Below are 60,948 nucleotides of genomic sequence, written 5' to 3'. Positions count from 1 at the left end.
ATGCAAACTATTATCATATCATCATGCGTGTTATATTAGTAAACTGTGGTGATAATTCATTTGTCCCATAAACAAAAGATAAACGGTTACTCGGTCGCCATTCACGGTTAACGTCACGAGCTAGTAATTTGAACTCGTTTGAATACGAGCGCGGGTTTTCGCTTTTCTGTAAAGTTTCGACAAACAAACACTTAGTTTCACAATGACATAATCAACATCAAAGATTAAATATATTACGTTCGTGTGGCTTTTGCTTTGCCGAAGTGAGACACCCCCCTTCCCCCCACTTCCGGCGTTAAGGCGGAAGTAGCTATGAGCTCAGGCCTCATACTTTCAATGGCGACCGAAAACTGGCCGAACAGAAAGCGGGAGCAATCGTGGAGGGGTACGAAGCGTACACTCGACATTTATTAAATAATTATTTAATTCACAAACTACACATAAAGTTTGTGCTTTAATAACACTTACGTTGAGGTATGGCCGATACTGCAGCCAGAAACGGCAGTCTTTCGCCTCTGGAATCGGGTAAGAAACAAAAAGTAACACTTGATAAATAATATTAGGGGCTACTTTTATAGGTTATGTATCGTGAATCGAATATTAACAACCTCACGTGGTTCATTCGCAGAGTTGTATTACTTGATATCGCGCTTTTTGAGCACGGGGCCATGTCGGAAAGCGGCCGAGGTAAGTTGTCTTTAGTCTTCGATAGTTTTTAAAGATTTTATTTAAAAGGATGTTTATCTGGATCAGAGCACTGATCGGCGGTCAACATCATTTGTTGCAGGCTCTAGTGTGTGAGCTGGAGGAGAATCAGGTGTGTTATACTTCATCCTTTATATCTACGAATACTTCCTTTTGGATTTAGATATGATCTGGATACTGATAATGCATATCGCCTACTAATAATTGCATATTCTGGCAAAATATTAATATTATTATTATTATGTTATCTTGACTTGTTTTCTCTCTTTTTTTTGCCATTTTAACCCGGCTTTTTGATAGCTCCTTCCACGCCGATTGGATTGGAAAGGAAATGAGCACCCACGATCTTATGAAGATTTGGTAAGTGTTTTGATTTTTTTTTTAACATGTGGATGCATGTGTTTTATTTTCGCACGTGTTTATTTAGTTAAAGCTGTAATATAAACTACTGGTAGGCACAGTTGGAATGTTTTATTTTCGTTTACTTAACAAGTTCAGTATTTGACAGTTCTAGCCGGGATGTATATTGTTGTTTCTATAACGCACAAAGCTGGACGATTTTGTGTTTTGACTGCTTTCCTATTATTCAGTGCTGTATTGCAGTTAGGGTGGGGCCTCTTTGAGTTGTGGCTACGTCAGAATGTTGAACCTTCCAATCAGTTATTGGGATTTGCAGTCGGCTTTCTATTTTGCATGTGAGCTGCGCGTTGATTGGCTAATAAACAGGCTTGTTTTGCATAAACTCTTTGCACTTAACCACAAGAGACAGCCGTTGTATTTATGTGTGCTGTAAGGGTCATTATTACCACCGGTCAGCTACTTTAGGATTGCAGTGAGTAAACATTTAAATGATTAGTTAAACCAAAAAATAAAAACCGTTTCATCATTTACTCACCCTCGTGCCATCCCAGATGTATATGACTTTCTTCAACTGAATACAATTTTTATTTTCATTTACTCACTTGTAGTATTTTATGTTAATCTTGTAAAATGCTCAACATTTAAAGCTCCAAAAAAGCAAATGCATCCATCATAAAAATAACCGAAATGACTGCGGGAGATAAATGTTTTTTTATTTTTTTAAGAAATTATGTATAGTAAAAATAAATCCAAGAAAAACACACATCAGTGTTACACAAATATGGTCTTGCTTCAAATCTCATTGGTTCTGGACTTTTGATGAAATATCATATGACATTCTGTGTAGACTGTTATCCAAAAAGAAAAGCAAGTAGCCTACAATAATGTGCTCTCATATTTATTTACCTAGATATTTGTATTAATGGATCTTTTACAAAGACCCCCCCCCAGTTTTAATATGTCTGACATTAACTAAATTAATGGTGTTTTGATTTCAGACAAAAGCAGATAGAAGGTTTGCAATATGCATTTACCAGGATGTGAAAATGACTCAAAATAAAAAAGAAACTAAACTAAACGTAAAACTAAAAGAACTGCCTCATCTTTCAATCAAGACTGAGAATCACAATACTGAGGTGCAACCCTCTTTTTGTAAAGCCATGGAGCTCTCGGTTCACTTTTCCATTATTAAAAAGCAAAATTAGTATGCATTTTTAACATCGTATTCAGTAAATCACCTAGGTAGCGGAACAGAAGCCTATAGTGTTGTAACTACATAACGTTTGGTTAGCGTCACAGTTTCTGTCAGATTTAGGGTTAAAACTGTGATCATAACATTACAGTCAAGTTTTCCTTTGAAAAAATTCTGGTAAGGTTTTGTTGTTTCAATATGATAAAAGACTATGGACGAGTCTTTTTGTTTACATTAAAGTCTTTATTTTTATACAGTTTGACAACTGAGATCCCACAGTGTGGCATTGGCTTTAGCTGGGATCATGTTCGTACAGTATAACATATTGTGACAACAAGTAACAATTGCCAATGAGTATTTAAATTGCATATTGCGTAGCCAGTTTAACTCTAGTTTGTGGTTGATTATCGGACAAAATGCCGAATAGCGAGGCTCTACTGTACCTTTTTATTTTAGGAGCGCATGTGCACGTTTTGGAGCATAGACAATTTTAGTAAATTTGTCAGAGACAACATAATGTTTCACAATATAACAGGAACAAACGGGGGATGGCGTGAAAATCTGAGCTTATCAATTGTGACAGAATTCAGGAAAATGGCGTGAGACATGACAGAAGTTTGCTTTAATATATTCGGTTTATAAAAGTTTGACTGGTTTACATTAACATTAACAAATGGAGGATGCATTTCTCTCCTCACAAAAACTGTTTCAGATTCACAAATTCACAATGTTTATTTGAGTAGTCATTGAAGACATTTGTCCAACTTGGATGAAGAAGATCATACACTTCTTTTCCCATCTGTTTTTTTGCGCTGCAAGTTGAAAATCACCAACTCTAACCTGTTTAGCAAAAACAAACATTCTCCATTATGAATGTGAATGTAACAGTACAGAGACAGTACTGGCATGCAGTGGATAGGAATCACAGGATGATCATCATCATCTCTCTAAAAAAGATCAATTACTCCACCACAGATTCCCATATTCACAGATGCACCATCTGCACCAAATGAAATGCATTTTCTGTCCAGCCATAGGTGCCAAGAGTTAAAATATTCTTTGCATCATGTAGGATGCAAACCAGTTTAAATTGTTTCAAGTTATAATGTAAATGTGGTGGTGTTGTTGTTTTCATAACTTTTAAAAACATTATTATCATGATCAAGGCACAGAAGAAGTCAGGGGCTATAAATCTTAAAGGCATGGCTCATGAATAATAAGTTGTATGTTTTACTGTTCTGTACTGTGTTGATACTGTTTTACTAAGTCCAAATCAGTTATTTGATACAGCCAGATGTCTGTCTATGCCCCTCAGGTATCCCCCCCATCAGATACGTACAACTTGAATGGTTTAATAATGCTTGTGCCTGATGTCGTCAGCAACCTGAGCAATCATTTGATGATGTTGGTTGTCATTTTTGTGATGCTGCTATTGCAGAATAAACTTTTTTCTGCCAAATAGTTAACTGGCATGGAAAAGCAGCCAATCACACTGCGAAACATCCCTCTTACTATGTGTCAGCGCATTTGGAGTTGTAGTTTTTAATTTGCAATTGAATGATTCATGAGCTGCGAGCGGGTCCATTACACTGTGCGACCATGAGAAAATATTAAGGCACACCACAGGTATTTCCAGTCCTACTGTAGAGTCCGAAATAGCAATGGCACATAGAGCTGTCTATCGCCAACAATTTTGAATGACATTTTGTTTAGAGTTTGGTAACAACATCTGTTTATTGCACATTGAATAGTCAGTGTTGTAAAGGTTGTTTTTGCCATTCATTTATTAACTTTTGGGGAAGGCATAAAATATCTCTTTCGGACCTACAGTACTTAACTCATGTTGTTTCAAAGCAGTTTTACAAAGATAGTGCCTTACTGGGCTTGTCTCATTTTATTCTTCTATATCTATGAATATATGTATGAAGATGCAGTCAAACAAAATGTTTCTCTATAGAAATCAATGTATCGCTGTATCAATGGTTTGAACATAGCACTAATGGCATATTATATAGTGTTATGTTTGGTTAGGATGCCTGTCAGTCAAACTCCCAGCAAAGGTTTAGTTGTTGATTTGATTTTCTTAATATTTACGTAAACAAATAACACAGTCTCTACTTGTCTGAGACCCTAACCTACAACCACCCGTCAAATTACAGTTGATAAAGTCAGGTTCAAACTTACCTTTCTTAATGTTAATTCCTGTTTCACATGGATATTTTGGAAGTAAGATGTTGTGTGAAGGCAGTTTATGCTGTTCATGTAAAACAAAATAAAAAGTAAATTAGTAAAGAATGCTTGAAAGCCTTTTTTTTCTTCACTAAATGTTCTTTATTCTTTTAAGGTTGCTGCCAACAGACATATTGCACCAGACCACCTGCTGCAGATATGCAAGCAGATCGGCCCGATTCTGGACCGAGAGGTTCCATCTGGTGTGCCAGGAGTGCATTCTCTACTCGGAGCTGGGAAACACTCTTTACTGCGAACATCAAAAGGTGAGACCATGCTGGATTGCTATGCCCCATTTGCCTTTGTGTGATTTCAAGTATCTTTCCCTAGTTTGACTAATATCTGCCCCCTTTGCCATCTCTAGAATGTGGGAATAGTAGATGGAAAGCCTCCACATTTGCAGCTCTTCACAGAGGACGACCACCAGAGTGGCCTTTAAGATGCAGGGATGCTCCTAACATAGGTGATTACCTGCAACTGTCTGTTGTTTATGTTTTGGATTTCTATTTTGATATTTATTATGCTTTTTACTTTTTCACTTTAGTTAGTGGCTAACAGAGCATGTGAGCGGTGCGGAGCGGAGCGTTGAGCGGTGCGGTAATATTTCCATCAGAGCGCATTTCCGAAAATTCCGCTCCGCTCGCTCAATACGCTCAGCACCGCTCGCTCATCCCAGAATGCCCTTTGGTAATTTGCTAGTTCGAGAATCTGTAAAAATGGCTAGCAATAAGTTATGGAGTTCAAATATTGTTTTAATGAAGTCGTCAGCCTTATATATAAATGAAAGAAATGAAACTAAGATGACAGAATAACTGTAGCGTTGTCTGCATCTAGATGCAGTTTTAAAGATTAAAATAACTTTAATCTAACTGATCAACACAAATACAAATATATTTGTACATAATATAACTGATTGCTTACCAGCATTAAAACCACTTAAAATAAAAACATTTATAGTTCTTTGTGTATGTACAGCGGCCACTCCGTGGATGAGGAAGCTGTAGCCAAAAACGCCGGTGCATTTAGTATTAACTGACTGAACACTTGACTTACCTGGACATTTAGATATTACATTTTTTCATCAACAGTATCTGCGTGGAACATTATAAACATTGATGATAATCTGCCGACTCGACTGATTCAGCACATCCTCTATTTTACAGAGAGTCCGCTTAATTAACGGCTTTTCGTTCGGTCCGCGTGACCTAAACATTTTTGTTCTGTAATTTGTTCTCGTATAGGCTATTTCTACATATTTTCGACCATGTAACATTTGGGATAAAATGTAAGTTGTTATAGATAGCATTTAAGCTTTTTCTTGTACTGAAATGATGAAATGTTTAGTCGGACTAAAATGATCTATCCAGATTAATTTAGCCAAAATAATGATTTATTCGTTTTCATAGATACATGTTAATTTATCTACTTATATACTATTGAAAATGCCATAAATAAATATTCTGTATTGCATTCGTTTTGTACATTTACAGGTTCATAAATACTGTCTAATTTTAATTTCTTTAAGACACTGTGTTCTGTTTTTACCGATGTAATGTAAATTCGCACTTAAAAAGCTTCTTGTTAAGAAATTGTTCTTCAATTTATTTTAGTTTTTTTCAAATAATATATTTATATAATATTATAGTTTGTTAATCTTTTTCTCGTAAGGGGAACGAATTGTTATAATATTTCGTAATTACTTATTACATTTATTATAACTTAAAATTGTGAATTAGTAAAACATGTGGATGTCGTGGAAACAAATTGTTAATTTGAATTATATCTGTATCAGTTAAACTAGGTCTAATAGCCAACACACAACTGTACATAACTGCTATTTATCAGCTAATACTTTAATTAAATGCAATTATCCAAGAACGTCAGTACAGAAAACAATTAGGCTTACTAAATATTTTTTTTATGTCGGAGCGGGATCTGAGCGGGAATTGGTTTATTTGCGAGCGTGAGCGGAAAGTTAACGGAGTGCTTGCTTGGGCGGTGAGCGACTGAGTGGAGCGCTTGAACAGTAGAGCGGAATATTTAGCGGAGCGTCACACCGCTCCGCACCACTCACATGCTCTGGTGGCTAATGTTAATGGTTGAGCATAAAAAAATGTGTGCAGAGTTACCAAGATCAAAGTCCACTCCACTTTATTCAGCCTTCTCATGACAGACAAATGATGAAATAGTAGTACAGAGTTGCCTCTAGGACAACAAAAATTGTCTTTAATTATTTAATAATTTTTTTGTTATTTTTTTTAACAGTGACTCTTGAATGTTAATCAGTAAATCTGCTCTATGGGGGCAGTTTTCCGGACAGGGTTTAGGCTAATCCAGGACTGGGCCTTATTTATTTTGGGTCATTTAAGAAGTTTTTACATACATACCTAACAAAAAATGCTACAGGTGTGCATCTTGAGACAAAACAATGTCACCTATATATGTTAAAATTAGTCAGGACAGTGTGTTTTTAAATCAAAGCAGCTCAAACTAGAAACAATCAGAATCATCTCTTTTAATTTGAATCATGACCAAACTTTAGATTTTTTTGCACAAACTGTAAAGTAGATCATTATAATCTAATCATTTTCAGAACAGAATAGTTTTGCAAAATAATTTCAAGACAAAACATATTTCTATTGTTTTGTCTTCTCTGTACTTAATAAGGCAGACTACTTAAGTGTAAATGGTTCACAGAATTGTCCTAAAAGCTGAATGGCTCTTAAGTGCTGAGTGAATTTTCTCTGTCTTGTTGTAGTGGAGGTGTGCCGAGGCAGAGAGCTGACGGGAGCTCAGCGCTTCGGCTCTATAAACCCTGTAAGCAATTATCAACACATGAGGATGCACAGGAGGATTCTGGGACATCTGTCTGCCGTGTACTGTATCGCCTTTGATCGAACAGGTTCCAGGATTTTTACGGTAAGCAACAAAATCTTTTGGAAGCTGTTTGCGATGTCGTGACAAGGAGCTCTAAAAGTATAATGAACAGCTTGTAATTCTGTTTGTTTGCTGCTTTTCAGGGTTCTGATGATGCTTTGGTAAAGATATGGTCTTCTTTTGATGGGAGGCTTCACTCCACTCTCAGAGGACATCACGCAGAGATATCTGACCTCGCCGTTAACTTTGAGAATACCCTTATTGCGGCCGGAAGCTGCGACAAAACCATTCGAGTCTGGTGCCTTCGAACCTGTGCCCCAGTGGCAGTCCTCCAGGGCCACAGCGGATCTATTACCTCTTTACAGGTTAGTAGGCTGCAGAATTTTCAAAGCTTTCATTTTTAATAAAGTTTTTTGGGGACAGGTCCACAATTAACCTTTTTGCCATCTATGCAAAATGGTGAGTTAATGGTGAATTTGAGGCCAATCTGAAATTAGTTTTAATAGAGACGGTACACAGTATTTGAGAAACTTGATGGATCATTAAAGGTGAATAAAACATATTTCAAGGGCACATATTATGCATATTTTACAGGATATAAGTCTCAGGTGTGCATAGAATGTGTCTGTGAAGCTGCTGACTGGGTAAAAAATATGACCATGTCACTCCAATTTCAGCATCGCTTCACTGGCTTCTGGTCCATTTTAAATTCTGTTTAAGATTCTATTGTTTACGATTCTATTGTTTGTTTTTAAAGCTCTTAACAATCAAGCTCCATCTTTTCTTATAGATCTTATCTTCCCTTTGTCATCTTACAGATTTTTAAGATCTGCTGACAGGGCTCTTTATCTGTCCCTCGTTCCCGTTTGAATACTCAAGGGCTCGTTAAAGTTGTGCGTAGGTCCTACAGCGTAGCCGTTTATCTTTTCTACTTAGCATTTTAATTTTATTTCATTTTTGTCTTAATGTCTATTTTTTGCTTTGGTTTTGTGTTTTCCTTTAAAGTTTATTTTATTTTAAGCACTTTGGATGGCTTTGCCATGTTAATATATATGCTGGCGCTAACATATGCTAAAATTTATACAATTGACTTACTTGCTTGCTATTTGGTAGAAATTGAATGAGTGGGGGGTCTTCATATATTGTTGTGGGTAAAATGGGGGCCTTGAATTTACTCCCTGGCACACAAGAAATTTTCAGTTGCGTTAGGTAGAAGGTTGTGGCCATCACAGTGTTGCCAGCTGCCCTTAAAGTAAATCAGCTTCTTTTTCATACACCAATCCAGTGGCTATTTAAAAATTTATAAAGAAATTAACAAATAAATGTTTAAACTATTGCCCCCCATCTGCGATCTCACAGGCTGGCGATACGACAATCGCACTATGGGTCTTATTGCGTAACACTACCAGAAGTGAAAAATCTGCTTTACATGATTGAAACTTATTGAGGTCTTGGACCCAATTTTCTTTCGAATGGTCAGGAAGGGAAAATCGGGATTAATTTGGGATGAAACTCCTGTAGTGTGAGCCCAGCTTAAATGACAACTTGCTTTTGAAAAAAAATGTCTGTTTGAATGAATTTGCTTAGTGTGTGTAGTGTGCTTATCTTCTCTTGCACTAACAGTTTTGGTATTTATCTTACTTTCTGTCCGTAGTTCTCTCCATTTGTCAAGGGCTCCAAAAGGTACATGGTGTCCACAGGAACAGATGCAACGGTGTGTTTCTGGCAGTGGGATGTTATTAATAACGGTTTTAGGTGAGTGTTTTTTTTTCACCACATCAGCATTAACAGAATATTTTTAAAGAGCACACAGTGCTACATTCATAACTGTTGTCAAAAAGTAAGAGTTGCTGTCTCCATTAAATGTTTAGTGATCGGCCACACAAATTCACAGAGAGGCCGAGACCTGGTGTTCAAATGGTCTGTTCATCCTTCAGCCCTGGTGAGACTGACTGAACATTTTAATTGCTATTTTTGACGTGTATGTTTACATTTGTTTACAATGTATACATTTGTTTCCCCTTCAGGTGGCATGTTCCTTGCGACAGGAAGTACAGATGATGTCATCAGGATATACTACCTGGGCAGTGGTAGTCCAGAAAAACTAGCTGAACTTGACTCCCACACTGTAAGGGCTGCTGAGTTTACCCTAAAATCTAAATAACCCTTGTGTTGTTCCAAGTTGTTTGACTTTATTTTCTTCAAGCATTTTACAATAGGTTTGAGGTCGTGTTTTGTATAATGGATGATTAGCTTAAAAAAAAAAAAACCATCAAGTATGTTTTGACTATGGCACTTAAGTTCTAGTTGAATTTTGCCGCAGACGTCAAACCTGGCACGACTCATTTTGACGTGGCACGTTTAAATGGAAAGAAGTCAATAGCTACAGCCGTTTTCCAGCTAATTTTATTTGGACCTAAATTGTTTAAAGCATTAAATAATGTATTCATTCTATGGACTTTGTAGTTTCATTTTGTTTTGTATGTGAGTCGATAATATGATTAACATGTAATTTGTAGGACAAGGTGGACAGCATCCAGTTCTGTCATTCAGGAGAAAGGTACCATTTAGGGTTTATAACAAATGTTTTTCTCTCTGGCAGCATGTTCTGTACATGTTTTAATAGTAATTAATCTATATTTTAGATTTGTGAGTGGCAGTCGGGATGGGACGGCACGTATATGGCGGCTGCATCAAAGACATCAATGGAAGAGCCTTTTATTGCAAATGTCTGCCACTCTTCCAGGGTATACAAATATTTTGAGATCTCAAAGAAATGTTTCATTAAAGGGGTTCTGCAGCTTATTGTAGTCCCTCTCTTTCTTTCTTTAGGTCCGCACCTTTAACAGAGGAGGAAAGTTTCTTCAAACCCAAAGTCACCATGGTCTCCTGGGACCGACATGACAACACAGTCATTACTGCTGTTAACAATCATCTTCTCAAAGTCTGGAATTCCTACAGCGGACAGTTACTTCATATTTTAAAGGTCACATGACACTGCCAATCTCATGTTAATCTTTGTGTATCAAACAAACAAACAAACATACTTGACATGTAATTATTTGCTCAATAAAACTAAATGCATCTCTCTTGACCCCTTATCCAGGGCCATGAGGCAGAGGTGTTTGTTTTGGAGCCGCACCCCTATGATCCTCGGGTCATGCTCTCTGCTGGCCATGATGGAAACGTCTTCATATGGGACCTAATCAGAGGCACCAAAACTCTGCATTACTTTAATATGGTACAATTATTTCCAGCACTTGCACATCCTCAAGAGTTTTATCATAAGACATTTGTTTGTGCATGAGGTAGGGATGCCAAAAAACATACTTTATAAAAGTGTGTGCATCACTGTGGTCGTAAAAAATCCCTGAGGCTCTCGAGGAAGCAAAAACATTCCTTACATGCTGCTAATTTAGCAATGACTTTGATGTTATTCTCTTTTTTTAAATACTATTTTCTTTATTCTTCTAAATGTTGCTTCTGTTGTGTAGATTGAAGGTCAAGGACACGGTGCTGTGTTTGACTGTAAGTTTACACCTGATGGCCATCGATTTGCTTGCACAGACTCTCATGGACATCTGGTTATATTTGGCTTTGGGAGCTCCAAGCCTTATGAAAAGGTTTGTAAGATTCATGAAGTCTAGCAGCAAGATATTAAACAACTGGCAACTTCCTACATACAGAATAGTTTCACATTTTTATTTATCTGTCCAAAATGATCATTAGCTTCCAGACCAGGTGTTTTTCCACACGGATTACCGGCCGCTCATCCGGGATTCGAATGGGTTTGTTCTGGATGAACAGACCCAGCAAGCCCCGCACCTGATGCCTCCTCCCTTCCTAGTGGATGTAGATGGAAACCCTCATCCTCCCAAGTTTCAAAGACTGGTCCCTGGAAGAGAGAACATCGCAGATGAACATCTTGTTCCTCAACTAGGCTATGTCGCTACAAGTAAGATGCTCTTATTTTGTCATAATTTGTCATTGACTGCATCCATAGTCCAGAGCAGAAAAGCAGTGCAGAGTCTTTCTGATCAACAACGCTCAATTTCAGGTGACGGTGAGGTTGTGGAGCAGGTGATCAGTCAGCAGCCCACAGAGAGTGAGGAACCTCGCCCCAATGTTCTGGATGATGCCATCCGCCAACTTCAGGAGCATCAGGACAGGCAGGCCTCAGCTCGAGTGCAGGGTGTCCCTGCCCGTCTTGCAGAGCCTGGAACTCCTCGCAGAGGTGCAACAGAGATTCACACTGAAGAATATAAACTGCTGTGGTTTTCTGACTTGAATTAAACTACCAGAGCAAAGGGCTAATGATTACCTGACATGGGTTTATGTCTGAAACAGTAGTTGCTTATGTGTAGTAATAATTACTGTGTGATAAATGGTAAAATGTTATACACAACATTATGCTGGTAAAACTGTAAGACTAGTAATAAACACTCACACTTATTTGAACATAATGGCATGGCTGATGATAGGGGTTAAATGCTATGAGTGTACTCTTGATCCTTACTGTTAAAATGAACAACTCTAATGTAAAGATGTGGAGTGATGAATTTGTTTGCCATGCCATAGTCAGTTTGTTACTTTCTCTTGTGCTAATCACATGCTTAATCGTTTGAATTGCAGTGTCATTGAATGAGCGGATGGAGGTGCAGTCTCCGCCTAATGTGGGTTTGCGTCGCAGTGGACAGGTGGAGGGCGTACGGCAGATGCACCAAAATGCTCCACGCAGCCAGATGGCCACAGAAAGGGATCTTCAGGCCTGGAGACGTAGGGTCGTCGTGCCTGAGCTTACGGCAAGCAGCTACAGGTAAGATTCTTAATCTGTGGACTCGCAGTTCAGCTGGAGGATAAAATGGGATTATGTTTCCAGGACATTGCTGTGTTTGATACTTTCCACAACTTGAAATATAATGTTTTCAGATGATAACTAGCAGGGCTTGACATTAACACCCACCAAATGTGGGTAGATTTCGGCTGTGGCGGGTAAGGCCAATCCCACTAGCCACTTCGGCAGGTTAGGTAATTGTAGTTTTCTTAAGTTATGCGAAATGATAAACAATGCGCAGTGCGACACTGGGAAACTACAACTCCCATGAGCACTCTGCACCCAGCGCAACGCACAGAGACCGTTTGTTGAGACTCGCTCGCGATCAGTGGAGCGTTGCGGACCAAAGTGCCACCTTCCAGAGAGCGCGAGAGAGCTGATGGATTTGCGAATGCACAAGAGGACGCAGGCTGAGCCCACACACATTTCGGGAAAGATAAAACAATTGCATGGAAGTGATTGAAGAGATATAAATTGCGTGCACACTCTCAGGGCAAGAGCGGAGAGAAATTCAGCGGATACCTGAATGCACACGAAATCAGAGGAAACCCGCCAGCTGAGAGGTTCGCGCATCATTTTAATGTAGGCTGCTTCGGGCAACAACAATGCCCTCTCGACATCATTAAAGGAATAGTCTACTCATTTTCAATATTAAAATATGTTATTACCTTAACTAAGAACTGTTGAATCATCCCTCTATCATCTGTGTGTGTGCACGTAAGCGCTGGAGCGCGCTGCGACGCTACGATAGCATTTAGCTTAGCCCCATTCATTCAATGCTGCCATTTAGAGATAAAGTTAGAAGTGACCAAACACATCAACGTTTTTCCTATTTAAGATGAGTAGTTATACGAGCAAGTTTGGTGGTACAAAATAAAACGTAGCGCTTTTCTAAGCGGATTTAAAAGAGGAACTATATTTTATGGCGTAATAGCACTTTTGGGAGTACTTCGACTCGCCTGAAAAGTCCGCTCCCCTTCTCACTCTCAGAATGAGAGAGGGAGGGTGTTACTGCGCCAAGTCGAAGTACTCCCAAAAGTGCTATTACGCCATAAAATATAGTTACTCTTTTAAATCCGCTTAGAAAAGCGCTATGTTTTATTTTGTACCACCAAACTTGCTCGTATAACTACTCGTCTTAAATAGGAAAAACGTTGATGTGTTTGGTCACTTCTAACTTTATCTCTAAATGGCAGCATTGAATGAATGGGGCTAAGCTAAATGCTATTGTAGCGTCGCAGCGCGTACAATTTGCATAAACAAGTTGACAGTAAAATTCATGTACATGTCTTGACTAGGGGTGGCACGGTTCACAAAACCCTCTGTTCGGTTCGTATCACGGTTCTATGGTCACGGTTCTCGGTTCAGTACGGTTCTTGTTGTTATTTTTTCTTTACATTTTTAACACTCCAGAAATGTATTATCTTATTAATGTATTAATTATCCATAATTTAGGATACAGTATTAAAAAGAAGTTATATCATGTAATCATGCACAAACTGAATTTGACTTTAAGCACATTATTGGGACCATCTCAGAGGAAAGCCAGATGAGATTTTGATAGAGCAAGAGGGAAGACATGATGATTTCAACATGCTTTTCATTTATTTGGCAAAAAAGAGAATGTGTATTGCCATCTACATGAACTTTATGTGCATTTTTAGCACACAAAGATAACTTGCATTTATTAAAATGCCAACTTCAGTGTAGCTCTTAGATTTATCACTGAGAGGCTGCTTAAATACTGCAGAGAGTATACTGTATGTGGACGAGAAAGAAACATTACCTGTACACCTGTAATATTTAAATCCGTCTCTTTTGACCACTTCTGTCCTGATTACTTTGAGGGGCAATTTCTGAAATAAGATTGCAACTTTCACACGCTAGCAAAATGAAACTACGTGGAAATCAGCCGCTTAGTTTTATCAATGAAAGGCTAAAAATAGCGCTAAAAACGTAAAACAGTGTTCAGTACCTCAGATTAGATAAATGGTCGGAGAGAAGGCGATCTCCTGGGGCTGTTCGAACACATTCAAACCATAGACTGCAGTTCAATCTATTGTTTTATTTCCGCTGTCATCATAGGTAACATGAAATAAAAATATGTTTCCACACACCAAACTTATACGACGCTGGCGCATCCTCCAACTGCGGGCAGACTTCCTTTTCTCTCCCACTTGCCATTTCTACACGTAACATAACCTGCAGTTACTTATACTCCAAACCAGTCACCTCTTCTTTCGCGTGAAAGGGAAACGCGCTATCTGAGGTCACATGCAGGGCATGAGACTACATTGCGCATGCCATGAACCGTTGAACCGTGCGGCACACACGCGCTCCGAACCGAGACAAGTGAACCGAACGGTTCGGATTTTTTTCACGGACCGTGCCACCCCTAGTCTTGACAGTGTTTACTAGGCTACTGTTGTTAATAAATATTTAAATTGTTTGTAGAGTGTTTTTGTGTTTATATTTTTAGTTAATCTTATACACCCCTGCTCCACTTTTAATATGTTCATTCAAGTTAATCTATTTATGCATTACTAGCATGTTTTTCATGCACCTAATTATATGATATAATCTATACTATACTGATATACCTGGTATATACCAGCTAATAAATGTTGTCTTAATTTGGGTGGTCAGACTGCATTTGAAATTCAATCTGCATCTAATTTAGCTAAACCAAGTAAATTAGCTTGAATTAAAGTCATTTTAGGATGCCAAAGTCAAGTTTAATCATATAAAATTAATTTTACCAGCAACAAAATTGTGGCCAGTGAAAATGCTGAGTAGCTAGTAACTTTGGAAAACAACTAGCCACTTTGGTTGGTGAACAAAAAAGTTATGCCTTGATAACTAGACACTGCTCTTGTACAACGGGAAGTCGTCATCAATGTGGGAAACATTTGTTATGTTTCCATATGTGTTAAATGAGTAGTAAGCTAGGATTCTACAACAGTCATAGTGCGCACAAAGACTTTATTCTGCATTAATAAAATCATTTTAACCATACTGATGGTCCATTTAGGTCCCAGGAGTCGTTCAGATCAGTAAAGGGTGAGGAGGAGGTGGCCTTTTACAACACAAAGAAACGGAGAGTGACCCATGCCAGCTTCAGGGTAGGGTTATGTCTGTTATGAACCTTGACACTGATATTTTGTTCAACACACATTAAAGTTGGATCTCACTGATGCTTGCAGGATGATTCAGATGATGAAGGGCCATGTGACAAGCGTGTACAGTCACGCAAACGTCATAAGAACTTGGAGCGTAAAGACAGACTGGCTGAAGAGTTCATAGAGATGTCCTGTGAGGAGGGGGAAGAGACATCCGCTTCTGAGGTAAAATATTTGGAAGTACTGTAATACCTGCAAACAACAATATTCATGTCAATATCAATTTGTATGATTGTTTTTTGCTGTAGGACAGTGAAATTGAGGGCAGTGATTCATCCATTGAGGATGAGGAGGAATGGAGAAGTGATAGCTCGAGGTATGTTGCTACCATCATTATTATTTTACATTTTAATTTCAACACCACACATGCAAAAATTATGGATTCATTTAATCAAATAAAATGGTTTGTGTGGCCAAAACAACAAAAACTAACAGAAAATCTAATAATACAATATAACAATTAATTCATTGTTTGATGGTCGTCATTGAATGATTTATTATCATCAATTGTTATTAGAAATGGCCAAGGATTTCAGGAAAACAGTGCTGTTTTCTGTTTGGCAATGAAGAAATACACACACTTTTATGCAGTGCTTTTTATACACTTCTTGATCAATGTTTTTTATTTAAGTCACTCCTCCAGTGATTGTTCGGACTGGACGGCAGATGCTGGAATCAGCATGCGACCGCCTTCATCCTCATCGTCCCGAAGGCGCGCTTGCCGCAGGATCAGCAGCTCTGAGGAAGAGGATGACAGTGAGGAGGATGAAGAGGCAGCAGAAGAGGAGCAAACTCTGGGTGAAGAGGAACAGACATCTTCACCACGAAAGCACAAGAAGGCCAAGAGCAAAACGCCAAAGGTACCTGCTGGGCTGTGTAACATACCACCTAGCTGTTATAATCAAAATTCAAGATGTATGTGAATTGAAAACTTTTTTGCCCTTTTAAAACCACTTTTGTAATGATGCTGGTACTTGAGAGTTAAATGGTAATATGAGGTGGCAGACACATCTGGACCTGAAGCTGAGACAGATTTTAGTGGTGACCTAAAACGCAAACCCTGGCCTATGCCTAAAGAGAGGAGTCTTAAGTCTAGATTTAAGAGTGTAATTTCAGGAGAGCAGACTATTTTAATTTGATTATTTATCGTTTTTTTTTCTGTTGTAAAGTGACCATAAAGCTGCAATCCAAAATTTGCCTCTCTTCATCTCTGTATGAAAAAAAATGTCAAGTTATCTGGAATTTTTTTCCAAGTAAGGGTAATTTGTGTCAATGATTGATTTTTGTTAATTTTTAATTAATAGACATTACAGATTGCAGCTTAAATAAATAAGTTTTAAGTTATTTTAAAATTTAATTGTTATGTCTGGCTCTGTGAAATTGAGCGCCCAAAACCAAGGCCGCCCATTAACAGAGAGATCTCAAATGAGTTCCGCCCCTCAGCCTGGATCACTGATGTCATTCCCAGGAAGTCCCCCTTTGTGCCTCAAATGGGAGATGAGGTACTGATTGTTTCACTTGTCTTTTGTATTGTCGTATGTCTGTGGAACCTGTATGTCTAATGTTCCTTTGTATTTGTGTTTCTCTTCGTAGGTCATCTATTTTCGACAGGGTCATGAGGCGTATGTGGATGCGGTCTGTAGGAGTAATCTGTACCCTATCAATCTAGAAAAACAGCCATGGAAGAAATTTGAGTTAAGGGTAAGATTTCATTCAAACGACTGAAGGAACTTTGAAAATACACACCCTGCCAAAAAAAGTCACCACCCTAATTTAACGAAGCAAATAGATAAAAGACTCTTATTGCAGAGTTACTGCATGGATGATTGTTTCAGCTGGCAACAAGTTATTTGACACAAACTAATGCAGTAAGTAGCTTCATTTCTTAAACAAGCATCATGGAAAATATGTTAATGGAATGTATTAAGCAAAGAAAATGTCTAAGGGAGATTGCTGAAACTACTAAAATTGGGTTAATAACTGTCCAACTTATTAAAATCTGAAACGATAGTGGGGAACCAATGTGGTCAGAAAAAAATCTTGAATTATCTTGTTCGGCAATCACTTGCTGCTGCAGTTGCACAGGTCCAGGTTCAGTAACTTTATGTGCCCAAAGAATGCGGTCAGCTGACTGCATGAAAATATTGAATGACCAGGTTATTCCATCAATGGATCTTTATTCCCTGATGGCATGAACATATTACAAGATGACAAGACTAGGATTTATCAGGCTCAAATTGTGAAAGTGGTTTAGGGAGCATGCAACATAATATGGATTTCAGACCTTAACCCCATTGAGAATCTTTGGGATGTGCTGAAGACTCGGGATTGGAATAAATGTTGTGACATTGTAGAAGCTTATCAAAACGATGCCATGGTGGATGCATGCTATAGTCAACGCTAAAGGCGGTCCAATGAAATATTAGTGTGTGTGACTTTTTTTGGAGTGCAGTGTATATTGCTGGTTATTATTGGTTTGACACTTAGACTATGTGCACACTACCTATCTAACTATGGTTGTGACCAACCACTTGAACTTGCTCACTGATGCTAAGAAAACTATTCTCTGTGCTTTTAACTAGGATCAGGAGTTTGTGAAAATAACAGGGATCAAATATGAAGTGTGCCCACCAACGCTGTGCTGTTTGAAACTGACCCAAATTGATCCTGGAACAGGCCGAATAACAGACAGATCCTTCTCAATAAAGTATGTTTGTGCTTAAACATTTTTTATCCTTTTAGCAAAAACAGGGATGCAAACTTGTCACCTTTTGGCGAAATTTGCTGTTAAGGATCCAAAATAGGTAATTATTGTGATTCATCTAGATCCGATGAGTTTTTAAAAATTAGGGCTGAGGGGGATCTGTAAGGTCAGTCTTTGGTGTCCAGTAATGGCTTTCTTCTGGTGACTCAGCCCATCTTTCTTCAACTGCCTCATTATTGTGCATCTTAAAACAGCCACACCACATGTTTTTAGAGAGTCCTGTATTTCATCTGAAGTTATTTGTGGAAAATAGAAAATACATATACACCATACACACAGGTTATTTATTTATTTACTCCTGATGAGTTTGCATCCGTGAAGATATATTTAAATGTAAATGATATGTTTATAAATGTTGCTTTGTAGATTTAGGAATGTAGTAAACGTTTTGCTATGTTTTCTTAGATATCATGATATGCCAGATGTAATTGATTTCCTGGTGCTGCATCAGAGTTATGATGAGGCGCGAAACAGAGCGTGGAGACCGAGTAAGTTAACTGTTTGTTGTGATTTTACCTTGCATTAAAATGTATTTAATGAAGTGATGGACATATGCAGAACATGTTGATTTATGTGTTCATTGTTGCTGTAGATGATCGATTTCGCTCTGTGATTGATGATGCCTGGTGGTTTGGGACCATAGTTTGTCAGGAACCGTATCAGCTACAGTATCCTGACAGCCATTTTCAGTGCTTCAAAGTCAAGTAAGCCCAAACTTTGCTTGGAAAAATTAAGAGTGTTGTAAACTCCTTGGCCATGGACTGTATTTTTTACTTTGTTTTTGTTTTTTTGCAGGTGGGACAATGGTGAGACTGAGAAGCTGAGTCCTTGGGATGTGGAAGCTATTCCTGAAGATGGTAGATATCTCAATCTTATATCTCAAGTTCCTCTTTTGTCAGGAATTTAGCATTTGAACATTGTCTTTGGTTTCTGTGTCGTAGCTGAGCGGCCAGAGTCGGTCGGGGCAGGTGTGCCAGTGACGGATGAAGAGATGATTGATATCCTATACACACCACAGGAGGGTGAATGGGGCGACAGGGGACGAGAGGGAGAGAGTGCACGCATTATCATGGCCATAGAGCAGCTCACATCTGTGGGTGCGTGGCTTTATTATCTCATTTTTTTGATAGTGTCATTTACCCTGTTTTTAAATTAGATGTGATGTGATGTGTATCTGTTCCTATTGCTCGAACTGGATGACTGTAAAGTAAAATTATTTTGCAGACTTATGGGCTGATCACACCAGACCTGTTTTAAACGCTTGGAAACGCAAAGTGTGCCATTTTTGGTCACTTAAAGGTATTGTGGAGGATTTCCTTCTATCCGATTGGATCATCAAGACTATTGGTCCTCCTAGTTGTCAATCAGGAGTGTTGCGCAATTGCATTTTTTTATAAAGTTGAGAAGACGGTTCTTTTCTAAAATCTGAGAAAATCCTCCGCTACACCTTTAAGAAAAGAGAAGCGTGATCTGGCTTTTTATGTTGCTAGGCAAACAATGTATCAACTATAGTCCAAGCATTTGGGAAATTTTGCTACAGATGTACAGTCAGAGCTCTGCTTGTTTGAGTGTGAGAGGTGCACAAACACACAGGAGACAGTGGGTGAGTGCAGTCTCCGGTTGTTCCAAGCAACTTTAAACTTCTGTCACCACAATGGAAGGCGTTTAATATTCTTATGACGAAATTTGAATCCTGCACACCGCAGGACTTTAAGTTTATATATTTAATAATAATAATAATAATTAATAATTAGTTACATTTATATAGCGCTTTTCCAGTGCTCAAAGCGCTTTACATATGAATGGGGGAATCTCCTCAACCACCACCAATGTGCAGCATCCACCTGGATGATGCGACGGCAGCCATATTGCGCCAGAACGCCCACCACACACCAGCTTATTAGTGGAGAGGAGACCGAGTGATATAGCCAATTAGTATGAGGGATGATTAGTAGGCCAATGGGCAAGTTTGGCCAGGATGCCGGGGCACACCCCTACTCTTTTTCGAAGGACATCCTGGGATTTTTAATGACCACAGAGAGTCAGGACCTCGGTTTAACGTCTCATCCGAAGGACGGTGCTTTTTTTGACAGTATAGTGTCCCCGTCACTATACTGGGGCATTAGGACCCACACAGACCACAGGGTGAGCACCCCCTGCTGGTCTCACTAACACCTCTACCTCTATTTAAGGTTGGATTCTTGCCTTTACAAGTCCCATTTTGAAGCATATTACAAACACAAAATGTAAAAAAGTGCAGCTCTGATATAAATGGATGTTGCCACACACAAAACAGCCTCATAAGACCAATGGTCATAAAAATAATAAAAACCTAAATCATTAGTACTCTGTAATCCTGTTTGAAGGAATGTGCATTATGAAAATAATTAAAGTGGTTTTATTTTTTATTACCATAGGGTTTGAATGCAAAGAAGAGGAACGTCCCTAGTAGGGATGTTCTTTTTAGATTTTATGAAAGATAATTGATGCTTGTTAATTGTTCATTAACCAGTTTGTGAACTGCTATAAATCCCAACTGTTTTTAATATAATAAGTGTATTCACACATTATTAAGACATAAAAAAACATTTAAACATTTTACCGTTGCTACAGTTTTTATCAAGCAGCGCTTCAACACAACGAAGCAAGCTGTAAAGAAACGTTGTAAATATAAACACAATATTAGGGTTATTTATGGTGATGGTACAACAGTACAGTGGATACTTGTACTGCAAATGCTTATTTTAATGAGTTAAACTGTTAGTATTCAAAACTCCTATTAATGGTTAAGTGGTTAATAATGTTAATCCCTGTGTACTTCCTCTGAAAGGGTTCCCCTTCCTAAGGGTTTAAGAGAAATGTCCAAAAGTGGCTGTTGTGCTGATGAGTTTTGCAACCAACACTCGAGGCTCACTCCGGATACATAACCGGACCAAACTGTGCCCGAGCACAATTGTTCCCACTCACCCACAAGCTTGCACTCACACTGTACGTTTATCGATCCGTGCCCGAGCATGCTTTCTTCATTAAGATGTGATTGTTGTTAAGAAAAATAGGAAGTTAAGCTCGCTCTTAACACCGGAAGCCTATCGTAATGTCAAGTTAGTAGTTTCTATTTTTTGTTTAGGACGCAATGATACACAGCCCTCTCACCATGCCTTAGTTGATCCTTTGCTTATGCTGCTCAAATAACCATGCTGAGCGCTTCAGAAGGTTTTTACGAAAGCAGATGAAGTTGAATATTCTTTGTGATATACTTTTGATTTTGTTTGGACTAATTCTTTATTTGCATAAGACTGGAACTTAAATGTGACGCATGACGACTCCTCTCCATTTCTGTCTCTCATCTTCAACAGAAATCACTGCACCTTTCTCTGGTCCAGTCGACCTTATTCAATATCCCACATACTGTGCAGTCATCGCATATCCTACAGACTTGAACACCATTAAACTACGGTTAAAGAACAACTTCTACAGGTCTGTATTTTTTTTTAAAGTAATTGTCACTGTGTACTCACCTGTGTGTCGCACCAACCAGTTTGGCTTACTTTCGTGGTGCACAGTAGGAAGGGTTATTTTGCTTGGTATTGCTATAAGGGTTATTTTGCATTTGGATGGTAATTCACATCTTTGTTCGTGAACTAAAATACAACTCTCTTAATATTCTATGCCAGGGGTGTCAATTTCATTTAAGCTGAGGGCCGGATCAGAAAAAAATGTCCCCTTATGAGGGCCAAACCCATAAAAACTAAAATACAACTTGGCTACAAACTGCTCATTAGTAAAGAATTAAGTTTACCTAATTGAATAAGTCCAATTTAAATGAGCATGAACACAGTAATAAATAAAACCATTAACTTTTTTTTGCAAATATACATTTTGAACACTAATGAGTACAAATGAGGGCAACATTTTGATTTTGACATTGGTGAGGATGTAAATAATGTCATTATCTTAATCTTAGGTGTCATATTTATTAATGTTACATGTCAAAAACAACAAATATAAAATAGGCATATTTTATTTGTATTTTATTTTGTACTTTTTCGTGATGCCAGTGAAGATTCTGACTGGGCAAATACAATACTGCACCATCAGATTTTCTCTTAATCTGCTCCAACAGAAAAAAATATAACACATTATACTTATTCCATAGCCATCCCTAACTGTAGTTAGCAATTATTTAATTGTTGGTGCTTTCTTTTTATTGCTTTATTTTATTGTTTGTGCTTTCTTTAGTTAAACTATAGCTCAGTGTGCACTAGGGATGCACCGATACCACTTTTTTGGAATAAGAGTACGAGTACTTGCCGATACCGAGTACTTAATAAAAAAACATGATTTAAATTTACAGGTTACAGCTTTAGTCATATAATTTAACAAAAAAAACAAAGGACTAGTTTTCCAGTTTGTTGTAAACTCTGCCTTTTTGGACAACACAAGAGGCATTAACCCCTTACACGCCGCTCAAACATAGACATTTCTCAGACTGTGGTATCGATTCGCTGGTTGCATAAAACTTTAAGACTAGTCTTAAAAGTTAGTCATGAATTTTTTTCTTCAAGACCGATCATAAGTGTTTTAAGTATGTTACATAGAAAGGTAGATTGGTCTAATTTAAATTCAAATTATAAGCCTGTTTAGCCCTAACTAATTGCTAGTTAGTAAGAATCATTCTTAAGAAGCAGTCTTAATGTCACGGCTATGTTTATGCAACTGGCCACAGGTATCAGGGGACTTTTAATGTGGTATCGAGGACGATACCAGTATCGGGATCGGTCCATCCCTAGTGTGCACTATAGTGTTACAACTTAGTTTGCAACTCCTCAGGTTAATATGGGATTGCCATGAAAAACACTGTCCCTGAATCATTATGTGTTCAGTATTTTGTGCATAAAACTGTTAATGCTTTCTTCCTCACTCACTTACCGGTAGCCTGCATGCATAATCATTCAAATCGTGTCAGACTGGCGCTTTGTTTCAAACGAATGGAGTTTACTTCGCGTTTAACGAGTAAAGACAAACCAATCATAAAGCGACGTAGGTGGGGGGGGGTAGGACTCAGAAAAGGAAGGCCAATCTATAGCGATGTAAGTTACAGAGGTGGGACTCATTGCAGAGAACAAGATCTGTTTACCGTTTGTGTACCACAAACAGCGCTATTTTTACAGATCGCTTATTTTATTTAACATTAATTTATTCAAGAATCACTAAATGAGATTAAAACTCTTCATATCACGTTAAGTAAATAACACATGCAACAGACGGACATCAGTTGTTATATATATTATTAAAAATTATTGTTGACATTCAGTGTTGTTCCGTGTTTTTCCGTTTTCTATCCAAAACAGCTTTTATGGCGACATGATTTTATTGTTATTTAAATATCTTTACTGATTCATCAGTCTTTTCTTTGTTGGTAGTTCTACTTATAGTTGCATATTTATATCTGCGTGCATCACATTGTGACAATTAATGATAAACATACCACTCGTCTGCTGACTTGACAGAAAGAAACGTCCTTTCTTCCTGAAATTACCGCTTGTCAAGTTCAACTGTTCGTTTATTTTTTCAACATGTTCAAGATCGAATGGGCCTTAATGAAATAACATTAAGTAACTTTGGCTGATACAAACTCGCACCTGACATGAAGCCTTTTCTGTCTGACTTACCACGTTTTTGCTAAAAAAAAGAAAAAGATAAAAGAACAGTGATGCCGCTTTAACCGTTCAGTAATGCTGGAATCCTGTCAGTGCGCTGCTGGACTAGAGTTGTCTCTTGCAAGAGGCGGAGATCACATGTTTGACAAGCAGTGCGTCCGCAGTGCTTGCTGGGAATTGTAGTGCAATTCTGGGCATTCTGAATTCGCGTGCCTTGTATTTGACACATGTGTTCTATGCCATTGGCGTTTGTGTTGCCTGGTTTTGGTTTCTTCACAAGAGGTGTCTTTTTCAGGCGACTGTCTGCACTGATCTGGGATATTAAACACATTGAACAAAACGCCAAGACATTCAACGAGCCCCGTAGTAAGATTGCCCAATCTGCAAAGATCATCACCAATGTTCTCTTAAAGTTTATAAGGTCAGTTTTTGACATTGGGAAAAAGAGTGCATTCAAATTACAAACCAAAACAAACATCATAAGGAGCTTATGAATTTGTTACCCACAGTAAACCTCACTGTACGGATGTTATGGAAATCTACAATGCTGTCGAAAACATGGAGTACTCCGATGATGAGGTGGGGTTATGCTCTACCTTTTATCTTCTGTGTTTTCCTTGAAACATAAGATTGATTCATTCATATGTGGTTTTTAAGGACTTGGATGACATTGACGCACCTGGAACCTCGGCTGGACATCGACTCCGTCAGGTAGTGTATAATATATTCAATAGTTTTGAGAAGCCAAAATGTTTGATCAAATAAATTATGGATGGTTAAAGATGCTGGTGGTTATGCATATGTTTGGCAGCCCTCACTGGAGGCTGTGCAAGACAGGGATGCGTGGAAAGACCAATGCAAGAATCTGTTGGACTACATGTTTCAGTGCGAAGACTCCGAACCTTTCCGGGATCCTGTAGATCAGAGTGAATATCCTGTAAGTCTCCTTAAATAGTCAATGAAATGACTTTAGTGAATCTGTTATGTTTCTTCACTTGATTAGATAGTGTATGTAGATAAAGGTCTTGGGTTCCCCTGCCACCAGATTGCTTTGTTTTGGCAAATCAGGGCACACAATATTTGGTTTAAAGAATGAGTAACAAATGTTTCAATGCTTCAATTGGTAGAGCAGTGTTCTTCACTCCCAACCCTGGAGAGCCGGTGCCCTGCAGAGTTTAGCTCCAACCTTAATCAAACACACCTGCAAGCTAATCAATGTCTTCATGATCATTAGGGCTGAGTCCGAAACCTCATACTGTATAGTAGCTACTGAATAAGATGAAGTACCTACTTACTTGCTGTTAAAACAGTAGGTACTGTATAGTATGAATCCTTGTAGTATGAATGAGATTCGGACGTACTACATCCGCCATGTTGCTACATCACGTGACATACGTCGTCATCACGTCATGTCATTTCAGCGTGAAAACAGCCGCATACCTCTTCTTCTTCGTTGGATAACTGCTCTCCCGGGGCATCATGGGATAGTAAAGTGTCCATCGTATGCACACTGCAAAATCTAACCGGAAGTAGTAGGTCATCCGGGTACTTTTCGCATACTGTTTTTCGAATACTATGTATTCGGACATGCTACTCGCCTCGCCTACTGCTTTTCGCGTACTATATAGTATGAAGTAGGTGGTTTTGGACGCAGCATAGACTAAACTCTGCAGCGCACCGGCTCTCCAGGATTGGGAGTGAAGAACACTGTGGTAGAGGAATGCGTTAGTTGCACGAAGATCTTGTATTCAATTTACAGGGAACATGCATGCTGATTTAATTGTGCATCTTAAAATGTGCTGTTGGTCGCTGTGGATAAACACATCTTTCAAATGCTTTAATATAAATAAATGTATTTCTGGATAAATGGCCTACAAAAATCTTGATGGTCTGACGATAACAGATTTTTTTGACCAACATTAAACAATTTTGAATGTAACATTCTTCATGTTGTCTTGGCATACTTCAGGACTACTTGGATATTATTGAAACACCCATGGACCTTAGAACTGTCAGACAAACTCTCGAGGAAGACCGCTACGAAAATCTTACAGACCTTTGCAAAGACACCAGGCTCATATTTGCCAATGCTAAAGCCTACACGCCAAATAAACGGTCAAAGGTAATTCAGTAATATCTAGAATAAGTGTGAAAACAAAATACTTTTTGCTTAATCCCATCAGGTATAATGACTGCTTATATTCTTGTGCCATTTGACAGATTTATAGTATGACATTGCGACTCTCAGCGTTTTTTGAGGAGAGCATACGAAAAATCATTTCCGACTACAAGACCGCTGTTAAAAGTAGCTTGAAGCTAAGGCGCAGTCAGAGGTTCAGGAAGAAACTGCAGCATCAGGATTCAGCTGCCTCTAGCCAAGAATCCACATGGTAGGCCTGATCTCTCAGCCTCAGATCTGAGTTAAGAGCCAATATAACAGGCTTATTGCCTCCTGTATCCACTTTACTCATGCTGTCTCTCTATTACTAGTCAAAAGAGGGCTACTGTTAAAACTCAGGAAACCATGGAACAGTCTACAACCAAATCTACCTCAGCTAAAGTGTCAGAGCGCCGTAGAGTCGGCGAATCCAAGAACGGTTTTAGACGTCGACACAAGTCTATGTCTGGTGAGACCAAAAACCTTTTCTTTTATAATTTATGTAGGATCTTTTAATGGAACTTTGAAATAAAGATTGGATGCAGAAGACAACTTGTGCCTTCATCATGTTAATGTAGGGTCTGATCAGGACAGCAAACAATCTTCGAGTGAGTCTGATAATGATGAAGGGGCTTCATCATCTCATCTCTTTAGGCGAGAGACTAGAGCTACGAGGAGGGCTGCACAGAATAAATCAACAAAGCAGAGACATGGTGAGACCTTCAGACCAATGACTAACTATCATATCCACCTTTTGCTGTAACTATACTTGGTATGAAATTTCTTAGAGTGTGGTTTGATTTAATTCATCTTAGGCCAGGGCTTCTAAATTATTTTTTACCACAATTTTCCAAAACAACACAAGCTAAGCTAAACAAAAAAATTCTTAATATACTTTCCACTGTTTAAATTTTTTTCGTCCATAAGAACGTGTTTGTCATAAAGTGGTGGTTTCCTGGACAGTGATTATCTTAAGCCAGGACTAGGCCTTAGTTTAATTAGGAAATATAACTAGTTTAACAAACATGTGCCTTACTTAAAACATTACTGGTGCGCATTTTCAGGCAAAACAAAGGGCACTGATGTATTTTATGATATGTCAGTGCAAGTTGTTTTCAGTTTTGGCTGCTCTTACATTCATTTTAGTCTTATTCCTTTCTGGGAAACCGCCCCTTAATGTATTAAGTTTTTCTGTGCCATGATAAGGACAGTGCATGTTTATTGTGCAGCTGTAGCGTTATTTGGGCTGTTTCATATGAATTTGCGCTTAGATGTTTGACTAAAACACATGCGCACTTCAGTTAGTGCGGTATAGGTGGTTTTAAAGTGTTTACATGGATGATACTGCAATTAAAAATGGAATAAGACACCTCTTTTAATACGATTATACTTACTGCGATTATGAGCTTTATCTCTTTATTTTTATCAAAGTATTGTGTTTACATGAGGTAAAGCATAATCACAATATTGCCAAAATCTCATTATAAGAGTGCATGTAAACGTGGTCAATGAAATCTTAGCTTGTCGTTAGCTTAGCTGGCGACTGATGTATTCCTGTGGGCGGAGTTTAGTCAAAAAACTATTCTACTGACGTCATTAAAGCATTAAGTAGAGGGCTGTAGTCCAAACCGGCCGTTCACTGTAGGCTTAGAAAGGGGTATTCTGTTAAAGAAAATATATCGCCTGGCAGTGAACTTTGAGCTTTATTATTTATGGTCTTACAGCAACATTACACACTAACTAGGTTTTAAAAAATGGGATCAGAAAGAACATGACATTTTAGACCAAGCTAATTAAATTTTTTTTCCAATAGTGCATTTTCCAATCCATGATGTAAGGAATATCGTTTCTGGTTCCAAGTCTCCATTGACTTATTCACGACATGGAGTACCCTCAAGTACATTATTGCTTTTATAAATCCGTTATCACACAATACAAATTTTAAGCCCAAAAATATGTATCAACGCAACTTTAGGGGTTGTGCATACCAAAAATTTTAAACGCGGCTGAAGACGCCAAAATGCCAGCTGTTTTTTCAGCTGAGCGCCAGATTTCTTCAGCCGAGCACATTTGTTTACATATGTGTATGACTGATCAGTCAGTTTAACCATCAGAATCAAGGACTAGAACAGTTTTATAATATGAAGTAATATGCAGATAACCGAAGATATGGATGGCCACCAACTAGGGCTGCACAATAATGAAGAAAACTGGCATTTTGTTTTGCGAAATTTAGTTTTGCCTGCAATTTATTTTGCGATATAAAAAATACAGAATAACTTTATCAGATGACTTGAATAGCTAAATTTGAGAAGTAAATGATTTTGTTAGGGAACCACAACGCCATAGAAAATGTTTCAACTTGTGCCTTAGATTTCTCGTACAGTTATGGGATAGTAACTTGAGAAAAAAAATAGTATTTCAAACATTGTGGAAATTTTTTTATCTTGTTATTAAATCCTCAATTTGTATCACCATGTCTTTCATGAGGTGAAATGTTTTTGAATCTAAGTCGTTTGGAACTGTTCTTATATATAGTGTATAGTGTAACACTAGCAAAAGGCATCCAAAATAGTTTCCCTTTTTAAAAGATAGTCACATCGCAGAACAGGCAATGTAGGTTATTACAGATGGGCACATTGCAATGTTGATGCTGAAACAATATATTGTGCATCCATACCACCAACTTGAATTAATAACTTTAACTTTTTGTATAGAAAATGCTTTTGAGATGTTACACACATCCTTTACTGAGGTGTCTGTCTGTATTTTAGAGAGCCACGCCATGGTGAACGGGCACAGCAGAAGCCAGGAGTTTCAGAGGGCAAGGCCCTGCAGTGACCATGAGCCATCGCTGGACTCTGATGCCTCTGAGAACGAGTCGTCATCTTCTGTCAGTTGTCGGCCCAGGACTCGCAAAACTGCAATGGCAGCTGTCAGTAAGATAAAACTCCTGGAAACCCTGGAGGAAGACGATGGCTCGGATGAGGAGGGTCGTAGATGCAGCGTCCGACATGTGACCCGCGCAAGCAAACGCTTGGCTGTAATTCAGAGCAGTGGTGATTCAGAGGAAGACGACGCTTCTCAGGGTATACATTCATAAGCTTAAAACAATTTTTAGGGGTGTGACAAAAACCTTATTATAGTGTCATAGCATAGTGGTTAGAGCTTGTAAACAGAGAGTTGCCATTTCTAATCTCGCAGCCAGAGGTTGCAACTGTGGTGCCATTGAGCAAGGCACCTTAACCCTAAAGTCCAATTTATATTCGTGCGTAAGGTCTGCGTTGCATACTTTAGAAGCATGTCACACTTTTACTTTGCAAAATAACTTTTAAATTGAATCTAATCACAGTTGTTGCTTGAATTTCTGTATGGTAGTGGATTTTTAACTTGGTACAGCAGAAATTATTTTTAGCAAATATTTAATGGTTGCATAGAATGTTAAACTGCCCAGTCTTTTACAAAATAATTATACTGTCTCTCCTATATTTTCTCACAGAATCAAATAAAAGCGATGTTTCTGCCAGCGATGAAGAGAAAAGTGAGGCTTGTGCTGACAGCGATTTCTCCTTTGACAACAAAGGAAGTCGAAAAGCTGCCCGAAGATCATGTAGACAGACAGCAGAGAGAAAGGGTGCGTTTAGTAGTATCTTTTTATGTTAAACCGAAGACTTGTGAAAAGTCACATTTTTACATTCTGATATTTTCTTATTTCCCATTATTAGAAACTTCCATTAATGGACATGGCACCCAACGCCAGTACGATGAAAGTGAGGACAACACGGATAATGAGCGGAATGTGAGCGAAAGTTTAGCCGAGGAATCTGACGAAGGTCTCCTTGTCAAACGGAAGTCCACAAGGATGACGGCGAAAGCTGCTGTCAGTAAAATTAAAAACATGAATCACAGCGATGCTGAGGAACAGGACGATCATCAAATACACCAATCAAGAAAGCAGGATGTCCGAAGTTCTGATGAGGATGAAATGCCCAGAGCTCAAAAGCATTCTCATCAAAACGGAGGGAAGGTGGAAATCAAGAGTTTAAAGAGGGGTAAATTACCATCAAAAAGCCAAGAACAAACTTCTGTCCTGAAACTTCAAGACATCCACAAGAAAACCTCAGCCATGGATGCATTAACTTCAACAACCCAGGACTCAGAGGAGCTCAGTGACGTTTCAGAAAAATGTAGAAAGCCTATTAAATCATGCGAAGATGATGACACGAATCGATGTGAGGATCGTAAGCGGAAAGGATCACTTAGAAACAAAAAGTCCACATCCAGTGCTTTGAGAAAGGAGGATGCAAGCTCGGCTGGTTCCAGTTCAGATACATCTGTTGTTCATAGAAAGAGGATTAAATCTGAGGAAGAAGAGGACCAGAATCAAAGCAATGATGCTGAGGAAAGGTCACTCAGAAACAGAAACCGTGTGACCAACATTCGGAAAAAAAAGCGGGATGCCAGCTCAGATGTTGTCAGTTCAGATGTTTCCAGTTCAGAGGAATCTGTTGCACAAAAGAAGAAACTCAAATCTGATGATGATGATGATGATGAGAGTCAAGATGATGAGGCAATGAGGTCAAACAAAAAGTGGGCATCTAGTGCTCCGAAGAAGAAGCCGGATGCAAGCTTAGATGTTTGTAGTTCAGAAAGCGAAGAGAAGGTGGTTAATAAAAGACCCAGGAAAAAGGAAAGCAGTTCCTCTAATGAATGGCAACAGAGTGATGAATCTGAGGAGGATCAGAAAACATACCCAAGGAGGAGGTCATGCCCTAAAGCTGCTTCTAAAAGAATTTCTCTCAGGGTTGTTCCCAAGAAAAACTATGTTATGGAGGACTCGGATGAAGATTTCAATTCCGAGGTGGAGATGCAGTCAAAGTGTGGAAGGAACAAGGAGCGGGTCAACAATAGTGCAAGAAAGCCACAAGGGGACTCCAAAAGAAAACGGGCCTTTACCACAGATTCTGAGCAGAGCAGTGATGAAAACGAGTGTATGGAACCTGAAAGAAAGAGCGTGAAAGCCTCCAAGCGCTTAAAGAAGGGCTCTAATGCTTCTGAAAGCGGCTCTGAAACTATGCGTACAACGGAAAACGGACGGTTACGCGGCAAACAGGAGCAACGATCAGAGGAGGACTCTCCCAAAACAACGCGCCAACGTCAGGTGCGCCACAACGCTAAACAGAGGGAAAGAGAGAGCTACAGGAGTCACCATGATGAAAGCAGCTCTGAGAGCGACGAGGAATCCGAGTCCGATAGCAGCTCAGATTCACAAAGCGGTCCAAAGACGAGGCTTCGAGGTCGAGAGCGAGAAAGCACACGCTTACGGAAATGTCAACGAGACGTTTCAGATGAGGAGAGCGACGAGTCGTATGGAAAACCTCAACGGGCTACACGCATCCGGACCAGAAACCGAGGCAAACGGACCGTAAATTACCAAGACAGCGAATGAAGGACCTTGCCCATGCAAGAGACACTAAGAGACCTTGAAGACACTTGATTGTGCCCAAATATAACTGGTAGTAGCACTGGAGTCCTCAATATACTGTGAATCAGTTTCATTCAGGGATATTTATATTTTCTATGAAAAAGCAACAGAAAAATGATTTATAAGATGTATTGATCCGCTGGTTCAGACCAGTCCCACTTTGTGATTCGGCCAACAGAAAAGACTGCGTAGAGGAGCGTTGTCTGCTTGGGTGCTATCCTGATATACCTCCCGGTTTAATTGAGCATATTTTGCTGGCTTGCACTAAAAGGCACACTGTAATGAGCTATTTTATACACTAGTTCTGCATTAGAAACTCAGGGGTCAGCGGTGTTTACCATTTTCTAAGACTTTTTTTGACTCTTAAGTTGTAGGATTCAGTGAGCATTTAAGTCTAACACACTTTACTAAAACTCTTGGACAGATGGACACACATTTTGTATTGTCACTGAGGGATTGTTGAGCCAAAATGTACAAAATATCTTCCTTTTTCCATGTTTACTGTTTCCATTGGTTTTGGTTGTAAGTTTTTCTTTTTCTTGACATGTTTCCAGAGGTATCAGAAAATCAGTTTGTAGCAAACAGTTGTATATTTAAACTTTTCTCGGTTAAGCATTACTTTCTTTTTTATATACTATTGAAATGCATTGCAATGCCATGTACTATGAATTGGTACCTATTTGCTAAGTACAGTAAATCAGTTTCGTACTTGCAGCAAAGTACTGTGATTTCTCATATTGGGAAGATGTTTTGGGTGATCTGTGTTGCAAACTTTCAGTATTAATTCCTTATCAAATGTAACTTATGGACAGCAATGAACTTTTGTACCTGGACTTTGAATTGTGCATCGCAATGTATGAAATGCAGTTGTCACTTGGCATTTTTGCTTAATGTCTTTTCATAAGAGCTTATTCTTTAATGCAGGTTTCAAAGAGGATGTTAAACTTGTTGGCCACTGAAGTGGGAGAGAAGTGACTTTCTATGAATAAAAAATACAGTTTCAGGTTGGAATTGATTTGTGCCTTTCACTCTCTTCAAGTTAGCTGCTTTTGTTTAAGAAAGGGCTGTATATATTTTTCTTTGGAATCTTCATTAGCAGCTGTTGATGTTTAATGAAAGGCAGATCTAGTTTTATATTGAGTGTCCATTTTGCGTGTCACAATTAAGGTGCTGTAAATAGACCACAAGTTTGAGTTTACTGGTTCTGGGGTCTTTTTAAAAGTAATATCTTGCCCAACTTTTCCATGTGTTTGCTTTTATTGTCAGGTTAATGCAATGAACAAAGGCACCTCGGTTGCAACTTAAGCCTGTTAAGTTTTATAGGACTTTTCTCATAGGCTGCATCTGAAGTGGCATTTTCTTACTTAAGGCTGTTATGATGTGGCATAAATACAATTTATGATTACAATTGCATTATTAATGCATACACCAATGTTTTTATTGAATATTAAATTCACCCGATTCGTTCATTTGGTTGACTTATTCAGCGAAAGAAGCAAGTGAATGGGAACATTTGAACTTTATTACTGCCATAATCAATTTACTGCACCATTATATGGTTGAAATGGTAAGAACAGTTTAGTATTATGTGGTAAAACATTCAAAATTTTTTATGAATGGGTCACTTAATCAGACCCTATTTGTTCAAAAACACAGATTCATTAAGGTAACACTGCTGTGTGGTATTTGGAAAGATGCACACCAGTTATGCTGTGGCAAACAAAGCGAAACTTAAAAATATAACCTCAAATATTACAATATTCAAAATATTGTTTACTAAACTGTTGTATAAATCCATATAACATTTGCAATTAAGAATCATTTGGGAAAACTATACTCGTGTTTCTGTGCTATTGCTTATAAGAAAAACTAATGTTTTACATTTAAAGCGCATCCAAATAGTCTTCATCATGCCATGAAAGTGCACTGTAGCAAGTAATATGTAATAACTGCACATCATGTTACTAGTATTACATTATTATTGTAATGAAATGTAATAAAATCTTGAGCTCATAATGTAATACTGATTACATTGAGTAATGTTATACATTTTAAACTCACAAAAAATATTGTCATAACTGTAATTGTAATAATGCAAACGTATTATTAATGGTGCTTGCATTTATGCAAAGCATTGTTATTATACATCATAGAAACATGGCGGTGGGCATGTTTCATTTAAGCCAATTCTCTCCCTAGCAACCGTTTAGCAAGACCAATATATCTGTATCAGAACATTGTAGAGACATGGTCTTGTTTCCTTCATGGCTTGGACTGTAATCAGTAGCAACCACCCCGGGTACCCTTGAATTTACAAGTCATTTTAACTTACAATTATTTATCTTGACTAGAGATGAGTTGTTATAACTTAATAAATATAAAATTAAGTTGACTGCAACTGCAACTTTGTCAAGATAATTAATAATTGTTTGCAGTGTGTGTGAAATGTAATGGTGAGATTGTGTGGATTTGGGTTAAGAAACTATTAATTATTAAGTTTGTGGAAATTCGTAACCAATCTGCAAAACCAAACACAGTCACACATGGCTTTAAATGTATGAGCTTGAATATGTGTTATAGTTAGTAGCTGGTATTACCTTATAAACTGCCACAGGTTTTTGTATGAGAAATGTATTACGTTTTAAACACACTATTACATTATTTGAAAATTGTTATTACATTGAAAAAATTTATTGCATTATGAGCTGAAGATTTTATAACGTTTTAAGAAAATTATTACATGATGAAAATTGTGTCACAATAATAGTGTAAAACTCCTAATAATGTGCAGTTATTACATTGTTATTACAGAGTTGTTACGTGCACATTTAATATGTTAAATCAACAGCCCTAAAATCTGTACAGTTTTTAAAATTTTGCTGACTCTGGCCCCTTATGTCCCAGAATGGTGGAAATGTTAAATAGTTCATATACATTAAGAATATATTGTGTCGTAAACATGTAACCTAATATTCATGAACAGGAAGATATAAATAAAACATCTTTCTTGTAGGAAAAAATAAGACGACTAAGACCTATAGACCTCACTTTGTGAACATTATCTTCTATTACAAATATTGTGTGACTACTAAATAAAGAAAAAGCACGACATCCCAACAAAATGGAAATGTGTGAAGTGAGTGAGGGCATTAAAATCAGGCATTATTAAATCAGCAATTACATGTATTTAATAATTCAAGAAAAGATTAAATTTTAACATTGACATTTCTTCAGTTATCAGATCCTGTGAAGCTTCTGTTGCCTCATTGTGGATTACACTGAAAGACATGCTACTTACTGCGTGATATAAACGTTGACCTCTTTCCCTTAAACTGTTTTTACATTGCATTACAAGTTTTACCATTCTTTGATCTCTTTTCAATATGATCTTATAAGAAAGAGGCACTGACTGAATGAGGATGAGGTTCACTCTACAAAGTTAATGTGATACAAAAGGTTTTTCACTGATGCCATAGAAGAGCCTTTTTTTGGTCTTTCTTACATTTGAGTAGTTCAAGAGACCTTATGTTCTTTGGATGCATCATGTAGCAACTTTATTTTAAGAGTGAACATTTTGCTTGATGGTTTACCATTTTTGGCAGTTGGTGAAAACTGTGTCATGTGTCCTGAACAAGCATGCCCTACGCTCTATTTCTTAAGCAATACACTCTTCTGCTTTGCTTACTTAACCTTGTAACATTTTAAAAATGATACAAATGCAGCCTTCATGGTCTTTTAATGCTGAAATCAGCCTTTTGGTGTTGTAACAGAATAGGATATATGTTTAGCTAGATGGCCAGTAAGGAGTTTATTTAGCAAAAAATAATAGCATTTTTCATACTTGATAAATATGATAATAATACATGAAACTACCACAGCTATGCCATCAAAATCAAATATTGCCGAGTGCCAGGTAATAAAGTTTCATTCAACACAGACAGTGTCAGGTGGTGCTCTTGTTTAATTAACATCTCATGTCATTCATAGACACGTTATATTGGGTACTCTAGTGACTTTAATGGCAGATATAATAAATATTTAATGAATTTATTTTAAATTAATATATTTTTAAAGCTAGAAAATTTGAACTTCAGTATCTTGACAGGTGATATTTTAACATGTTGATGATTGGACTGCATTAATGATAAAACCTAATGATCAAAGTTTGTGGTTTACACACCCGTGAGCTGATAATGAGAGCCACTTGTCTCATGGTGACAGAGATCAGATGAAGAAAGACACTTATCTTTTCTGTGCTAACTTATATTACTTATTACACCCTATACTTTTACAAGGGCTGAAAAGAGTCCCTCAATGTGCTGCACACATTACATGCCTAACTTTAAAATAGTGAAAATACATATTAAACTAAAACTTTTATTTCCAGGTTATTTATTTTGCAGTTATAACAATACGTGTAACATTTATTCTCTCAATTCATATGCGACCCTGGACCACAAAATCAGTCATAAGGGTCAATTTTTTAAGGATTGGACAAAACATGCCAAGATACAGCTGTTAAAAAAATGTATCTGAGGGTGCAAAAAATCTAAATATTGGAAAATCTGCTTTAAATTTGTCCAAATTAAGTCCTTAGCAACACATATTACTATGATAAATACAGTTTTATATATTTATGGTACATTTACATAAATATTTTCATGGAATATGATCTTTAATATCCTAAAGATTTTTGGCATCATTTTGACCCATACAATGGATTGTTAGCTACTGCTAAAAATGACCCCGTGCAATATATGACTGATTTTGTGGGTCAGGGTCATGAGAACATGCATAATAATTATACAAGAATTAAAACAGGTAATTACAATAGTTTAACATAAAGGCAGTATACTGGATCAGTATCTCAAATGAAATCTATTATCAGATTTCAAATGTATAGTTTTACAGTATAAATTGATATATCTCTCTCACAGAACACATTAATAGCTGACACAGGAACATTATCATTGTTGAAAGAGGAGGAGTTTCTAGAGAGCTCTTAACTCCTCCTCTTTTATTGAAGATAAAGGGTCTTATCAAAAGAACCAAGTCTACATTCAAAGATACACAGCTATAAAAGGCAGTGACTGACCTTATTCCCTGTCCACATCCTCCCTTTACACACACGTGCGCACACACGTACACCATCCCAGCTACACAATGCCAGCGGATTACAATGGAACGTGGGAGATGATCACCAATGACAACTTTGAAGATGTTATGAAGGCCATGGGTAAGTGATTTACTGCAAACTTTTGCATGAATTACATACCAGTAAAGGCTTACACAGCAGAGCAGAGACAAATCAGCTCTTGAACATTGATTTGGGTTTTATTGTTCTTACTGAAACTGAATGCAGTGTGAAGCACAAAGTGAGGAGTTTCCGCATCATGCAAGCATAACATTCAATCGTATATGACAGAGAGGCCATTTGGAACATTTGAATATCTATTTAATGTACCTATTTTAAGCTGTTGATAAGACTTAACACTGCACCTAAGTCACAAACACTTAACCTTGATTTAACTGGGTAAGAGGACTCATTTTGATTAAAAATCTCTACAAAAGTAATTTGACTGAGGCAGCAAATGCACAAACAGACATCTAAAAACAATATCATGAAAATGACCATAAAAGACTAATACATAAATATAAAAAGAGAAATAGAATTGAAATGTTTTTACTATAAAATAAAAAAAACTGCATGAACACAGTGCTTCTTCAAGGGTCAAAGTTCATGCCAGGTCACAGTATCTTATCATGAACTTTGATAAAGGTGAAAGATCAGTGAATCTGAACACATTAGTCACCTTTGTCCCTGTGTGTGCATGTGCGAGTTCATTTCTGTGAATCTATTGCATAATAGGGCTTTTATTAATTGTACTGTTACAACTGTGTTTCTTCCAATTTCTGTTGAAAGTTGTAATAACAAACATCTTGACCTACAGATATCGACTTTGCCACTCGTAAGATTGCGGTGCATCTCAAACAGACTAAGGTCATTGTGCAAAATGGAGACAAATTTGAGACCAAAACGCTCAGCACCTTCAGAAATTATGAGGTCAATTTCACTATTGGGGAAGAGTTTGAGGAGCACACAAAAGGACTGGACAATAGAGTTGTTAAGGCAAGTGTCCAAAATGTCTCAGTTTTCAATACTTTCATTCAATACAAATTTTATATGCATTATTACAGAATATCAGCAGTACCAACTGCGAAAACAATCAGCCCTCATATTGCATATGTATCACATCATTTTTTTCTTTCAATGTAATAGTCTGTGGATTGACACTGGACTGTTATAGTAATAGCGCTCAGAAAATATGCTCAGTGTTCATCACCTAGTGTGTACCATGATATAGAAAATTTACATTATTCATATACCATATTATATTATAAGGTATATAAAAAAGTTGTAAGCGAGTTAAAAATATGGTCTCTGTTTGTTTTCAGACCCTGGTGACATGGGATGGTGATAAATTGGTATGTGTACAAAAAGGGGAGAAAGAGAACCGTGGTTGGAAACAGTGGATTGAAGGAGATCTACTTTACCTGGTAAAGAATAGGCCTATATACAATACACTAATACATTAATACTCTATAGAGACAAAAAAAAAAAAGAATTGGGTTGCACTTTACACTACGTGCCCTTTACAGTGTGCTTAACCAAGAAAATAGTAGTAACTCCAACTACAAGTCCCCTGATAATTTGATCCCTTAAAACTCATCGTTGTGCACCAAAACAGCATATGTAAAAGTCTTTTCCTGTGATGATCATTTCTTCATGCCTTAAAATAGCTTGAATTGTAACTCTACACCCTTTCCTCACACATATAGACATATACTTTTTTACAGTCCATGATATATACATGGACACTTAAGGAATACTATATTTTTCTAAGAATATTTAAAAAAAGCTGAATAAATAGGTTTCCATTGCTGTATGGTTTGTTAACTAAAATCTTTAATCTGATGGTGCAAAAAATCAAAATATTGAGAAAAACACCGTTAAAGTCCTAAGCGACACATATAACTAATAATGAATATGGTTTTTATTTATTTACGGTAGGAAATTTACAAAATATCTTCATGGAACATGATCTTTACCTATTTTTTTTTTGCATAAAACACATTATTTTGAACCATGTATATTGGCTATTACTTCAAATATACCCATGCAACTTATGACTGGTTTAAAGGGATAGTTCACCCAAATATTCTGTCATAACTTTCTCATCCTCATGTTGTTCTAGAACTGTAGAAATGTCTTTTTTCTGATGAACACAAAAGAAGATATTTCGAGAAATGATGGTAAACAACAAACAGCCGATTGTAACCATTGAATTCCATCATATTTGTTTTTCCTATGGAAGTCAATGGTTACAATTAGCTGTTTGTTGTTTACCATACTGTCAACTGTGTGCTTACCATCATTTATTAAAATATCTCCTTTTGCGTTGATCAGAATAAAAATAAATATTTATATACGTGTTTAAAACAAAATGAGGATGAGTAAATGATGACAGAATTTTCATTTTTGGGTGAACTATCCCTTTATGTAAAATCTAGCTTTCCTTCTGCCGTAAAAATAGTCCCTGACTAAATGTGAACAGCAACATGCTAAAGGGGGTCGCACACTGGAAGCGCAGCTCAGCGTCATTCTAAAAAAATCGAACACATTGTTTTCTATGAGTATACGCACATCGGCGCCGACAGGTGGTGCCTATCCATAGCGCCCAGCTTTGACTCAGGAAGTTGCTGAAATCCCTGTTGCGCCACAGAGCACCACTCACATAGTTTAACATTAAAAAACATCATATTTGTCCCAAATCATTAACGATTAACATTGGCTGCTAACGTATATTTTGCATTTTGAAGTAGACGCTAACTGAATAAGCTTGCGCTATTTAATGCGGACTTCCGGTGTATGATACCTCCGAGTTGCGACTCGACGTGGCACTGCGCATCCGGTGTGTGACCCCCTTAAGGGTGATGGAACTAATGTCTAATAAAACGTATGTAATTCACAAGGTACTTTATAGTGATATCTTTAGTACATATCCAACAAAACATGGTAATATCATACTTTAGTATTTGTATTCCCGGAGATAGTTTTCCCATTTCATGTATCTCATTTCGCTATTTTGTTTTTTAATAAATGTTTCAGTTTATGTGTGTAATACAAAAATTTCTGTTTCTCTCAACATTTATTAGGATATCCACTGTCAGGACAAAGTCTGCCATCAAGTTTTCAAGAAGAAAAATTAACGCTTTTTAAATAACTGGATGATGTTGTGCTGTATATATTTGTTAACGCAATTTAAATAAACAGCTAAAACCAAACAAGTTCAACTGGAATTGTTTTTTGTTAAATGCAAATGTGGTTAAATCCATAAGAAAAACAAGCTAAGGTAAATATTTCATGAAGACACACGTAGCAGTAAGGGTCGTGTCACTAACTGACATCGTTGCCTGGGGTGTGTATGTGTGGGGCGGGTCTGACAAAAGAAGGTCCAGATTCTATTGGGGTAGGGGCGTGTTTGTTTAGGTGATTTCAAATGTCAACATTGCCTTTCAGAGATCATACACCCTGCCTTTAAAAGACAGAAGGTTGTGTTTAACAGTATATTTGCTTAAACAAATATTTCACGTTTACTTACCCTGTCACTAAGAAAATATTGCTAGGTTTGAGAAAATATTATAGAAAAATAAATGAAATAGATGAAAAATAATATGTTTGTAACTGTCGCAAAATGTCGCATAAAACAGCTAAATGTGAATATACAGACAGTGCCTTTTCCCACTAAACTTGTACGGTTGCAGAAATGCCTAAATTAACCCCATGATGTCAGACACTAATATGTAACTTAGTGCTGGAATATGACAAAAACATAATGCTAAACATTTTGTAAACATAACATGTAAATATAAACTGCCAAGTGACTATGGTTAATAACACTATAAACAATTAAGAGGCTAATTAATGACTGACAGTGACAATGTTTTGATGGTACCTTAAGCATGGTATTGCAATTAAACTTATATGTCATTTAAACCATGGGAAGGAAAATAAAAACGAAACTCTACTAAAAACAAATGTGTTTTTTCCCTATATTACCATTTTAAAGGTGCTACTGTGAAACTGTATTTACTGTAGGCGTAGATGAATAATATCCTCATTTATGTTTCCTCATTTTATGTAAACCTCACGCATGCAAAAGACAGCTTGAAAACAGGCCAATCTCAACATAGCAATTGTGACGTTACAGTCGTGATGTACGTATGCTACGCTCCAACATTAAATTAAGTACAATGTTGTTACAATGTTAAAAACAAAGTTGTGAGTGCTGAGTTAGCGCTATTTGCTAGCGTTTAAGCTAAAGTTCCACTATTGACGTTACAGTTACGTTTTGCAGGTACTCAAACATAAGGTCTGTTTACACACACACAGAGCTTCTGAAGGAGCAGCCAATTAACAGAGCTCAACATTATTATTTCAAATAAGGGAATAATAGACCATTTCATGGTTGTAAATGGACATGTAAAACAGTCTCTCTCAATTTTTGCACTTAACAAACCCGCAAGCCTTCTGTGTAGATATGAGAACAATTTAACAGATTATTTCAATGCATTCTTTAGCACCTTTAAGCTATTTTGGTGCATCTTGAGAAAGATTATACCCGTTAAGGTTGGTAAAAAAGTTTGAGAACAATGCACTATAAAATGTCAATGACTGAGAGGCACTTTGCCCTATACAGTAAAATCTGCATACTGATAATGAACGTGGTACTAAAAGGTCATTCTAAGGACATACAATACACTGTGTGCATAATTATTAGGCAAAATAATTTTTATCAGGATTTTTTTCAAACACATTTTACAAATTCCAAACCACATCAATCTTAATTACTGCCATTATATTTTGTATATAATCATTTATAAGTGATGTATTATTGTTAATGATGGCTGTGTATAAAAACACCTTATATTCAGGTGTGCATGATTATTATGCAGGTTTTCTTTTACAGGTAAAATGGGCCAAAAAGGTTTTAACACTGAAAATCATTATTAAATGTCCACAAGAAAGATTAAATATTGGATTACAAATCTTGATTGGGCCAGCAGAGTCACAAAAATAAATTTCCCGTCACTGTGAACATGTATGTTGATTGTCAGTTGAAACAGAACAAGTGATTGCTGTAACTGACCTAACACAAATTTCCTATATGCAAGTAATTAAGCAGGAAACAGGAATTGTATTTTTTATCAGTGGTTACGCACTACAATGAGTTTTACTAAGTCTGGAATTAAAGTCTGTTGTCTATGTTTGATACAGTAAAATGTGGAAAAAATAAGAAAAATAATTGTGATACATTTAAATAAAGAAACTGCAACATTTATACAAAGATTTATTTATTATGTACAAAATGAAAACACATTTCAAAGCAACATTTGGTACTATATATTGTTATATATACTTCCTTAAGTGATGGTTATTGCTTTTCAGTAAATGAGAAAAGATGAATGTGTTTAAGAGGTGCTCAGAGCTTTGGTCTGTTCATAGGTCTGCACTGCCAGTTCGATGAATCCAGCTCTATTTGACTGAAACTGGGCATAAATCTAAGACAAAGATAAAGACAAAGACAAAAATGCATCAGACAATGCTTACAAAAGTTTTTGCACATATACAAGCATACATTGCAATGTTTACCCATCTGGACATGTTTGCATTTTGTCTAATCTGAACAACTTTAACTGCTTCTAGAGCGTTTATCTATGGATCTTCAAAAGAACATTTTAAGAACATGGTGGTTACTAAAAAGCAACATAAAATTAAACTGTTTGCATGTAACTTGTCAACAAATATGATTGCAAGCACAATAAAGAAGAGATGAGGTTTTATTTCAGCAATGCTTCTAAAATTTTAAAGATCTCAGAAGCCAAAACCACTGCAATACTAAATGACACCTCTGTCAAAAATGGTGCACATAGTATATTATGTTCATAAAATACTTCTGCTCTATCCCGGCCTCAGGCCTTTCAGGAATACTGGTTTGTTGGCAGAATCTGTTAAAAAGTCAATTTTCGGCAAAGTCTGCATTTATTTGGATATTTACAGAATGTGAAAGAACAATGAAGACTAAAAGAGATGAAGAGGGATTAGGAAACAACACTCAACTCAAGTCCCTTGTGAGTACTTGGACTCAATTCAACCAGAATGTGGCATCCATATGCATCACAGCTCCCCCTAGTGTGAGCTTCAGTTTTTTTTTTTACATTTTGAATTATGACTTTCATCATTTGCAATGTTTTATACACCATAGCTAAAATATACCATGAACTTCATGTCCACTGTCATGTTTTCATTTACATCAACCTTCCTGTTTCAGAGGTTAAAGGGTCAGCGTTACACATGACGGAGGTGAGCCGAGTGTGCGCTACGCAGGAAGCGTGACTAAACGTCAGCCTCTTGCATTTTCACACTTCCTTTCAAAGACTTTTACACACTCTCTCACACACATACACATTCAATCCAGCCACTCGTGTCTCTCTCCATTACTGGTGGCAGACCAAAACTCAATTCTTTTCACCTTTCTTTACCCCATTCTCTCTAAATGACCTCCTCATGTGGGTCAAAAGTCCAAACATGACCTAATAAGAAGTGATGTATCCTTGGCCTGACCTCTTTTTACCGGTTTCTAGAGTTGCCAAAGGCACATAAGCTTAAAGTTCCCATTGAGCCCATGCATTTGTGTGTAAGGGTGCTGAGAAGGTATATAAATAAATAACCATTAAAACATTACCCACATTCACATTAATAATTTACACACTTTTGAATTCTGAATGCAGGTTTATTTGTTTAATTCTCTTAGAATGGCGGAAATTATGAATAAAAAACACAAAACGGGGGAAAATCACGAGATTACCATTAGTTTTCCATAAATTAGTACATGTGTTTGCGTCAACTATATTTTTGGTGTTTTTTATGGCACAAAATTTTATAGCATTACATGAGGTTTTGTTGAAATGTTAGGTGAGAATAAGAGATGTGAAAGCAAACTTTTAGCAATAACATGTATGCAGTTACCTTGAGAAGGTCCAGGTCAGTAGCCTGTTGTGTTTGAGCGTGAAGTGCAGATTCACTCTGAGGATGAATGAGATTAAACAGACGTACCAACCTCACTGCATCTTGCATTCTGTAAACACAACATCACAAATCAATCATAAGAAAATGACAAAAGTGAAACTTCTGTATCTCTGACCAAATTCTCTTCCTTATTTCACACAGCAAAAAATAAAATAGCCATATTAAAGATTACCAGACTTTAAAAATTTCTCCATTACTAGTTTACAGATATTATTTTATCATCTTTATAAAGAATATTTTGGAGACTTTCATTACATGGAACACAGTAGATTTGTTGAAGAATTTGGACACTGCTCTTTGTTTAATATTTGCGACCCTGTCTATGAAACAATTTAATAATGAGATTAGGAGCAACAAAGTTTGATTGAAGAAAGGTTTGGAAAAACATGATGAGAATGTCCCCAAAAGAATTTTCTGTATAAAGCAAGACCATCTCGGTGATTCACGTGAAATTAGACTTATGAGGTGTCATGAAACATTTTGATATAAAAGTAAATGCTATCAAAATGGTGATAATTGGTAAATGTAGATACAATAAAAAGGAATATAAATGTGTCCAAGAAAAATGTTCTCATCCTCCGCAACAATTTTCAATCATTGTTTTAGCCCTTAAGGAACTAACATTTTAAAAAAAATTGTTGAAAAGGACATAATTGACTTTGACACTCAATGGCTACCAGATAAACAGTTCTTATTTTTTCTCTCCAGATAAAAGTTAAAATTTTGTTTGTCATAGTACCTAGACAACTTTTTAGTTCTCATTATTGAAACATGAGTTTGTAAATGCATATTTTTAATGTAATATCATGTTGCAGTAAGGATCACAATGAACACCTAAAAAATGTTAATAATTCTATAGGATATATTTTTTAAATCCTCTAAAAAATAATGATTATAGTAAATTCAGACCGTAATCTTATATGTAGAAAAAAATTGCTTCAATGGCTTTTTAAAGAAAATCTGATGCTGGACACCTTTAAGTCTGGAGTTTGTGAGAATCACCCATTTGCATATGTTCTGTTTTAATAAATCTGTTGTATGGAGTCGTTTATCAATTCTACAAATGTATTGTGCCTGAATTTCTTTTCCACTCACAGGTCTCTCTGCAGCATGTCCACAAGAAGGTTATCAATCCGCTGGCCTTTGACCAGATGCCAGGTCAAACCACCAAAGAACCGCGTGGATCTTAGGAGATCATATTTGCCATGCTTTTCAATGTCCTCATAGGTCAATGTGTGCACCTTGGCACAGAAGACATAAAAACAATTAAGTTATACCCAGAAAATATAAAAGAAATATTTAAAATGTTGTAATTTACCCATTATTTCGATATAGAAAATTAACATATTTACAATATATTTTCTGTAATCATACCTAAATGATTTACATGTTGACGCATTTGATTTATTTTGAGATAAAATATGTTGGGTTTAGATTAAGTTTAAATATTAATCTATTTCTTCAACATTGATTCACAGAAAACATTCTTCAATTAAATCTAGGCATATATGCATTACTTTTATGTTGGCTATATGTCTGTTATATCAACATTTTGGATAATCTTTGGCATTTTATACAGAAACTGTATAGTTTTACAAAAAATTTATTTGTTTTGCTAAAATTCACATTTGTATTAATATGAAACTGTATCCCTCATTTTAAAAAATCGGATACATTTTTTGGCTGATCTATTCCTTGAATGTGTTAATAATTAGAGAGCGATCGCATCTATGCAGAGGGACTTTATGTTAATAAAAAAGGATGAATACAAACTTACCCGTATAAATTCTGCAGAGTCTGGCTCAAACTGTACAACACAGTAGTTTAGCACATCCTCGTGTCTATCCTGTTCAAAGACCACCTGCAAAAAAATACACTAGTTGTAGGACACATGTTTGCAAACCCACAAAGCATGTTGTCTTTTGGTAGTTTTCTAATTTACCTTGAGATTCTCTTCTTTAAAGATGGGCGGTGACGTGAGCTTGCGGCCCTCTTTGGGGAAATAAACTTGAATTATCCGGTCTCGTTCTTCCCATGATGCTTTTCTCAGTGTGCCACTAGATTCTCTCACAACAATAAAGCGTTCCTTTGAAGTGACAGTAAGAGAGAAAAAGACAATGACAATACAAACACAAAATCATTTCTTTCTGTGCTACACCACACAAGAAACAAGCAATGCTTGAATTAAAAACCTATTTAGAGACAAACAAAGCTGTCTTTCTTACTCGATGTGGGATGTTAAAGTTGATGTCCGTAAAAACATATTTCGCAGTATCCATGCCCTCCAATATCTGATCCTCGGACAGCACATCATTTATGGGTTTCCTCTCCGGCAATACTGGAGGCATCTTCAGCAACAGTTCAGCCTGCAATTCTGCTTTATGCACTGCCTATACATCCACCAAACACACAGACTGGTTTAAGCTGTAAAACTGTACACATCTGCCATCATCCCACAATAAAATATAATACCTCACCTCCTCTATCTCTGCATCTGTCATAAGTTTATATTTAGGCGGTGTTAGCAGCTGTTTTAGGGGCCGGAAGACTTTCTGCAGATCCAAACCTGAGATTTTGGTCAGAATATCTTGAACCTCTGGATCGGTGAACTTGGTTTGAGGGACATTAACTGAAGCTGAACACAGAAAAGCAACACAATCAATAAAACCATCAAGACAACGACAGTGATTGTCACATAATGCCATAGTGTAAAATTATTCAAGAATGCCATGGTAAATGTAAAAAAAAAGAAAATGCTACTCTGTTAGTCATTTACTCAAAATAGTCAACACTTCTGGACTAATAGATTCAAAGCTGGTATACTGACCTAAAAGCTTTTTTAACTATAATAAACATCACACAAGACATTAAACGTGATGCACAAGGTCAACGCAATATAATATATTATGCAACAGCAGATTTTGCATTTTGTTTGTCAGCTTACTGTTGTCTTGTGTTGAAACACACAGCGGTCGTCTAGCATTCCGCAAAAGCATTTGTGCATTTTGATCCATGACTTTAACGCAAGACCTAAGTACAGACCGCGTTACACCGAGCGCTGCCATGATGCAATGACGTCACCAGACATGGGTTTCAACTTTCACCTTTCACAGAACCGCAAGGAATGCTGGGAGACGTAGTACTTAGAAGGGACAGTATTATGACTAAATAAAGATTTAAATTCGTTATTCGTTAACATTTGCTAACATAAATGAACAATGACCATTATATTTTACACCATTCATTCATTTTTGTCATTGTTAGTTCATTATTATCTAATGTTAAAAAACAGCTTTCAATAAAAATGTACTTTGTTGAAATCAACATTTGCTAAGATTATTACTGTAAATTCTGTAAATTAATTCTTCATTGTTAGTTTATGCTCCCTGGTAAAAAAACTAAAACCACCTTACCATTTTTTTTGTGGTAATCATGCCCTTACGAAAATTAACCATGGTTTTATTGTGGTAAATGTGTAGTAACCATGTTTTTGGTGTATTGATTACTCTCACCGAAACCATGGTTTTACTACACCAGTGGTTCCCAAACTGGGGTGCGCGCACCTCTAGTGGTGCGCAGACTGACCACTGGGGATGCTCGAGAGAATGTTTGTAATGGCGGGGGGAAAGATTGGCTCTTTATTATTTTTACTTATTTAACTGTGGTAAACTTGACGTGGGAAAGTTTTATTAAGAAATAAAATTTCACATTACAAGCTACAAATTACTCCTGATTTAATTTCATTTTACAAGAATGTCTGTGTCACAATAGCCCCACCCTCTTTATATTAGGCGCTAACTGATAATTCGTTCATTTATTTTTTCACTTAAATTCATCAAAATGGACACCTGGTTAAAAACAGGCACTTTAAAAAAATCAAGGGACGGGAATAAGCCATCTACATCAGCCTCTTCCGCCCACGGTCTGAATATATAGAAAACCCGATCGAAGGGACTGATAATAAACGAAGTGAAGAGGCGGCAACAGAGAAACCTAACAGAGATGTACTGGTCAAGAGAAATAGGCCTACATGCCAGAGTAACAAGTAAGAAACGCAAATACAGTGACAGTTACATTGCTTTCGGGTTTATAATAGATTTTTAAATGTTTTCTAATTTACAGTGAATATATGTATTTAGTTACTGCAATTGAAATGTGAAGTTTAACCAGAGTAAGGTGTTGGGGGGGGTGCTTGACAGGTGTCAAACACTAGAAAGGGGTGCATGCTGCAAAAAGTTTGGGAACCACTGTAAGTTACTACACTAACCATGGTTTAACTATGGTTTTTGAAAACCATGGTTGTCAAAACCATGGTTATTTTGTGGTTACCATGGTTTTACTACAGTAACTATGTTTTTTTTGGTTTTAACTGTAGTAAAACCATGGTTAATTTTCGTAAGGGATGGTTTTTCCACATTAACCATGTTTTTTTATAACTGTATTTTTTCGGAACTTTTCTGTATTTTAAACTGATCTGGAGGCTGCTTTTAGCTGGACTTTCTGCCTCCAAGGTTTTAGCTGGTTTAGCAGGAGACTTTCCAGGCTGGAAGAAAAACAGAGACATCTGGCGGAAGCAGTAGGCCACTCTTTTTCTGATTTCAATTCAAACGTGTTTTGAAATGCGAGTTTGGCCGGCATTGTGAATTTGCTTGAATAAAGTAGCTGCCAAAAAGTGCGTTCCCAAGATGCCCGCCGAATGAACTTCCTCGCTATGAAAGGGGCTTTAATACATGGCATGTGTTAGCTACAGTAATCCAGCACACAGGTAATCCTATGTATGGTCATTGATTTAAGCCAGTAGATGGCGCAGGAGGTCTACACAGTGTCTGATCTCGCATCTCTAATCGTTGTACCTTTCAACAACAAATGCATTTAAAAGCTTTACAAAGACTCTCGAATTTTAACGACTAAATTCTTACTAAATAAAATAAATTATAAAATATATCAAAACAACATTTGAAAGAAAAATGTCTGCTGTATAAGACTGTCTTCCCATACAAACCTCTGTAAATCAAAGAATTAATGCAGCCCTGTACAGAACTAGAAATCATAGAAATTACATTAGAGTATTCATCTCATTTCTGTGCTCATATTTGTTTGATACCCTTTCACATTTTATTCGTTTTTTCCCAGACTTACAGTTCAGAGTGATTTATTTTGTGTTGACAATAATCTGATGTAGTTATGTTGTAAATGCTGAGCAGTCTTTTCTTTCACTACTACTGCTGTTGTTAATTAGGTAATAAGTCTGTGTGTGTGTGTGTGTGTGTGTGTGTGTGTGTGTGTGTGTGTGTGTGTGTGTGTGTGTGTGTGTGTGTGTGTGTGTGTGTGTGTGTGTGTGTGTGTGTGTGTGTGTGTGTGTGTGTGTGTGATAGTAGTGATGAGTAATAATTCTGACTGAAGGTCTTTTTAGCAGTTGTGAACTGAAGTGATGAAGTGTTAATTATTGTATATGCATATATTCTTCAAACAGACACACATTTATTTATTCCATCTAAATGTTCTCCATGTATTTTTGGCCTTTATGGTTTGACATTTTGAAATTGCCTATTTAGTTAAAGAAATCTAGTAAATATGAGATGAAATCTACCTCTCTCTACCTCTATTTGTGTATGTGTGTGTGGTTAATAGTCTAGTCACCAGAGGCAAGACTGGTTTAGCCTTTCAACAAGTAACAGCTGTCTCCGTATGCAACCCGCGCACGCACGCACGCACGCACGCACGCACGCACGCACGCACGCACGCACGCACGCACACACACACACACACACACACACACATTCTGGTTTCCATATATTGTGGGGACATTCCATAGATGTAATGCATTTTATACTGTACAAAAATCATCCTGTTTGATTTATGAGATTGTTTTCTCATGGGGACCTCAAAATGTCCCCATAAGGTCATACAAATACTGGTATTCCTTTCACAACATGATAAATACCAGGTACACACACACACACACACACCTTAAAAGCTATATTGGTACGAATCTATTATAGATGTTTTTTATGTTAAGATAGTAATATTGCAACACCCTACACCTAAACACAAAATGTTTATATAATTACATTTAAAACAAAATAAACATTTCATGTAGTCAGATCAGCAGGTTTGTTTTAGGAGGTTCAGTAAATATCCTTATCATCTTTGAGAGGTCCACGACTCCTCACTAATATAGGTTTTAGGGTCTATGTGTGTATTGTGTGTCCAGGAAGGTGAGAGCTTGACCCAGGATTTCTTGGCTGCAAATGGAGTGTGTGATTTAAACAAATGTATGCACACTTGTTGTATATGAAGAATAACTCAGTGTATGTTTATTTTGGTTCCTACACACCAGTCCAAAAATGGTGGGTTCAGTGAAGGGTAAAACGGAAAGGTGTGTGTGTGTTTGTGCTCTCAGAGGCAGCTATAAGGCTTCAAGGACTGAATCATTGGTATGTCTCTGTCCAGTGGGAGGCGAATGAGGGAGAGGTTGAAAGAGGGCACAATGACACTCAACCTCTGTCTCCTCCTTTACAGAATACCTCACCCATGTTTCTCTCTTTATTTGTCTCACATTCTGATTTCTCTTTCGATCAGTCCTTCGAGGTATTTGACTCTTATTGATGGCACCTTGAGTGTATCTTTACGGTTGTTAAATGCAAAAAATGACTATTTTGTGATAGTATGACAATTATTACAGACATTCTGAGTAATTAATAAAAATGAATATAAATGAGGAAAATGTTTACAGTAATGCATTTAAAAAGTTTGTGCTAAAATAAGCTGTTTCAAACAAAATACCCCTTCAACATTTTGTGTCTTTGCATAAAACTTTCTGAACCCAATACACTTTGGTAACGTCAGCATAATACATGCAAGACTACTATTCTATTATTCAGAAATAATTGGTAAAAAAAAGGTCCCTAGGTGTCACTGGGGCAGTACGCTTTCAAAATTTGCCCCTAAAGAGTTCTTATTAGTACCACAGAGGTACATATTGGTAACCTGTGTATTAAAGGGTAACTTCAGCTTAATTTATTTATACACCACATTATACATGCAACGATGTTGCCCAAAGTGCTTCATAAATTTAAAATCTCATAAGAGATAAGATATAATCACAATAAACATGATACAATATTTGTAGAAAATTTCCATGTCAGACATTTCCTACTTTAAAGGCCAGACCGAAGAAATATGTCTTCAGCTTGGATTTAAAGACCTCTACAGTCGGAGCCAGTCGAATACAGGGAAAGACCTAAACTGTTGCCTTCTTTTTTTGACTGAGGGACAAACAACAACAACTGGTTTCCTGATCTAAGTGACCAAGCTGGTGTGTAGGATCCGAGATCACTGATGTAGTTTAGGGACATGTCGGGAACTGTTTAAAAACCCATAATAAAATCTTAAAATCACTCTGGAAGCCAATGGAGGGTTGAGAGAAGATGTATTCCCTCTTCTTGGTACCAGTCAAGAGCCTAGCTGCGGTGTTCTGCACAAGCTGCAGTCAAGAAAGTTGCAGTTGACAAATCCCTACATAAAATGAGTTGCAGTAGTGCAGTCTTGAAGTAATAAAAGCATGGACAACTATCTCTAAAACTTAAAAAACGATAGGGAGAGCGTGGCACAAAGTAACGCTTTTTAGCTTTGGCTCTATCATTCAGAAAATATTTAAGTTATATGATTTTTTTACAGAATCAGCACACACATCTCTGCTACAAATGAACACTTAAAGTTTGTGACATCTAACGTTATCGTACAATTACACCAAAAGTGACAGGAGTGCAAACGTTACCCCATAGGTGAGGTTCATTGTAACAGACCGGAGGTTTGTTGTAACACCAGCTAAAAAATATAGACACAAATAATTCAATAAGTTTCTGTCTATATACTAAAGGTGGATATTGTTTATATATCTGCCTATAATAGATAGATATCCACACATTCATCCATGCATGATCCTTCATCTTATCATCCTTGTATTATGCAGCAATGCATATAAATATTAAGACAAGAAATCATAATTGTGAATTAGCTTTCCTGATATTGTATTAACAGTTACAATTTTGATGAATAGTATTAACATTGTTTTAATTTCATTATGATTGTATACCTGAGGTTTCATTGTAACACTGTGTGACAACTAACCCTGCTATGTAAAAATGTTTTCAATCCTAACTATCAGATACTAGGAGTTGCTGACATGTTTCATAATGCTGTTATGTGTTAGGTAACAAGACAGTGATTAAAATAATATAAGGTTGGATTTGGTGACTTACACACCCAACTTAGAAAAAAAACATAAGATGAAAAAATTTACTTCCATGCCTCCAAAACACTCTTTGTTCAATATCTTAACCAAACACATCAAAACTTTTCACAGGAGATAATTTTCTGACAGTAAAAGAAAAAGACCAAAAGCACAGATTGCTCGACCCTGTAAAAATATGTAAAGTAGCCGTGTTACAATTAACCCTGCATTAGTTTGTGCCCCACTCAGTCGTAGATATTTGGACCTTTTTTAAAGGGCACTGCCCCAGTGACAGCTTGGGACAATTTTTTTCTGACAGTGTTCCAGGAATAAATCTATCCATAAAGTATTTTCACAAAGAAATTATGACTTGCTTTTTTAGGATCTTAATTATCTTAACTATAATTATTATTACATTATTATTATGATATTATTTTTACATTAAACTCAATATTTTAACATTGTAAGTGAAGTGTACACACACTAAATGACAAAAAAATCTTACTTAGAAGTTGACTTTGCATGTCTCAGTGTCTTTGTCAGAGATTGCTTAATTATCAATGGCCATTGAGTAATTCAATTCAAACAGTGTTAAGACAGAATACAAATGTGCTGGTCAGTACATATAGTGTATACTTCAAATGATTTATAAGCATTTGGCAGACACTTTTATCCAAAGTGTAATATATACATTTTTATTAGTATGTGTGCTCTCTGGGTTCAAACACATGACCTTTTGTACTGCGAACGCAATGCACTACCACTGAGGTATACAGAAGCAAATATTTTCAAATTGACAAATTCTGCTTCAGTGAAGGACAAATGCCGAAGCATCGGGCACTATAATTACTCACAATCACTCTCACACACGCTGACACTCAGACAGTAGGAAGATTGTAATCGGAAAGAACACAATACAGGAAAGTACTTATGAAAACAAACATACAGAGAGGGCAAATTTGGGTGATGAATCAGAGTGACTCTATTTATAGACCTGATTTTAATGCGTCTTCATTCTCACAGAACAGTCAATGCCTGCGGAAAAGCACTGTTTATCACTGACATCCATTCTGGAAATGAGCTAACACGCAAGAACACTAATGGAGATTGAAAGAATGGAGATGGTTACTGCCCAGTTTCATTTTATTTCATTATGTTTAAAATTTTATTTTATTTAATTTTATATTTAATCAGGTAAGACTTTGCATGCTATTTTCTGGTTTCCCTGGTGATAGGTGGCACTGCTGTTACACTGTAAAAAATCTTTGTGCCCAAGTCATTTTAACTTGCTTCAACTTACATGAAGCTGACTATTTTCAACTATATTTTATAAGTTATATCAACTCATCTGTAGTCAAGATAAATAATAGTAAGTTGAAATGACTTGTAAATCTAAGTTGATTCAGCAAAAAACTTTTAATTTTTTACAGTGTAGGAAGAATGGAAAAATGTCTGTGCTTACCCAGATTTATCGATTTGTAATTGTGTCATGGTCATAGCGTGTTATCTGTTTCTTGCTGTTTATTTGCATTGAGGCATGTTCAATTACAAAGTTTAAATGTCTAGGAGGGAAAAACAATAGTATGGAATGTTGTTCCTAAAGTTTTGGAGTTTTCTCTTGTGGACCAAAGGTTCACCTCAATGTGACTTTGTGGGAAGGCTCAGACTGTTTACTATTTAATCACAGTTCAGAGTGTTAGGTCTTGTTTAAGGTGGGGTTGTGGTGGGGGTACCGCCCAGGGCTTCATAGTTCTGCTGGGCGTCTTCAGCAGTATCAGTGTTGGTGATGACAGAGAAACCTGCAGCAAAATGATTTGGAAAAGTGGCCTGCCTGATCTGAACCTTGTTCTGTTTTTTGACTTCTTTGCCCATTATACATTTGTTATAAATAAAGGTCGTTCAAGTGAGGGCGCGCTCACATCATACTTAACCAGCCTGAACCAAACCGTACCCGAGTATGATGGTCCCCCAACTCCCTCACTCGTCATAAAAGATGCGATTGTACCAAAGTATGCGATATTTTCGATAAAAACCAATGTTGATAAAAAAGTTTGTGAAAAACGTTGTTTCCATTAAACAATTATATGACTAAAACAGTTTTTCCTCTCATGATAAGTAATTTCAAACATCACGTCGACTGATGTAGGTAGGTTTATTAATATCTCATCCACCCCACACGCCATTATTTTAACTGAAGAAGCTGTAGGAGTATTATCCAAGCATTAATGCCAAGGAAAGCTCCTTGAGGACCGGCAACGTATGAGATGTTTCTTGGAGGTAACAATACATTATTTTGAGATGTAGGAGTATTATCTAAAATTTATTGGCAAGGAAAGCCTCTTATAATTGTGAGCAGACACGTATAAGGTGTTTCTTTGAGCCTTAAGCGTACCGCCCCCTGGTACAGTACGGAGGGATCACACTAGCCAAACAAATTTGTACTTTGGGATCAAACATACTCGGGTACGGTTCACTTAATGTGAGTACAGTCTACTTAGTTAGCCTAACTAGATTGATAATCTGTTTTTGGTGAATCTATGGAGAAGGGCTTTTGTTTAGCCTTTAAGAGAAAGGCAAACTATCAGACAGCTTAGGAGGGGGCAGCAGGGTCTGGCCCAGGTTGTGTATTTTGGGACAGGAACCTACTGACCTTTTCTGGCAATGTAGTCTGGAGGTAAAGAAATCAAGTGTTCGATGCACAGCAAATACACTACTGTAAAAATGTATGGACTTTGTAACAGTGTTGTTTACGTCTTGCAAAGTGGTCCATACAGGAAGACAAGAAACATTGCTTTACAGGAGTGTATAAAATTCATTAGCTGAGATCTTTGCTACAAATACAGCAATTTCTAAATTATGTATAGAAAAATAAAAACATGCTTTTGTCCCTTTTGTCTGGACAGCAACAAGTCTGGTTTCGAGAGCAGTCACTCCACCGAAACTGCACTGCTCTCAGTCAGTGAAGCCCTAAGGCAGGCGAGGGCAGCCTCCAAATCATCTGTACTGATCCTAAGGGCTCTATCTGCCACTTCTAACACTGTTAATCACCACGACTTTGGTTGTCTCTAGAATGACGCTACTATGGTTCACGTTTTTGGACCCGTACGTCTCAATACTGGGGTACCTCAATGCTCTGTGCTTGGACCACTGCTCTTTTCTATATACTTGACATCCCTGGGTTCTGTCATTTGGAAACATGGCTTTTCCTACCACTGCTATGCGGATGACACTCAGCTTTACTTGTCGTTCCAGCCTGACGATCCCACGGTTTCTGCCCGCATCTCAGCATGCCTGAGTGACATCTCACTCCGGATAAAGGATCATCATTTCCAGCTGAACCTTGCTAAGACAGAACTGCTTGTCATATCGTCTGACCCTAAGATCATCACAATTATTTCATTCAGCTAGGATCCTCAACCATTACACCTTTCAGGACAGCCAGAAACCTGGGAGTGGTCATTGATGATCAGCTTAGATTCACTGATCATGTTGCCAGCACCGCTCGCTCTTGTAGATTCATCCTCTGTCTACAATATTAGGAAAATTAGACCTTTCCTAAATGAGCACGGTAAGCAGGTCCTAATCCTGTCAGGATCCGTCTGAAATCATCTGTTTTATTACATCTAGTCTTTGTGTTCGGGGTCCTGGCAGTACCATGTTTTATGTGGGAAATGTGTGGTTTTAGGATTGGTTTATTCTAACCACGCATTTCCCGGGTCTCGTCACTTTTCCCCCGATCCCTTACTTGTAATGATTTCCAGGTGTATGTAATTTACTTTCTCCCTATTTAAGAGTCCTTGTGTTTGTTGTCCAGTGCGCGTTCGTCTTGTTACATTCCCTGTCGTGTTCCTGAGTCTTGATTTTGTGAGTATTAAGTATATTTAGTCTGGTTTGTTAGTTGTAGTTTATTGTTGGTTTATGTTTAGTTTAGTCTTAGTTTAGTGTTGCTTTATCTTGTCTTGTTTTACCCCCTCGTGGGTCTTTGTTTTCCCTTGTTTGTTAATAAATTATTATTTTTTTAGTTCTGTCTGCGTTTGGGTTCATTCCTAGTTTAAATCCTTACAAATCCAAGATCTTGTCCTGTCCAGACTGGACTATTGCAATGCGTTACTGTCTGGACTCCCAGCCTGCACAACCAAACCCCTACATATGATCCAAAATGCTGTGTCAAGAGTGGTCTTCAATAAGCCAAAGAGGGCGCAGATCAGTCCTCTCCTCATCAGGTTACACTGGGTTCCTATAGCAGCTCACATCAAATTCAAAGCTCTGCTCTTGGCCTTTAAAACCAGCACTGGGTCAGCATCCCCTTACATTCACTTGCTTATACAGACTTACGTACTCTCTCGATCCTTGCACTCTGTCACCGAGCGACGGCTTGTGGTGCCATCTCAAAAAGGGGAAAAAATCACTATCACGTACCTTCTCTGGTTCTGTTCCTCATCTGTGGAATGATCTGTCAGTTGTGACAAGATCTGCTTACTCTGTAGCCGTCTTTAAGAATCGGCTGAACACCCATCCCTTCTGCCAACATCTAACTTGCTAATGTCTTTTCTATTTTTCTATCTTTATCTTCTCTGTTATCAAAAAAACAATCCTTGGCTATACTGTGTTAGACTTGATGAGACTACCTCTAGTGCACTTATGTTGCCCAAATTGTTTCTATTGTTACCTCATTTTGTAGTGCTAAATGATGTATATGTAAATGTACCTTATCTCAAGAATTAGTTATTTACTATTAAATTGCTTATAACAATGGAAAATTACATAAGTGCTATAGAAATAAAGAGTTGAATAGAAGTGTGAATATAGTGGAATACATGCTTTCTGATTAAATGAATTGCTTTTCTTTGTGTAAAAATAGCAGTGCATACATGCTATACTGGCTGATCAAAGTTATTTTAAACATGCAAAAACAAATAATATGACAAATAAAACTAACATCTTTGCCATCACAGATCAACATTTGTTTGGACACTAAAGGCCCTATCATGTATCTGGCACAATGCAGCCCAATGCGTGAAGCAAGTGTTTTTGCTAGTTTTAGCCTGGTGCAGTTATCATTTTCACATTCAGCGTCACATTGTTTAAATAGCAAATGCATTTGCACTCATTTGTGCACCCATTGGTATGCTGGTCTGAAAACGAGGTGTATTCAGGCGCATTGTTGGTGCGTTGCTATTTTGAGGCAACTAAAATAGACTACGCCATTGACCAACTAAAACCTGGTCTAAAGTCTAAAGTCAATGGTGTAATAGTGTTTTTGTTATTCATAGAGTGTGTTAGTAATATATGCTGATAAACAACAACGTGTATTTGCTTTTTACACGTATGGATGCGCAGCGGCAAACAAAGTTTTTAAATATAAAAAATAAAGAATTAAAAAGTAAAAGATTATTATTAAGTCTCTTGGACATAATGTTTTTCAAAACACTCAAGGCACTGAACCAAAGAATATCATATAAAAAATGTTTTGACATTTTTTTTTTTACATCAATCTTTAACTGGTGGTCTTCTTCCTCCGCTTAGTTTTTCAGTTGACAAATTTCTGCATCTAAATAGGAATTCGGCATGATGCGAGGGTAACTGGCTTTTAAAGGGGATGAGAGTCTCATTGGTTTATTGCACGTTACGCCCACAACACACTCATAACGAGTATATGAACAACTCTTTTAGACTGTGCGCTTGACACACATTTTTCCCGTTGTCAAATTAGCAAAAGTGGATTTGGACACGCATGTCTAGACTGTGCACCATGCGCTTTAATGGTCTGACTAGTGGCTAAAATGAACTCTGGAACAACCTCGTCAAAAATAACAAATGTTTTGGTTTCCTGAAGACAGGGGAAGACGGCGATCATGGATCACTGCTATGTGAAGGGTGGTTTGGCAGCCAGTTTGTAGTTAACATTTCATACATTATGTAGTACATATTTTACACAGCAACATTAGCTCAGTGTCTCTTTTTTGTTAGCTATGAAATATGAACTAAGATAGCCTACTTGTTGTTTATTTTGCTTGTATAACAAATAAATTACTCTAAATGCACTTTGTTGTTGATTCTTAGCGGAGTTTACCCGGAAGTTACGTATGTCCCACGAAAACCTTTTATACGTTTATACAAAGTTTATGAATATGTAATTAGGTGAGTACTTGAATTATTGGTTACACTTTATTTTGATAGTCCAGTTTAGACATTCTACTAACTATAAATAACTTTGCAACTACATGTCAACTAACTTTCAATATTTTGCAACTATACGTCAACTAACTGTCCTTAGTGTATTAGTAGACTGTAAGGGTTGGGGTTAGGGAAGAGGTTTGGGTTAGTGGAATAAGTTGACATGCACCTGCAAAGATACTTATAGACAGTTGAATGTCTGTTGAGATATCATCACCAAAAAGTGTTAGTAGATATTAAGCAGACAGTCTACTAATTCACTAAAGATTGGTAGTTGATAAGTAGTTACAAAGTTACTTATAGTTAGTAAAATGTCTAAAGTGGACTATCGAAATAAAGTGTTACCGAATTATTTATGTTTATGGCTGTCATTATTGGCTAATTGAATAAAAACTGGCTATGATGTTTAAAGCGTTGCATTAAAAGCAATGTTCAAAAATATGATACCCCAGAGTTTAACACAGTGTGAAAACTCCACAGCTGTTTAACGCCCAAGTAATGTCAGGATCCTGCCAGATCCTTGTTTGTATTTAGATCTAGTCAGCATGGCAGGATTCTGACAGTACAATGTTTTATGTGGGAGATGTGTGGTTTTAGTATTGGTTTATTCTGACCACACATTTCCCGGGTTTGTCACTTTTTCCCTGATCCCTTACTTGTGATTCTTTTCAGGTGTGTGTCATTTGTACAGGTCCGTTGTGAAAATCTGTGAGTTCCTTGTCTGATGTTTATGCTCTTGTTCTAGTTAAAGTTAAGTGTTGTTCTAGTTAAGTTAAGTGTTGTTCTTCGATGTAGTTTAGTGTAGTCTTGTGTTTATTTAGTGTATCTTGTTCTGTTTGCCCCCTCGTGGGTTTAGGTTTTCTGTTTGCGTCACAATAAATTCCTATTTTCTACATCTGTGTTTGCACTTGGGTCCCCTTCTGCTAATTCCTGACAAGTAAGGCATGATGTATAGGCAGCTGGTTGTTATAGCAGAAATAAGCCACGACAGTGTGATCAGGACATTTTCATTTGTAAGTTTTTTTTTTGCATTTTACATCAGATTAGATGCATTTTATAAGATATTCAGGAGCATCTAACCCCACCCTTACCCTAAACCCAACCAGTTTTCAACCGTATAAAACATGACATTCATGTAAAAGTACAGTAACAGGTATTTATTGCTTAAATTAAAAAAAAAAAAAAAAAAAACGGTATAAAAGTACAAACAATTTATGTTGCAAATCTTGCAAACTGAAGCCATACCATAATAAACTTTATATGAAGAAATCCATGAAGGCAACCCACACACAGTCAGATCTCATTTAAACATAAACATAAATGTTCAGGTGCATTGTTGCTATTTTGAGGCAACTAAAATAGACTACACCATTGACCAACTAAAACCTAGTCTAAAGTCTATGGCACAATATTGTTTTTGTTATTTAATGAGCGCGTTAGAAATATGCGCCTATAAACGGGACGACAACGCGTGTTTGCTAATCACACACATGAATGTGCAGCAGCACAAAAACGCTTTAAAATATGAAAAAGTAAAGCATTCTAATGTAAAAGATTATTATTAAGTCTCTTGGACATAAATAAGGATCAATTATGAGATGTTAGAAGGCGTAAAGCAGGGGTCTTCAACTACTCCTCTTCGTGGGCCAGATTTTAAAATTTTAAATATGACGAGGGCCAGCCAAACTTTTACCCATATGTTTTTACTTTTACCATATATATATAAGTGTGTGTTGTTGTTGTTTTTGTTACTTTTGTTATAATATATATATATAAATATAACATATTAAAAAGCATGCATTTTCAAAACAAATGCACACTTCTTGTATCCAGTGTGTTGCCTTTTAATTACTGAAAACTCATATTTTCTTTATTAATATTTAGAAACAAATGCAACATGTAAGAGTCAAATGTTAATATTAAAAGTGTTAAAGATCTTGTTTAACTGTTTAACTTTCATTTATTGTTACATGTCAAGTATTCACAAAATATAGCCACTCCTAATGACTAAAATTGCACTACATGTTTTCTTTTTTTCATATTTTATAGATATATAGGCTAAACAGCCTTTCCGTTGTACATTACAGATATAACTGTCGGGAGTGAACCTTTAATCTACGAATATATTTATAGTTAATAATTTACTTACCAGTAATCAATCGTTTTTAAAGTATTCAAGTGTTACTGATAAAGTGAAACAAAAAATAATTAATAATTTTTACTTTGCACACAGTTTTGATTGGAACACACTAAAATACATCACTTCCGGTCGCCGTGTCACATGCGGTGAAGCCGCATAAGTTTATTTTCTTTAACGCATCCAAAGCTCGAATTGGATCAGATAATAAAGCACCCGCAGATGGTTGGCAGCCGCTTTCTGACTCACGTTCCGTGTTTTCGGCTGTCATTTGTCATGTACAGTGGAAAGGTAAAAGTAACCACGCTGAATTTAAATCAGACTATAGTCATTTCTCAATCGGAAGGCTGCAGCCTCCGGAGGTCGCATTTCCAGGCTGCATACGTCATTAAGTCTTATTTCAGAATTTTAACAATTATAAAGTTGACTATTATTCTTAGTTAATCGTAAATTGTTGTAATATGCTTATGATTTGTGAATGTAATGCTCAGTTAACTTAAACTTGATGACATATGCAGTTTGCCTATGCGACCTCCGAAGGCTGCAGCCTTCCGATTGAGAAACGGCCAAAGGTGACCGGCGGGCCGGATAAAGATGATTGGCGGGCCGCATTTGGCCCGCGGGTCGCCAGTTGACTAGTCAACTGGCGTAAAGGGCTGCTTCACCTGCAGCCTGGTAAGTAAATAAATGCTTTGCTTTAAACAAATGAATCTGTTTTTAAATGTTTTTTTAAATGCTACCCCACGGATTTATTGTATATGATGACTCTATACCTGTGGATATGGTGAGATGAGAAACATTTTT

The 60,948-nt window shown here is 37.1% G+C and overlaps 3 protein-coding genes across 4 annotated transcripts; 2 read left to right on the top strand and 1 right to left on the bottom strand.

Moving 5' to 3' along the window:
- Window positions 1-306: 306 nt before the first annotated feature.
- Window positions 307-32,458, top strand: brwd1 (bromodomain and WD repeat domain containing 1). 2 transcript variants are annotated; one of them, XM_065281889.1, is made up of 42 exons: window positions 307-525; window positions 629-687; window positions 788-817; window positions 1,006-1,065; window positions 4,602-4,752; window positions 4,851-4,949; window positions 7,245-7,405; window positions 7,507-7,728; window positions 9,018-9,118; window positions 9,235-9,305; window positions 9,391-9,491; window positions 9,883-9,923; window positions 10,009-10,110; window positions 10,196-10,349; window positions 10,470-10,604; window positions 10,858-10,986; window positions 11,093-11,318; window positions 11,421-11,597; window positions 11,996-12,179; window positions 15,229-15,319; window positions 15,401-15,541; window positions 15,625-15,692; window positions 16,008-16,236; window positions 16,762-16,878; window positions 16,970-17,077; window positions 17,959-18,083; window positions 18,546-18,628; window positions 18,733-18,844; window positions 18,936-18,997; window positions 19,082-19,237; window positions 21,497-21,617; window positions 24,096-24,221; window positions 24,310-24,379; window positions 24,458-24,511; window positions 24,612-24,737; window positions 25,770-25,922; window positions 26,021-26,190; window positions 26,291-26,427; window positions 26,537-26,671; window positions 28,733-29,047; window positions 29,458-29,592; window positions 29,684-32,458. In XM_065281889.1, the coding sequence occupies exons 1-42, from the start codon at window positions 477-479 to the stop codon at window positions 31,405-31,407; spliced, it is 6,810 nt and encodes a 2,269-aa protein (XP_065137961.1). In that variant the 5' UTR covers window positions 307-476; the 3' UTR covers window positions 31,408-32,458. The 2 variants fall into 2 exon arrangements, with proteins under 2 accessions (XP_065137961.1, XP_065137962.1); XM_065281890.1 differs by lacking the exon at window positions 16,762-16,878.
- A 4,030-nt stretch (window positions 32,459-36,488) lies between these two features.
- On the top strand, window positions 36,489-39,792 carry rbp2a (retinol binding protein 2a, cellular). The gene is made up of 4 exons (XM_065271196.2): window positions 36,489-36,679; window positions 37,395-37,573; window positions 37,900-38,001; window positions 39,661-39,792. The coding sequence occupies exons 1-4, from the start codon at window positions 36,607-36,609 to the stop codon at window positions 39,712-39,714; spliced, it is 408 nt and encodes a 135-aa protein (XP_065127268.1). The 5' UTR covers window positions 36,489-36,606; the 3' UTR covers window positions 39,715-39,792.
- Window positions 39,793-41,865: 2,073 nt separating this feature from the next.
- On the bottom strand, window positions 41,866-46,679 carry mrps22 (mitochondrial ribosomal protein S22). Its single transcript, XM_065271208.2, has 8 exons — window positions 46,539-46,679; window positions 46,072-46,229; window positions 45,820-45,984; window positions 45,537-45,680; window positions 45,372-45,455; window positions 44,690-44,835; window positions 43,535-43,643; window positions 41,866-42,066 (listed from the first exon to the last, which is right to left on the bottom strand). The coding sequence occupies exons 1-8, from the start codon at window positions 46,657-46,659 to the stop codon at window positions 41,977-41,979; spliced, it is 1,017 nt and encodes a 338-aa protein (XP_065127280.2). The 5' UTR covers window positions 46,660-46,679; the 3' UTR covers window positions 41,866-41,976.
- Window positions 46,680-60,948: the final 14,269 nt, after the last annotated feature.

This window comes from Paramisgurnus dabryanus, chromosome 8, assembly GCF_030506205.2.
Source record: "Paramisgurnus dabryanus chromosome 8, PD_genome_1.1, whole genome shotgun sequence".
Taxonomy (NCBI): domain Eukaryota; kingdom Metazoa; phylum Chordata; class Actinopteri; order Cypriniformes; family Cobitidae; genus Paramisgurnus; species Paramisgurnus dabryanus.
The sequence above is the reverse complement of the archived record's forward strand: the minus strand, read 5'-3'. Positions and strand labels throughout refer to the sequence as shown.

Coding starts and splice junctions, on each gene's coding strand:
- brwd1 (XM_065281889.1), top strand. CDS start 477: ATGGCCGATACTGCAGCCAGAAACGGCAGTCTTTCGCCTCTGGAATCG. Junction 9,119..9,234: donor GTTATTAATAACGGTTTTAG/GTGAGTGTTTTT, acceptor TTAAATGTTTAG/TGATCGGCCACACAAATTCA. Junction 18,998..19,081: donor GGAAGCTATTCCTGAAGATG/GTAGATATCTCA, acceptor TCTGTGTCGTAG/CTGAGCGGCCAGAGTCGGTC.
- rbp2a (XM_065271196.2), top strand. CDS start 36,607: ATGCCAGCGGATTACAATGGAACGTGGGAGATGATCACCAATGACAAC. Junction 36,680..37,394: donor AGATGTTATGAAGGCCATGG/GTAAGTGATTTA, acceptor CTTGACCTACAG/ATATCGACTTTGCCACTCGT. Junction 38,002..39,660: donor AAGGAGATCTACTTTACCTG/GTAAAGAATAGG, acceptor AACATTTATTAG/GATATCCACTGTCAGGACAA.
- mrps22 (XM_065271208.2), bottom strand. CDS start 46,659: ATGGCAGCGCTCGGTGTAACGCGGTCTGTACTTAGGTCTTGCGTTAAA. Junction 46,230..46,538: donor TGTTTCAACACAAGACAACA/GTAAGCTGACAA, acceptor TTCTGTGTTCAG/CTTCAGTTAATGTCCCTCAA. Junction 44,836..45,371: donor ACTCTGCAGAATTTATACGG/GTAAGTTTGTAT, acceptor TTCTGTGCCAAG/GTGCACACATTGACCTATGA.